This window comes from Triticum aestivum, chromosome 3B, assembly GCF_018294505.1.
Source record: "Triticum aestivum cultivar Chinese Spring chromosome 3B, IWGSC CS RefSeq v2.1, whole genome shotgun sequence".
NCBI lineage: Eukaryota > Viridiplantae > Streptophyta > Magnoliopsida > Poales > Poaceae > Triticum > Triticum aestivum.
In genome coordinates this window covers 398,358,637-398,430,725 of record NC_057801.1, presented here as the reverse complement: position 1 = coordinate 398,430,725, position 72,089 = coordinate 398,358,637, and the positions used below count along the sequence as shown (strand labels likewise).

At 45.4% G+C, this 72,089-nt stretch overlaps 1 pseudogene; it reads right to left on the bottom strand.

Annotated features, from left to right (window-relative positions):
* Positions 1-38,465: 38,465 nt before the first annotated feature.
* Positions 38,466-66,205, bottom strand: LOC123067516 (uncharacterized; annotated as a pseudogene).
* Positions 66,206-72,089: the final 5,884 nt, after the last annotated feature.

Genomic DNA, 72,089 nt, shown 5'->3' with positions numbered 1-72,089 from the left:
TAAACCATGTCCGATCATCACGTGAGATGGAGTAGTTTTCAATGGTGAACATCTCTACGTTGATCAAATCTACTATATGATTCACACTCGGCCTTTCGGTCTCTAGTGTTTTGAGGCCATATCTGCATATGCTAGGCTCGTCAAATTTAACCCGAGTATTCCGCGTGTGCAAAACTGGCTTGCACCCATTGTATGTGAATGTAGAGATTATCACACCCGGTCATCACGTGGTGTCTCGGCATGACGAACTGTCGCAACGGTGCATACTCAGGGAGAACACTTATACCTTGAAATTCAGTAAGGGATCATCTTATAATGCTACCGCCATACTCAGCAAAATAAGATGCATAAAAGATAAACATCACATGCAATCAAAATATGTGACATGATATGGCCATCATCATCTCATGCTCATGATCTCCATCACCAAAGCATTGTCATGATCTCCATTGTCACCGGCGTGACACCTTGATATCCATCGTAGCATCATTGTCGTCTCGCCAACTATTGCTTCTACGACTATCGCTACTGCTTAGTGATAAAGTAAAACTTTTACATGGAGATTGCATTGCATACAATAAAGCGACAACCATATGGCTCCTGCCAGTTGCCGATAACTTTGTTACAAAACATGATTATCTCATACAAAAATTTATATCACATCATGTCTTGACCATATCACATCACAGCAAGCCCTGCAAAAACAAGTTAGACGTCCTCTACTTTGTTGTTGCAAATTTTACGTGGCTGCTACGGGCTTCTCGCAAGAACCGTTCTTACCTACGCATCAAAACCACAACGAATTTTCGTCAAGTGTGATGTTTTAACCTTCAAGAAGGACCGGCCATAGTCAAACTCGATTCAACTAAAGTTGGGGAAACAGACACCCGCCAGCCACCTATGTGCAAAAGCACGTCGGTAGAACCAGTCCCATGGACGCGGTCATGTAATGTCGGTCCGGGCCGCTTCATCCAACAATACTGCCGAATCAAAGTAAGACGTTGGTGGTAAGCAGTATGACTATTATCACCCACAACTCTTTGTGTTCTACTCGTGCATATAACATCTACGCATAGACCTGGCTCGGATACCACTGTTGGGGAACGCGGTAATTTCAAAAAAAAATCCTACAATCATGCAAGATCTATCTAGGTGATGCATAGCAACGAGAGGGGAGAGTGTGTCCACGTACCCTTGTAGACCGAAAGCGGAAGCATTTCAATAACATTGTTGATGTAGTTGAACTTCTTTGCGATCCAACAGATCAAGCGCCGATCGTACGACACACCCGTGTTCAGCACACGTTCAGCTTGATAACGTCCCTCGTGCTCTTGATCCAACTGAGGACGAGGGTGAGCTTCATCCGCACGACGGTGTGGTGGCGGTGATGATGATGCTACCGGCGCAGGGCTTCGCCTAAGCTCTACGATGGTATAGTCGAGGTGTGTAACTGTGGAAGGGGGCACCGCACACGGTTGGGAGAGAAACTTGTGTATCTATGGGGTGCCCCTTAGCCACGTATATAAAGGAGGGGAGGGAAGAGGTGGCCGACCCAAGGGGGGCACGCCAGGTGTGGAAAATCCTACTAGGACTCTCTAGTTCAAGTAGGATTCCCCTCTTCTTTCCTATTCCTAGTAGGAGAAGGAGGGAAGGAGGAGGAGGAGAGAAGGAAATGCGGGCCGCCCCCCCAACCTAGTCCAATTCGGTTTGGGCAAGGGGTGCGCGTGCCACTCCCTGGCCGGACTCCTCTCTTCCACCACTAGGCCCATGAGGCCAAATAACTTCCCGGAGGGGGTTCCGGTAACCCCCGGTACTCCGAAATTTATCCGAAATGACCCAAACCATTTCGGTGTCTGAATGTAGCCTTCCAATATATGATTCTTTATGTCTCGACCATTTCGAGACTCCTCGTCATGTCTATGATCTCATCCGGGAATCTGAACAAACTTCGGTCATCAAAACACATAACTCATAATACAAATCGTCATCGAACGTTAAGCGTGCGGACCCTACGGGTTCGAGAACTATGTAGACATGACCGAGACACATCTCCGGTAAATAACCAATAGCGGAACCTAGATGCTCATATTGGCTCCTACATATTCTACTAAGATCTTTATCGGTCAAACCACATAACAACATACGTTGTTCCCTTTGTCATCGGTATGTTACTTTCCCGAGATTCAATCGTCGGTATCATCATACTAGTTCAATCTCGTTACCGTCAAGTCGCTCTACTCGTTCCGCAATACTTCATCCTGCAACTAACTCATTAGTCACAATGCTTGCAAGGCTTATAGTGATGAGCATTACCGAGAGGGCCCAGAGATACCTCTCCGAAACACGGAGTGACAAATCCTAATCTCGATCTATGCCAACCCAATAAACACCTTCGGAGACACCTGTAGAGCATATTTATAATCACTCATTTACGTTGTGATGTTTGATAGCACACAAGGTGTTCCTCTGGTATTTGGGAGTTGCATAATCTCATAGTCTGAGGAACATGTATAAGTCATGAAGAAAGCAGTAGCAATGAAACTGTAACGATCATAATGCTAAGCTAACAGATGGGTCATGTCCATCACATCGTTCTCCTAATGATGTGATCCCGTTCATCAAATGACAACACATGTCTATGGTTAGGAAACATAACCATCTTTGATTAACGAGCTAGTCAAGTAGAGGCATTCTAGGGACATTATGTTTTGTCTATGTATTCACACATGTACTAAGTTTCCGGTTAATACAATTCTAGCATGAATAATAAACATTTATCATGAAATAAGGAAATAAATAATAACTTTATTATTGCCTCTAGGGCATATTTCCTTCAGAAGTAGGTGCACTCAAACTCACATATGGTGGAGTCACTCATCTAGCTCAAGTGGTGGGGGTTGTGGCTCTCCTCACATGGGAATTGTGGCAACTCATCATATATGGGGCTAGTGGTGAACTCTCTCTCACTCTCAGTATGGTGGCACAAGTCACCCAAGTCATCATACATTGATGTGGTCGAAGGGAAAATCCCATGCTCAACCATCTCGTCGTCACCATGGACGATGGCCAAAAATGGCACATCATCACTCTCCTCCATGACCGAAGGGAAAATCCCATGCTCGATCATCTCGCATCATGGAGGAAGGCCGAAGTTGGCACATCATCACTCTCGCCTCCAAAGATGGAAGCATCATCCTTGCTCATCACCATGTTGCGTGCCTCCAAAGCATGTTCCTTGATATGCTCCGTAGTCATAGCCGTCACCGCACCATCTTGAAAAAGAGTCGTGGTAGACTCGGCATCATGCCACAAAGAGGGATGGCGGTGAAGTCAAACTTGGGAGAATCATCTTGGAGCTCGTCAGGCTTGGACATCTTGGTGGTACTACCCTCATGCTTGCTGTCTTGGAGCTTGGTCTTCGAGAAGTGTGCTTGGGGTGGAGAAGCCTTAACCTTCATGAGTTCTTTTCCTGCCTTGAGAGCACCAATGTAGTTGTCGTCAAGGGACTCGTAGTTCTCGAGGAAGATAGTCTTGTGGATGTCGTTGTGCAATCCCCTCATGAAGTGGAACTTCATCTAAATGGGGTCATCCACGCCGGCTCGTCGCAAGTAAATCTTCATCTCCTTGAAGTACGTGTCGATGGACATGGTCCCTTGGATGGTGTTCTCCAATTGGTGTAGAAGTTGTTTCGTGTAGGTGGGGGGCACGAACTCTCGCCGCAAAGCTCTCTTTGTCTTGGGCCAACTCATGTCGTTGCTGTTCGAAGGTATGTGAAGCCACCATGTCGACGCGTAGTCGTGGAAGTTTGTTGTGGCGCACTTCGCTTGATCTTCGTGAGGAACTTGATGTAGCTTGAGGTAGTCATCCATTATGCGCTTCCACTCGAGATACTCCTCGGGTTCTTGATTCCCATAGAAAGGAATCTTGTGACCGGTGTCGAGGTTGTAGTAGCTCGTGGAATTCACGGACTTGAGCTTGGGGAGCTTCTCATGAGCGTTGTCTTGTGGTGCTTGTAGGAGAAGATGTCGAATGTCCAAAGGCGAAGATGCCTTGAAGTCACTTGGCAAAGATGCCAAGGGAGATGGTGAAGTCGTTGAGCGGTTTTCGTGTTGAGCTCTTGACCTTCATGTTCTTGTCGGTGGTGGTGTCGATGCCGATGTGACCTTGCCGAAGATGGTAGCTCAGAAGGATGTGCACTTGAGCGTCTTCTCAAAGACGAGGAAGGTCGCTTGTAGGACTTGATGAGGGCTTTGATCTCCTCCATTTGAGCATCCATCTTAGCGTCTAAGTTGTTTTTATGGCACCAAACTCGTCGTTGTTGTTGTAGACCGAAGGAGGTGTGCTTTGCCTATCCATCACAAGATTCGAGAAAATGTGAGTGGAAGAAAGGAAAGAACTAGATCAAATGTACCTTATCCGATGTTCAAAATGGATCAATGATCACTCAATAGTGTATCAAGGAAATAGCACAATTGGTACCAAATCTTGTCAATTCGCACACCTACACAAGTAAGGCTTATGGAGTAGCTTGGTGAGGATAGTGGCACAAAATTTGATGTAAAATGTTAGCAAGAGTCAATTATGTTGAAAGGGATTCACAAATTTGCAAGTGAAAGAAGTAGACCAATACCAATATGTGGCACACTGAAACACATACACGGATAGATAAATGGGGTCGTGCAACCAACGAACGAGCTCAAAATGTGGAATCCACAGAAAATGCTCTTGTTGCACAACACTAGAGAGACGCTAGCTCGATTGCTTGATAGGCGGATACGACACTTGTGCACAGCATGTAAGAGACAAAAATGCAATGACTTCCATCCCAAGTATGCTATGTATATATGGTTCCCGGTGTTCCTCTCAAGATGATCCAAGATGATCGGATATGACAATCTTATGCATGTGGTATGATGCTATGGCTATTGCTTACAAGCTCTTTGTTCTCTTTTTCTTTGCTTAAAAGCTTATTCTTTTTTTGGCCACTTTGCAAAATGCACAAAACAAGATAGCAATTGTGTATATGCGGGAACAATCTTGTGGCACACGAGATGATATGATACAAAGATGATCCAAATATGATATGGTATGTATGCAATGGAAGGTGTAGATCGATGATCACTAACTTGCACAAGTAATGTTGCCGGCAATACTAAAAGGCTAGTCTCGATAGGCAAGTGACATAAAATGGGCTAGGGGTTATCAATACAATGGCAAGAAGAATGTATAAAGAAGGATACCACAATACCAAGATGATATAGAGGTTACCGTCTTGCTTACGATTAGGTTATCAAAATGGTGAAGGTGGTTGATATCGAATGCTTGTCGAAGTAGAGCGGAAGTGTTATCAATGTCGAACCCTTCCTACTTAGTTGAAACACCCTAGGAAACGTTAAAACCGCAAACCCAAAATCTCCAAAGGAAAATGTCAAATGGTGGTAGCGGAAAAATGGTGGTGGTTGCGTAAGTATTGGTGGAAACCCGGTCAAAATGGGTTAATGTGGCGAAAGGGTATGATGGGCTATACACGGTGTCGGATTTGAAAGCACGGTCCCTAAGTAGCCGAAACACCTTAGGAGACACAACTCACAACACAAAGAAAATTTGGTTAAGTTGGGGTGGCGAAAGTGTATGGTGGGCAAGATTCGGAAGTTATGGTCGTGGTTGATGAATAAGCAACCGTCCCTAAGTAACCGAAACACCTTAGGAGACTCGAATCACAACTCAAAAAAACTCAAATGCAATGGGGTACAAAATGGGTTAGGTTGCGGAAGCGGGTGGTGGAATGCGGATGATATCGTGGAAGGCCTAGGCAAAGATGCCAAAGTTCCAAAAATTTGATGGAGTCAAATGGTTATGGAAGTATTTTATGTGATGGGGGATGTCAATAGATTAAAAATGAGCTAAAGAAGGTCAAAAAAGGACTCCGTATGAATTAGTTATGGTCAAAAATATGAAATATGGGAGGCTGAAATCCCAGGGGCCGGACATCCGGGGTCGGGGCCAGAAATCCGAGACCTGATGTCCAGAACCGTGCGTGAAATTGCGCTCCAGGAGCGGGATCTCCGGGCTACGTGCGGGATGTCCGGGGGCAGGATGTCTGGGGCCACAGGCTAGATGTCCGGGCTCCAAGTCCGAGGATTAACTCGAGGAACTCGATTTTGGGGGCGGAAATTGATGATTTTGGGGGCAAAATTTGATGGATTTCGTGGATGGAAAGTGGGGAAACTGTTGGGAAATGTAGTAATTTCAAAAAAAAATATCCTACGCACACGCAAGATCATGGCGATGGCATAGCAATGAGAGGGGAGAGTATTGTCTACGTACCCTCGTAGACCGTTAAGCGGAAGCGTTATGACAACGCGGTTGATGTAGTCGTACGTCTTCACGAGTCGACCGATCCAAGCACCGAACGTACGGCACCTCCGTGTTCAGCACACGTTCATCTCGATGACGTTCCCTGTGCTCCAATCCAGCTAAGCGTCGGGGATGAGTTCCGTTAGCACGACGGCGTGGTGACGATGATGATGTTCTACCGGCGCAGGGCTTTGCCTAAACTCTGCGACGATATGACCGAGGTGGAATATGGTGGAGGGGGCACCGCACACGGCTAAGGAACGATCCGTAGATCAACTTGTGTGTCTATGGGGTGCCCCCCTCCCCCGTATATAAAGGGGGAGAGGAGAAGGGGACCGGCCTAAGGGGAGGCGCGCCCTAGGAGGGGGAAACCTACTCCAAGTAGGTTTGCCCCCTCCCTTCCCTATTCCAAGAAGGAGGGGGAAGGAAGGAGTGGGAGAGGGGGAAGGCAAGGGGGGCGCCCCCCCTTCCTTATCCTATTCGGACTCAAGGGGAGGGGGCGCGCCTCTTGCCCTCGCCGGCCCCTCTCTCTCTCCACTAGGGCCCATCAAGGCCCATTACTTCCCGGGGGGGTTCCGGTAACCCTCCGGTACTCCGGTTTTTCTCCGAAAACACCCGGAACACTTCCGGTGTCTGAATATAGTCATCCAATATATCAATCTTTATGTCTTGACCATTTCAAGACTCCTCGTCATGTCCGTGATCACATCCGGGACTCTGGACAACCTTCGGTACATCAAAACTTATAAACTCATAATAAAATTGTCATCATAACGTTAAGCGTGCGGACCCTACGAGTTCGAGAACTATGTAGACATGACCTAGAACTATTCTCGGTCAATAACCAATAGCGGAACCTGGATGTTCATATTGGTTCCCACATATTCTACGAAGATCTTTATCGGTCGAACCGCATAACAACATACGTTGTTCCCTTTGTCATCGGTATGTTACTTGCCCGAGATTCGATCGTCGGTATCCAATACCTAGTTCAATCTCGTTACCAGCAAGTCTCTTTACTCGTTCCATAATATATCATCTCATAACTAACTCATTAGTTACAATGCTTGCAAGGCTTAGGTGATGAGTATTACCGAGAGGGCCCGGAGATACCTCTCCGACAATCGGAGTGACAAAACCTAATCTCGAATTATGCCAACTCAACATGTACCTTTGGAGACACCTATAGAGCACCTTTATAATCACCCAGTTACGTTGTGACATTTGGTAGCACACAAAGTGTTCCTCCGGTAAACGGGAGTTGCACAATCTCATAGTTGCAGGAACTTTGTATAAGTCATGAACAAAGCAATAGCAACATACTAAACGATCAAGTGCTAAGCTAACGGAATGGGTCAAGTCAATCACATCATTCTCCTAATGATGTGATCCCATTAATCAAATGACAAAACATGCCTATGGTTAGGAAACATAACCATCTTTGATCAATGAGCTAGTTCAAGTAGAGGCATACTAGTGACACTATGTTTGTCTATGTATTCACACGTGTATCATGTTTCCGGTTAATACAATTCGAGCATGAATAATAAACATTTATCATGATATGAGGAAATAAATAATAACTTTATTATTGCCTCTAGGGCATATTTCCTTCAGTCTCCCACTTGCACTAGAGTCAATAATCTAGATTACATAGTAATGATTCTAACACCCATGGAGTCTTGGTGCTGATCATGTTTTGCTCGTGAGAGAGGCTTAGTCAACGGGTCTGCAACATTCAGATCCGTATGTATCTTGCAAATCTCTATGTCTCCCACTTGGACTTGGTCCCTAATGGAATTGAAGCGTCTCTTGATGTGCTTGGTCCTCTTGTGAAATCTGGATTCCTTTGCCAAGGCAATTGCACCAGTATTGTCACAGAAGATCTTCATTGGTCCCGATGCACTAGGTACAACACCTAGATCGGAAATGAACTCGTTCATCCAGACTCCTTCATTTGCTGCTTCCGGAGCAGCTATGTACTCCGCTTCACATGTAGATCCCGCCACGACGCTTTGTTTAGAACTGCACCAACTTACAGCTCCACCGTTTAATAAAAATACGTATCCGGTTTGCGATTTAGAATCGTCCGGATCAGTGTCAAAGCTTGCATCGACATAACCATTTACGACTAGCTCTTTATCACCTCCATATATGAGAAACATATCCTTAGTCCTTTTCAGGTATTTCAGGATGTTCTTGACCGCTGTCCAGTGACCCACTCCTGGATTACTTTGGTACCTCCCTGCCAAACTAACAGCAAGGCACACATCAGGTCTGGTACACAGCATTGCATACATGATAGAGCCTATGGCTGAAGCATAGGGAACTCCTTTCATTTTCTCTCTATCTTCTGCAGTGGTCGGGCATTGAGTCTGACTCAACTTTATACCTTGTAATACAGGCAAGAACCCTTTGTTTGCCTGTTCCATATTGAACCTTTTCAATACTTTATCAAGGTACGTGCTTTGTGAAAGTCCAATCAAGCGTCTTGATCTATCTCTATAGATCTTAATGCCCAATATGTAAGCAGCTTCACCGAGGTCTTTCATTGAAAAACTTTTATTCAAGTATCCTTTTATGCTATCCAGAAATTCTATATCATTTCCAATCAACAATATGTCATCCACATATAATATTAGAAATGCTACAGAGCTCCTACTCACTTTCTTGTAAATACAGGCTTCTCCAAAAGTCTGTATAAAACCATATGCTTTGATCACACTATCAAAACGTTTATTCCAACTCTGAGATGCCTGCACCAGTCCATAAATGGATCGTTAGAGCTTGCACACTTTGTTAGCACCTTTTGGATCAACAAAACCTTCTGGTTGCATCATATACAACTCTTCTTCCAGAAATCCATTCAAGAATGCAGTTTTGACATCCATTTGCCAAATTTCATAATCATGAAATGCAGCAATAGCTAACATGATTTGGACAGACTTAAGCATCGCTACGGGTGAGAAAGTCTCATCGTAGTCAACCCCTTGAACTTGTCGAAAACCTTTCGCAACAAGTCGAGCTTTATAGACAGTTACATTACCATCAGCGTCAGTCTTCTTCTTAAAGATCCATTTATTCTCAATGGCTTGCCGATCATTGGGCAAGTCAACAAAGTCCATACTTTGTTTTCATACATGGATCCCATCTCAGATTTCATGGCCTCTAGCCATTTTGCGGAATCTGGGCTCATCATCGCTTCCTCATAGTTCGTAGGTTCATCATGGTCAAGTAACATGACTTCCAGAATAGGATTACCGTACCACTCTGGTGCGGATCTTACTCTGGTAGACCTACGAGGTTCAGTAGAAACTTGATCGGAAGTTTCATGATCAATATCATTAGCTCCCTCACTAGTTGGTGTAGTTGTCACAGGAACCGGTTCTTGTGATGAACTACTTTCCAACAAGGGAGTAGATACAGTTATCTCATTAAGTTCTACTTTCCTCCCACTCACTTCTTTCGAGAGAAACTCCTTCTCTAGAAAGGATCCGTTTTTAGCAACGAAAATCTTGCCCTCAGATCTATGATAGAAGGTGTACCCAATAGTCTCTTTTGGGTATCCTATGAAGACACATTTCTCCGATTTGGGTTCGAGCTTATCTGGTTGAAGTTTCTTCACATAAGCATCGCAGCCCCAAACTTTAAGAAACGACAACTTTGGTTTCTTGCCAAACCACAGTTCATAAGGCGTCGTCTCAACAGATTTTGATGGTGCCCTATTTAACGTGAATGCGGCCATCTCTAAAGCATAACCCCAAAACAATAGCGGTAAATCAGTAAGAGACATCATAGATTGCACCATATCTAGTAAAGTACGATTACGACGTTCGGACACACCATTTCGTTGTGGTGTTCCGGGTGGCGTGAGTTGTGAAACTATTCCGCATTGTTTCAAGTGTAGACCAAACTCGTAACTCAAATATTCTCCTCCACGATCAGATCGTAGAAACTTTATTTTCTTGTTACGATGATTTTCCACTTCACTCTAAAATTCTTTGAACTTTTCAAATGTTTCAGACTTGTGTTTCATTAAGTAGATATACCCATATCTGCTCAAATCATCTGTGAAGGTGAGAAAATAACGATACCCGCCACGAGCCTCAACATTCATTGGACCACAAACATCAGTACGTATGATCTCCAACAAATCAGTTGCTCGCTCCATAGACCCGGAGAACGGCGTTTTAGTCATCTTGCCCATGAGGCATGGTTCGCAAGTACCAAGTGATTCATAATCAAGTGATTCCAAAAGCCCATCAGTATGGAGTTTCTTCATGCGCTTTACACCGATATGACCTAAACGGCAGTGCCACAAATAAGTTGCACCATCGTTATCAACTCTGCATCTTTTGGTTTCAACACTATGAATATGTGTATCACTACTATCAAGATTCAATAAAAATAGACCACTCTTCAAGGGTGCATGACCATAAAAGATATTACTCATATAAATAGAACAACCATTATTCTCTGATTTAAATGAATAACCGTCTCGCATCAAACAAGATCCAGATATAATGTTCATGCTCAACGCTGGCACCAAATAACAATTATTTAGGTCTAAAACTAATCCCGATGGTAGATGTAGAGGTAGCGTGCCGACCGCGTTCACATCGACTTTGGAACCATTTCCCACGCGCATCGTCACCTCGTCCTTAGCCAATCTTCACTTAATCCGTAGTCCCTGTTTCGATTTGCAAATATTTAGCAACAGAATCAGTATCAAATACCCAGGTGCTACTGCGAGCATTAGTAAGGTACACATCAATAACATGTATATCACATATACCTTTGTTCACTTTGCCATCCTTCTTATCCGCCAAATACTTGGGGCAGTTCCGCTTCCAGTGACCAGTCTGCTTGCAGTAGAAGCACTCAGTTTCAGGCTTAGGTCCAGACTTGGGTTTCTTCTCTTGAGCAGCAACTTGCTTGCTGTTCTTCTTGAAGTTCCCCTTCTTCTTCCATTTGCCCTTTTTCTTGAAACTAGTGGTCTTGTTGATCATCAACACTTGATGCTCCTTTTTGATTTCTACCTCCGCAGCCTTTAGCATTGTGAAGAGCTCGGGAATTGTCTTGTTCATCCCTTGCATATTATAGTTCATCACAAAGCTCTTGTAGCTTGGTGGCAGTGATTGGAGAATTTTGTCAATGACGCTATCATCCGGAAGATTAACTCCCAGTTGAATCAAGTGATTATTATACCCAGACATTTTGAGTATATGCTCACTGACAGAATTATTCTCCTCCATCTTGCAGCTGTAGAACTTATTGGAGACTTCATATCTCTCAATCCGGGCATTTGCTTGAAATATTAACTTCAACTCCTGGAACATCTCATATGCTCCATGACGTTCAAAACGTCGTTGAAGGCCCGGTTCTAAGTCGTAAAGCATGGCACACTGAACTATAGAGTAGTCATCAGCTTTGCTCTGCCTGACGTTCACAACATCTGGTGTTGCTCCTGCAGCAGGCCTGGCACCCAGCGGTGCTTCCAGGACGTAATTCTTCTATGCAGCAATGAGGATAATCCTCAAGTTACGGACCCAGTCCGTGTAATTGCTACCATCATCTTTCAACTTTGCTTTCTCAAGGAATGCATTAAAATTCAACGAAACAACAGCACGAGCCATCTATCTACAAACAAACATAGACAAGCAAAATACTATCAGGTACTAAGTACATGATAAATTTAAGTTCAATTAATCATATTACTTAAGAACTCCCACTTAGACAGACATCTCTCTTAGTCATCTAAGTGATCACGTGATCCAAATCAACTAAACCATGTCCGATCATCACGTGAGATGGAGTAGTTTTAATGGTGAACATCACTATGTTGATCATATCTACTATATTATTCACGTTTGACCTTTCGGTCTCCGTGTTCCGAGGCCATATCTGTATATGCTAGGCTCGTCAAGTATGACCTGAGTATTCCGCGTGTGCAACTGTTTTGCACCCATTGTATTTGAACGTAGAGCCTATCACACTCGATCATCACGTGGTGTCTCAGCACGAAGAACTTTCGCAATAGTGCATACTCAGGGAGAACACTTCTTGATTATTAAGTGAGAGATCATCTTAAAATGCTACCGTCAATCAAAGCAAGATAAGATGCATAAAGGATAAACATCACATGCAATCAATATAAGTGATATGATATGGCCATCATCATCTTGTGCTTGTGATCTCCATCTCCGAAGCACCATCGTGATCACCATCGTCACCGGCGTGACACCTTGATCTCCATCGTAGTATCGTTGTCGTTTACGCCATCTATTGCTTCTACGACTATCGCTACCGCTTAGTGATAAAGTAAAGCAATTACAGGGCGTTTGCATTTCATACAATAAAGCGACAACCATATGGCTCCTACCAGTTGCCGATAACTTCGGTTACAAAACATGATCATATCATACAATAAAATATAGCATCACATCTTGACCATATCACATCACAACATGCCCTGCAAAAACAAGTTAGACGTCCTCTACTTTGTTGTTGCAAGTTTTACGTGGCTGCTACGGGCTGAGCAAGAACCGTTCTTACCTACGCATCAAAAACCACAACGATAGTTTGTCAAGTTGGTGCTGTTTTAACCTTCTCAAGGACCGGGCGTAGCCACACTCGGTTCAACTAAAGTTGGAGAAACTGACACCCGCTAGTCACCTGTGTGCAAAGCACGGCGGTAAAACCAGTCTCGCGTAAGCGTACGCGTAATGTCGGTCCGGGCCGCTTCATCCAACAATACCGCCGAACCAAAGTATGACATGCTGGTAAGCAGTATGACTTGTATCGCCCACAACTCACTTGTGTTCTACTCGTGCATTTAACATCAACGCATAAAACCTGGCTCTGATGCCACTGTTGGGAAACGTAGTAATTTCAAAAAAAAATTCCTATGCACACGCAAGATCATGGCGATGGCATAGCAATGAGAGGGGAGAGTATTGTCTACGTACCCTCGTAGACCGTTAAGCGGAAGCGTTATGACAACGCGGTTGATGTAGTCGTACGTCTTCACGAATCGACCGATCCAAGCACCGAACGTACGGCACCTCCGTGTTCAGCACAAGTTTAGCTCGATGACGTTCCCCGGGCTCCAATCCAGCTAAGCGTCGGGGATGAGTTCCGTCAGCACGACGGCGTGGTGACGATGATGATGTTCTACTGGCGTAGGGCTTCGCCTAAACTCTGCGACGATATGACCGAGGTGGAATATGGTGGAGGGGGGCACCGCACACGGCTAAGGAACGATCCGTAGATCAACTTGTGTGTCTATGGGGTGCCCCCCTCCCCCGTATATAAAGGGGGAGAGGAGGAGGGGGCCGGCCTAAGGGGAGGCCTGCCCTAGGAGGGGGAAACCTACTCCAAGTAGGTTTGCCCCCTCCCTTTCCTATTCCAAGAAGGAGGGGGGAGGAAGGAGTGGGAGAGGGGGAAGGCAAGGGGGGCGCCCCCCCCCTTCCTTGTCCTATTCGGACTCAAGGGGAGGGGGCGCGCCTCTTGCCCTGTCTGGCCCCTTTCTCTCTCCACTAGGGCCCATCAAGGCCCATTACTTCCCGGGGGGGTTCCGGTAACCCTCCGGTACTCCGGTTTTTCTCCGAAAACACCCGGAACACTTCCGGTGTCCGAATATAGTCATCCAATATATCAATCTTTATGTCTTGACCATTTCGAGACTCCTCGTCATGTCCGTGATCACATCCGGGACTCTGAACAACCTTCGGTACATCAAAACTTATAAACTCATAATAAAACTGTCATCGTAACGTTAAGCGTGCGGACCCTATGGGTTCGAGAACTATGTAGACATGACCTAGAACTATTCTCGGTCAATAACCAATAGCGGAACCTGGATGTTCATATTGGTTCCCACATATTCTACGAAGATCTTTATCGGTCAAACCGCATGACAACATACGTTGTTCCCTTTGTCATCGGTATGTTACTTGCCCGAGATTCGATCGTCGGTATCCAATACCTAGTTCAATCTCGTTACCGGCAAGTCTCTTTACTCGTTCTGTAATATATCATCTCATAACTAACTCATTAGTTACAATGCTTACAAGGCTTAGGTGATGAGTATTACCGAGAGGGCCCAGAGATACCTCTCCGACAATCGGAGTGACAAAACCTAATCTCGAATTATGCCAACTCAACATGTACCTTTGGAGACACCTGTAGAGCACCTTTATAATCACCCAGTTACGTTGTGACGTTTGGTAGCACACAAAGTGTTCCTCTGGTAAACGGGAGTTGCACAATCTCATAGTTGCAGGAACTTTGTATAAGTCATGAAGAAAGCAATAGCAACATACTAAACGATCAAGTGCTAAGCTAACGGAATGGGTCAAGTCAATCACATCATTCTCCTAATGATGTGATCCCATTAATCAAATGACAACACATGCCTATGGTTAGGAAACATAACCATCTTTGATCAATGAGCTAGTTCAAGTAGAGGCATACTAGTGACACTATGTTTGTCTATGTATTCACACATGTATCATGTTTCCGGTTAATACAATTCTAGCATGAATAATAAACATTTATCATGATATGAGGAAATAAATAATAACTTTATTATTGCCTCTAGGGCATATTTCCTTCAGAAACTTGGGGGAAATATAGATCTACTCAAGACACAACGAATCCATGGATCAAAATCAACAAACATCATAAAACCAACAAATCACAAAAAAATGGGGGGCTATTTTTGGTGGGGATTTCTGAAATTAGGACGAAATCAAACAAAACAAGGCTAGAAAGTGGGGGTAGGGGCTCCAAATTCGTGATCAACGTGGCTCATGATACCAAGATGATGTAGGGTGGAACCCTAGGGGCCAATCTTTCATGAAATGGAGGGGATCCCTCGAAGAACACGAGGGAGAAAACACAAGGGGAACGAGAGGAATGACTCAAATCAACAAGAAACGGTCACACATGTGCTAGATCCATGAACACAAAGGGAGATACAAGATCCAAAGTCAACAAAGGATGATTCAAACAGTAACTAGTTCATCTCCATGAGGAGGCCTTAATCTGCGAGGGATCTTCCCGTGAGGGGTCTTGTATCGAAGCATGGATCTTCTCCATAGAGGCCGCGGTCTCTCGATCGAGAAGAACCACATAGATGAGAAAAGCTCTATCTCTCATATAAGATAAACCTATGCTAACCCTAACTAGGAGGAGGAAGGGGTCTATATATAGTGCTAGTCCATGAAGGGGTAAGTGAGAGGGGGATACATAGGCCTCTGGCCCATTGCTGCGCGCAGGCAGGTGCCACATGTCTGGGCTGGGGGCCGGATGTCTGGGACTTCGCGAGGCCCCAGATGTCCGGGGCGGTTTGCCGGATATCCGGCCCAAGCGGGGTGGCCTTCGACTGGCTTATGTTGTCGATGCCGGATTTTCGGGGGAAGGCCGGATGTCCGGGCGGTCGGGAGGCACCGGATGTTCGGTCGCTGATGCTGTTGGTCGTCCGTTGGTGCAGCTCCTTGGCGGTTGCACGGGCACCGGATGTCCGGCCTCGGACCCGGATGTCTGGCCGTTGTAGCTTCAATAGCTCTGTCTTCTTCCGTCTCCACTTCCATGATTCCCTCGCGGATGGTGTAGTTGTTCCTTGGCACTTGCACTCCTCCTCAACATCCATGAAGCTCCGACAATACCTATGCATGCACACGGGAGAAGTGTCAAGTAGTATACCATCCTCTAAGGGTCAAGTGAGCACGTGTAAACGACATGATTCACCTTTGTGTACGCGAAGTAGATGTCGCACGTGTCACTCACCGAACGGACTCTTGACATGGTGATGTCTGATGACCCACAAGTGTAGGCGATCTATCGTAGTCCTTTCGATAAGTAAGAGTGTCGAACCCAACGAGGAGCAAAAGGAAATGACAAGCGGTTTTGAGTAAGGTATTCTCTGCAAGCACTGAAATGGTAGGTAATAGATAGTTTTGTGATAGGATAATTTGTAACGTGTAACAAGCAATGAAAGTACATAAGGTGCAGCAAGGTGGCCCAATCCTTTTTGTAGCAAAGGACAAGCCTGGAAATGTTCTTATAATGATAAAAGCGCTCTTGAGGACACATGGGAATTATCGTCAAGCTAGTTTTCATCACGTTCATATGATTCGCGTTCGTTACTTTGATAATTTGATATGTGGGTGGATCGGTGCTTGGGTACTGCCCTTTCTTGGACAAGCATCCCACTTATGATTAACACCTATTGCAAGCATCCGCTACTACAAAATAAGTATTAATGTAAACATAACCATATCATGAAACATATGGATCCAAATCAGCCCCTCACGAAGCAACGCATAAACTAGGGTTTAAGCTTCTGTCACTCTAGCAACCCATCAAATACTTATTACTTCCCAATACCTTCCTCTAGGCCCAAATAATGGTGAAGTGTCATGTAGCCGACGTTCACATAACACCACTAGAGGAGAGACAACATACATCTCATCAAAATATCTTACAAATACCAAATTCACATGACTACTGATAGCAGGACTTCACCCATGTCCTCAGGAACAAACGTAACTACTCACAAAGCATATTCATGTTCATAATCAGAGGGGTATTAATATGCATTAAGGATCTAAACATATGATCTTCCACCAAATAAACCAACTAGCATCAACTACAAGGAGTAATCAACACTACTAGTGTTGGAAATATGCCCTAGAGGCAATAATAAATTAGTTATTATTACTATATTTCCTTGTTCATGATAATCGTTTATTATCCATGCTATAATTGTATTGATAGGAAACTCAGATACATGTGTGGATACAGAGACAACACCATGTCCCTAGTAAGCCTCTAGTTGACTAGCTCGTTGATCAATAGATGGTTACGGTTTCCTGACCATGGACATTGGATGTCGTTGATAACGGGATCACATCATTAGGAGAATGATGTGATGGACAAGACCCAATCCTAAGCCTAGCACAAAAATCATGTAGTTCGTATGATATAGCTTTTCTAATGTCAAGTATCATTTCCTTAGACCATGAGATTGTGCAACTCCCGGATACCATAGGAATGCTTTGGGTGTACCAAACGTCACAACGTAACTGGGTGGCTATAAAGGTACACTACGGGTATCTCCGAAAGTGTCTGTTGGGTTGGCACGGATCGAGACTGGGATTTGTCACTCCGCGTGACGGAGAGGTATCTCTGGGCCCACTCGGTAGGACATCATCATAATGTGCACAATGTGACCAAGGGGTTGATCACGGGATGATGTGTTACGGAACGAGTAAAGAGACTTGCCGGTAACGAGATTGAACAAGGTATCGGGATACCGACGATCGAATCTCGGGCAAGTACAATACGGCTAGACAAAGGGAATTGAATACGGGATTGATTGAATCCTCGACATCGTGGTTCATCCGATGAGATCATCGTGGAACATGTGGGAGCCAACATGGGTATCCAGATCCGGCTGTTGGTTATTGACCGGAGAGTTGTCTCGGTCATGTCTACGTGTCTCCCGAACCCGTAGGGTCTACACACTTACGGTTCGATGACGCTAGGGTTATAAAGGAAGTTTGTATGTGGTTACCGAATGTTGTTCAGAGTCCCGAATGAGATCCCAGACGTCACGAGGAGTTCCGGAATGGTCCGGAGGTAAAGATTTATATATGGAAAGTTGTTGTTCGGGTTCCGAGAAAAGTTCGGGTTTTTCTGGTATTTTATCGGGAAGCTTCCAGAAGGTTCCGGAGGATTCCGGAGGGGTCCGACGGTCCGGAAAATGTTCCACCACGTCCAATACAACAGCATGGGCTGTAAGGGGGCGCCCTAGCCTTAATGGGCCAGGAGCACCAGCCCCCCTAGGCCTATGCGCATGGGAGAGGGGAAAGCCTAAAGGGGAGGGCCTCCACTTGACTTGGGAGGCACTCCTCCCCCCCTTGGCCGCTGCCCCCAACACTAGATGAGATCTAGGGGGCCGGCCCCGTCTCTCCCCACCTATAAATAGTGGTGGGGTGGGAGGGCGGCCACACCCAAGTCCTGGCGCAGCCCCTCCCCTCCAATACCTCTCCTCCTCCGCATAAGCTTGGCGAAGCCCTGTCGGAGAACTACCACTCCATCACCACCACGCTGTCGTGCTACTGTTGGAGTCTCTTCCTCAACCTCTCCCTCCTACTTGCTGGATTAAGGCGTGGGAGACGTCTCCGTTTTGTACGTGTGTTGAACGCGGACGTGCCGACCGTTCAGCGCTAGGATCATCGGTGATTTGGATCACGACGAGTATGACTCCATCAACCCCGTTCACTTGAACGCTTCCGCTTAGCGATCTACAAGGGTATGTAGATGCACTCTCCTTCCCCTCGTTGCTAGATTACTCCATAGATTGATCTTGGTGATGCATAGAAAATTTTGAATTTCTGCTACGTTCCCCAACAGTGGCATCATGAGCTAGGTCTATGCGTAGTTTCTATGCACGAGTAGAACACAAGTTGTTGTGGGCGTTGATTTTTGTTCAATATGCTTACCGTTACTAGTCCAATCTTGTTTCGACGGTATTGTGGGATGAAGCGGCCCGGACCGACCTTACACGTACACTTACGTGAGACAGGTTCCACCGACTGACATGCACTTGTTGCATAAGGTGGCTAGCGGGTGCCAGTCTCTCCCACTTTAGTCGGATCGGATTCGATGAAAAGGGTCCTTATGAAGGGTAAATAGCAATTGACATATCACGTTGTGGTTTTTGTGTAGGTAAGAAACGTTCTTGCTAGAAACCCATAGCAGCCACGTAAAACATGCAAACAACAATTAGAGGACGTCTAACTTGTTTTTGCAGGGTATGCTATGTGATGTGATATGGCCAAAAGATTGTGATGAATAATATATGTGATGTATGAGATTGATCATGTTCTTGTAATAGGAATCACGACTTGCATGTCGATGAGTATGACAACCGGCAGGAGCCATAGGAGTTGTCTTAATTTATTGTATGACCTGCGTGTCATTGAACAACGCCATGTAATTACTTTACTTTATTGCTAAACCGTTAGTCATAGTAGTAGAAGTAATAGTTGGTGAGACAACTTCATGGAGAAATGATGATGGAGATCATGATGATGGAGATCATGGTGTCATGCCTGTGACGATGATGATAATGGAGCCCCGAAGATGGAGATCAAAAGGAGCAAAATGATATTGGCCATATCATGTCACTTTTGATTGCATGTGATGTTTATCATGTTTATGCATCTTATTTGCTTAGAACGACGGTAGTAAATAAGATGATCCCTCATTAAAATTTCAAGAAAGTGTTCCCCCTAATTGTGCACCGTTGCGAAAGTTCGTTGTTTCGAACCACCACATGATGATCGGGTGTGATAGATTCTAACGTTCACATACAACGGGTGTAAGCCAGATTTACACACACGAAACACTTAGGTTGACTTGAAGAGCCTAGCATGTACAGACATGGCCTCGGAACACGGAAGACCGAAAGGTCGAGCATGAGTCGTATAGAAGATACGATCAACATGAAGATGTTCACCGACGTTGACTAGTCCATCTCACGTGATGATCGGACACGGCCTAGTTGTCTCGGATCATGTAATCACTTAGATGACTAGAGGGATGTCTATCTGAATGGGAGTTCATAAGATGAACTTAATTATCCTGAACATAGTCAAAAGTTCTTTGCAAATTATTTCGTAAGGTCGCGCTTTAGTTCTACTCTTTTAGATATGTTCCTAGAGAAAATTCAGTTGAAAGTTAATAGTAGCGATTATGCGGACTAGGTCCGTAAACTGAGGATTGTCCTCGTTGCTTCGTAGAAGGCTTATGACCTTAATGCACCTCAGTGTGCTGAACCTCGAACGTCGTCTGTGGATGTTGCGAACATATGACACACACGTTTTGATAAGTACGTGATAGTTCAGTAATGTTAAACGGTTTAGAGTTGAGGCACCGAAGACGATTTCGAAACATCGCGAAACATATGAGATGTTTCGAGGGCTGAAATTGGGATTTCAGGCTCGTGCCCACGTCAAGAGGTATAAGACCTCCGACGATTTTCTTAGCCTGTAAACTAAGGGAGAAAAGCTCAATCGTTGAGCTTGTGCTCAGACTATCTGAGTACAACAATCACTTGAATCGAGTGGGGGTTGATCTTCCAGATGAGATAGTGATGTTTCTCCAAAGTCATTGCCACCAAGCTGCTAGAGCTTCGTGATGAACTATAACATATCAGGAATAGATATGATGATCCTTGAGATATTCACGATGTTTGACACCGCGAAAGTAGAAATCAAGAAGGAGCATCAATTGTTGATGGTTGGTGAAACCACTAGTTTCAAGAAGGGCAAGGGAAAGAAGGGATACTTCATGAAACAGCAAATCAGCTGCTGCTCTAGTGAAGAAACCCAAGCTTGAACCCAAACCCGAGACTAAATGCTTCTGTAATAAGGGGAATAGCCACTGGAGCAAAATTACCCTAGATACTTGGTAGATGAGAAGGCTGGCAAGGTCGATAGAAGTATATTGGATATACATTATGTTAATGTGTACTTTACTAGTACTCCTAGTAGCACCAGGGTATTAGATACCGGTTCGGTTGCTAAGTGTTAGTAACTCGAAATAAAATGTTGCGGAGTAAACGGAGACTAGTTAAAGGTGAGCTGGCGATATGTGCTGGAAGTTTTTTCCAAGCTTGATGTGATCAAGCATCGCACGCTCCCTCTACCATCGAGATTGGTGTTAAACCCAAATAATTGTTATTTGGTGTTTGCATTGAGCATAGACATGATTGGATTATGTCTATCACAATACGGTTATTCATTTAAGGAGAATAATGGTTACTCTGTTTATTTGAATAATACCTTCAATGGTCTTGCACCTAAAATGAATGGTTTATTGAATCTCGATCATAGTGATACACATGTTCATGCCAAAAGATATAAGATAGTAATGATAGTACCACCTACTTGTGGCACTGCCATGTAAGTCATATTGGTATAAAACGCATGAAGAAGCTCCATGTTGATGGATCTTTGGACTCACTCGTTTTTGAAAAGTTTGAGACATGCGAACCATGTCTATTGGTGTATATGCATGAAGAAGCTCCATGCAAATGGACCGTTTGGACTCACTTGATTTTGAATCACTTGAGACATGCAAATCATACCACATGGGCAAGATGACTGAAAGCCTCGTTTTCAATAAAATGGAACAAGAAAGCAACTTGTTGGAAGTAATACATTTTGATGTGTGCAGTCCAATGAGTGCTGAGGCATGCAATGGATATCATTATGTTCTTACTTCACAGACGATTTGAGTAGATTCTGAGTATGCTTACTTGATGAAACACAAATCTGAATTATTGAAAGGTTCAAGTAATTTTAGAGTGAAGTTGAAGATCATCGTGACAAGAGGATAAAATGTCTATGATATGATCATAGAGATGAGTATCTGATTTACGAGCTTTGGCACGCAATTAAGACATTGTGGAAATTGTTTCACAATTAATACTGCCTGGAACACCATAGTGTGATGGTGTGTCCGAACATCATAGTTGCACCCTATTGGATATGGTGCGTACCATGATGTCTCTTATCGAATTACCACTATTGTTCATGGGTTAGGCATTAGAGACAACCGCACTCACTTTAATAGGGCACCACGTAATTCCGTTGAGACGACACTGTTTGAACTATGGTTTGGAGAAACCCAAGTTGTCGTTTCTTAAAAGTTTGGGGCTGCGACGCTTATGTGAAAAAGTTTCAGGTTGATAAGCTCGAACCCAAAGCGGATAAAATGCATCTTCATAGGACACCCAAACAGTTGGGTATACCTCCTAATTCAGATCCGAAAGCAATAGGGATTGTTTCTTGAATCGGGTCCTTTCTCGAGGAAATGTTTGTATCGAAAATTGAGTGGGAGGATGGTGGAGACTTGATGAGGTTATTGAACCATCACTTCAACTAGTGTGTGTCAGGGCACAGGAAGTTGTTCCTGTGGCGCCTACACCAATTGAAGTAGAAGATTATGATAGTGATCATGAAGTTTTGGATCAAGTCACTACCGTACCTCGTAGGGTGACAAGGATGCGTACTACTTCAGAGTGGTACAGTAATCCTGTCTTGAAGGTCATGTTGCTAGACAACAATGAACCTACGAGCTATGGAGAAGCGATGGTGGGCCCATATTCCTATAAATGGTTAGAAGCCATGAAATCCAAGATAGGATCCATGTATCAGAACAAAGCATGGACTTTGGTGGACTTGTCCGATGATCGGCAAGCCATTGAGATAAATGGATTTTTAAGAAGAAGACGAACGTGGACGGTAATGTCACCGTCTATGAAGCTCGACTTGTGGCGACGAGTTTTTTTCACAAGTTCAAGGAGTTGACTACGATGAGATTTTCTCATCTGTAGCGATGCTTAAGTCCGTCGGAATCATGTTAACATTAGCTGCATTTATGAAATCTGGCAGATGGATGTCAAAACGAGTTTCCTTACCAGTTTTCGTCAGGAAAGGTTGTATGTGATACAATCAGAAAGGTTTTGTCGATCCTAAGGATGCTAAAAGGTATGCTAGCTCCAACGATCCTTCCATGGACTGGAGTAAGCATCTCGGAGTTGGAATATACACTTTGATAAGATGATCAAAGATTTTGGGTTTATACAAAGTTTATGAGAAACTTGTATTTCCAAAGAAGTGAGTGGGAGCACTATAGAATTTCTGATGAGTATATGTTGTTGACATATTGTTGATCAGAAATGATGTAGAGTTTCTGGAAAGCATATAGGTTTATTTGAAAAGTGTTTTTCAAGGGAAAACCTGGATTAGGCTGCTTGAACATTGACCATCAAGATCTACGAGGATAGATCAAAAACGCTAAATGGTACTTCCAAATGAGAACATACCTTGACATGATCTTGAAGGTGTTCAAGATGGATCAGTCAAAGAAGGAGTTCTTGCCTGAGTTGTAAGGTACGAAGTTAAGACTTAAAGCTCGACCACGGCAGAAAAGAGAGAAAGGAGGAAGGTCGTCCCCTATGCTTTAGACGTAGGCTCTACAGTATGCTATGCTGTGTACCGCACCTGATGTGTGCCTTGCTACATATCTGGCAAGAGGGTACAAAGGTGATCAAGGAGTGGATCACCAGATAGCGGTCAAAATTATCCTTAGAGGAATAAGGATATGTTTCTCGATTATGGAGGTGATAAAGAGTTCAGCGTAAAGGGTTACGTCGATGCAAGCTTTAACACCTATCCGAATGACTCTGAGTAGCGAACCGGATACGTATAGTGGAGCGACCATTTGGAATAGCTCCAAGTGGAGCGTGGAAGCAGCATTTTCAATATGACCTAGAGATTTGTGAAGTACATACGGATCTGAATGTTGCAGACCCGTCGACTAAAACCTCTCTCACAAGCAAAACATGATCAAACCCCAGAACTCATTGAGTCTTAATCACATGATGATGTGAACTAGTTTAGTGACACTAGTAAACTCTTTGGATGTTGGTCACATGGTGATGTGACCTGTGAGTGTTAATAACATGGCGATGTGAACTAGATTATTGACTCTAGTGCAAGTGGGTGACTGTTGGAAATATGCCCTAGAGGCAATAATAAATTAGTTATTATTACTATATTTCCTTGTTCATGATACTCGTTTATTATCCATGCTATAATTGTATTGATAGGAAACTCAGATACATGTGTGGATACATAGACAACACCATGTCCCTAGTAAGCCTCTAGTTGACTAGCTCGTTGATCAATAGATGGTTATGGTTTCCTGACCATGGACATTGGATGTCGTTGATAACGGGATCACATCATTAGGAGAATGATGTGATGGACAAGACCCAATCCTAAGCCTAGCACAAAGATCGTGTAGTTCGTATGCTATAGCTTTTCTAATGTCAAGTATCATTTCCTTAGACCATGAGATTGTGCAACTCCCGGATACCGTAGGAATGCTTTGGGTGTACCAAACGTCACAACGTAACTGGGTGGCTATAAAGGTACACTACGGGTATCTCCGAAAGTGTCTATTGGGTTGGCCCGAATCGAGACTGGGATTTGTCACTCCGCGTGACGGAGAGGTATCTCTGGGCCCACTCGGTAGGACATCATCATAATGTGCACAATGTGACCAAGGGGTTGATCACGGGATGATGTGTTACGGAACGAGTAAAGAGACTTGCCGGTAACGAGATTGAACAAGGTATCGGGATACCGACGATCGAATCTCGGGCAAGTACAATACCGCTAGACAAAGGGAATTGAATACGGGATTCATTGAATCCTCGACATCGTGGTTCATCCGATGAGATCATCGTGGAACATGTGGGATCCAACATGGGTATCCAGATCCCACTGTTGGTTATTGGCCGGAGAGTTGTCTCGGTCATGTCTACGTGTCTCCCGAACCCGTAGGGTCTACACACTTAAGGTTCGATGATGCTAGGGTTATAAAGGAAGTTTGTATGTGGTTACTGAATGTTGTTCGGAGTCCCGGATGAGATCCCGGACGTTAGGAGGAGTTCCGGAATGGTCCGGAGGTAAAGATTTATATATGGAAAGTTGTTGTTCGGGTTCCGGGAAAAGTTCGGGTTTTTCTGGTATTGTACCGGGAGGCTTCCAGAAGGTTCCGGAGGATTCTGGAGGGGTCTGGAGGTCCGGAAAATGTTCCACCATGTCCAATACAGCAGCATGGGCTGTAAGGGGGCGCCCTAGCCTTAATGTGCCAGGGGCACCAGCCCCCCCAAGGCCCATGCGCATGGGAGAGGGGAAACCCTAAAGGGGAGGGCCTCCACTTGACTTGGGAGGCACTCCTCCCCCCCTTGGCCGCCGCCCCCAACCCTAGATGAGATCTAGGGGGCCGGCCCCCTCTCTCCCCTCCTATAAATAGTGGTGGGGTGGGAGGGCGGCCACACCCAAGTCCTTGCGCAGCCCCTCCCCTCCAATACCTCTCCTCCTCCGCGTAAGCTTGGCGAAGCCCTGCCGGAGAACTGCCACTCCATCACCACCACGATGTCGTGCTGCTGTTGGAGTCTCTTCCTCAACCTTTCCCTCCTCCTTGCTGGATCAAGGCGTGGGAGACGTCTCCGTTCCGTACGTGTGGTGAACGTGGAGGTGTCGTCCGTTCGGCGCTAGGATCATCGGTGATTTGGATCACGACGAGTACGACTCCATCAAACCCGTTCACTTGAACGCTTCTGCTTAGCGATCTACAAGGGTATGTAGATGCACTCTCCTTCCCCTCGTTGCTATATTACTCCATAGATTGATCTTGGTGATGCGTAGAAAATTTTGAATTTCTACTACGTTCCCCAACAACTAGCAACCCACAGGTACCAATCTGAGGTTTTGGTACAAAGATTGGATACAAGAGATGAACTAGGGTTTGAGAGGAGATGGTGCTGGTGAAGATGTTGATGGAGATTGACCCCTTCCCGATGAGAGGATCGTTGGTGATGATTTCCCCTCTCCTGGAGGGAAGTTTCCCTAGCAGAACAATCCGCCGGAGCCCTAGAATTGTTCCGCCAAGGTTCCGCCTCGTGGCGGTGGAGTTTTGTCTCGTAAGCTTGCTTATTATTTTTTCCAGGGTAAAAGACTTCATATAGCAAAAGATGGGCACCAGAGGGCGTCCATGTGGCCCACGAGGTAGGGGGTGCGCCCCCACTCTTGTGGCCAGGGTGTGAGCCCCCTCTGGTAGTTCTTCCGCTGAATATTTATCATTAATTCCAAAAATGACTTTCGTGGAGTTTCAGGACTTTTGGAGCTGTGCAGAATAGGTCTCCAATATTTGCTCCTTTTCCAGCCCCGAATCCCAGCTGCCGGCATTCTCCCTCTTTATGTAAACCGTGTAAAATAAGAGAGAATAGCCATAAGTATTGTGACATAACGTGTAATAACAGCCCATAATGCAATAAATATCGATATAAAAGCATGATGCAAAATGGACGTATCAATGTCCATAGGATGCTCCGCATCAACTTTTGTTACACTTGTTACTTGTTACCCGTCACGAATTATCTTATCACAATACTATCTGTTACCAAAAAGTTCAATGCTTGTAGAAAATAGCTTGCTGAAAACCGCTTGTCACTTTCTTCTGCTCCGCATTGGGTTCGGCGCTCTTACTTATCGAAAGGATTACGATAGATCCCCTATACTTGTGGGTCATCAACTATCCCAAAGGCTTTACTTGACACTTTATTGAAACAAAAGCTATAAACATGATTACTTCAATAGCTTAATCATGTGAACACACAAAAATAGTAGGTAAATATATTGGGTTGTCTCTGAACAAGCACTTTTCTTTAGTGCCTTTTTAGCTAGGCATGATGATTTCAATGATGCTTGCTATGTCTTGAGCTTGTGTTGGTTTTCCTTGAAGAGGAAAGGGTGATGCAGCAATAGTAGCGTAAGTATTTCCCTCAGTTTTTGAGAACCAAGGTATCAATCCAGTAGGAGGCTCCTCAAAAGTCCCACGCACCTACACAAACAAACAAAGAACTCGCAACCAACGCAATAAAGGGGTTATCAATCGCTTCACGACCACTTGCGAAAGTGAGATCCAATAGAGATAATAAGATAAGATAAATATATTTTTGGTATTTTATAATATAGATGCAAAAAGTAAAGATGCAAATAAAAGTAGATTGGAAGCAAATATGATAAGAGATAGACCCGGGGGCCATAGGTTACACTAGTGGCTTCTCTCAAGATAGCATAAGTATTACGGTGGGTGAACAAATTACTGTCGAGCAATTAATAGAAAAGCGAATAATTATGAGATTATCTAGGCATGATCATGTATATAGGCATCACGTCCACAACAAGTAGACCGACTCCTGCCTGCATCTACTACTATTACTCCACATATCGATCGACTCCTGCCTGCATCTAGAGTATTAAGTTCATAAGAACAGAGTAACGCATTAAGCAAGATGGCATGATGTAGAGGGATAAACTCAAGCAATATGATATAAACCCCATCTTGTTATCCTCGATGGCAACAATACAATACATGCCTTGCAACCCTTTCTGTCACTGGGTAAGGACACCGCAAGATTGAACCCAAAGCTAAGCACTTCTCCCATGGCAAGAACGATCAATCTAGTAGGCCAAACCAAACTAATAATTCGAAGAGACTTGCAAAGATAACTAAATCATACATAAAAGAATTCAGAGAAGATTCAAATATTATTCATAGATAAACTTGATCATAAACCCACAATTCATCGGATCTCGACAAACACACCGCAAAAAGAGTTTACATCGAATAGATCTCCACAAGAGAGGGGGAGAACATTGTATTGGGATCCAAAAAGAGAGAAGAAGCCATCTAGCTAATAAGTATGGACCTGTAGGTCTCTGGTAAACTACTCACAACTCATCAGAGGGGCAAGGATGTTGATGTAGAAGCCCTCCGTGGTCGATTCCCCCTCCGGTAGAGTGCCAGCGAAGGCTCCAAGATGAGATCTCGCGGATACAGAAGGTTACAGTGGTGGAAATTGTGTTTCGTCTGCCCCCTGGATGTTTTCGGGGTACGTAGGCTTATATAGGAGGAAGAAGTACGTTGGTGGATGCCCGAGGGGCCCACAAGACAGGGGGCGCGCCCTATAGGGGGCCTCCTATCTAGTGGGAGCCTCAGCTTCTTCTTGACTTGCACTCCAAGTCCTCTCGATCACGTTCGTTCCAAAAATCACGCTCCCGAAGGTTTCATTCCATTTGGACTCAGTTTGATATTCCTTTTCTTCAAAATACTGAAATAGGCAAAAAAACAGCAATATGGGCTGGGCCTCCGGTTAGTAGGTTAGGCCCAAAAATGATATAAATGTGTAAAATAAAGCCCATAAACATCCAAAAGGGGTAATATAATAGCATGGAACAATCAAAAATTATAGATACGTTGGAGACGTATCAAGCATAACCAAGCTGAATTCCTGCTCGCCCTCGAGTAGGTAAATGATAAAAAGAGAATTTTTGATGTGGAATGCTACCTAGCATAATTCTCAATCTAATTTTCTTTATTGTGGCATGAATGTTCAGATCCAAATGATTCGAAATAAAAGTTCATATTGATAAACGAAATAGTAACACTTCAAGCATACTAATCAAAGTAATCATGTCTTCTCAAAATAACATGGCAAAAGAAAGTTCATCCCTACAAAATCATATAGTTAGGCTATGCTTCATTTTCGTCATACAAAGATGTTCACAACTTCTATACCCCCCATGACAAGCCAAGCAATTGTTTCATACTTACATAATCTCAAACTTTTTCAACCTTGACGCAATACATGAGCGTGAGCCATGGATATAGCACTATGGGTGGAATAGAATATGATGATGGGGATTGTGTGGAGAAGACAAAAAAGGAGAAAGTCTCACATTGACGAGGATAATCAGAGGGCTATGGAGATGCCCATCAATTGATGTCAACATGAGGAGTAGGGATTGCCATGCAACGGATGCACTAGAGCTATACATGAATGCTCAACAAAAGAAAACTAGTGGGTGTGCATCCAACTTGCTTGCTCACGAAGACCTAGGGCATTTGAGGAAGCCCATCGTAGGGATATACAAGCCAAGTTCTATAATGAAAAATTCCCACTAGTATGAAAAAGACAACTTATGAGACTTACTATATGAAAAGCATGGTGCTACTTTAAAGCACAAAAATATGAGACTCACTACATGAAGAGCAAGGTGCTACTTTGAAGCACAAGTGTGGAAAAAGAGATAGTAACATTGCCCTTTTCATTTATTTTCCTTTTTTTCTTCTTTTTTTCCTTTTTGGGACTTTTTTGGCCTTTGTTCTTTTTTTTCTTTTTTTTTTCTTTGGGCAATGCTCTAATAATGATGATCATCACACTTCTATTGATTACAACATATGAATTACAACTCGAAACTAGAACAAGATATGACTCTATATGAATGCCTCCGGCGGTGTACCGGGATGGTGCAATGAATCAAGAGTGACATGTATGAAAAATAATGCATGGTGGCTTTGCCACAAATACGATGTCAACTACATGATCATGCAATAGCAATATGACAAAAGTAAAGCATGTCACGATAATGATAAACGGAACGGTGGAAAGTTGCATGGAATTATATCTCGGAATGGCTATGGAAATGCCATAATAGGTAGGTATGCTGGCTGTTTTGAGGAAGATATAAGGAGGTTTATGTGTGATAGAGCATATCGTATCACGGGGTTTGGATGCACCAGCGAAGTTTGCACGAACTCTCAAGGTGAGAAAGGGCAATGCACGGTACCGAAGAGGCTCGCAATGGCGGAAAGGTAAAAGTGCGTATAATACATGGACTTAAACATTAGTCAAAAGAACTCATATACTTATTGCAAAAATTTAGAAGTCATCAAAAATCAAGCACTACGCGCATGCTCCTAGGTGGACAGATTGGTAGGAAAAAACCATCACTCATCCCCGACCGCCACTCATAAGGATGCACAAGCCAGGTACTCATGTTTCAAATTTGTTACACAACTTTAACCATACGTGCATGCTACGGGATTTTCTAACTTCAACATAAGAATTATTTAAATTCATAATCACCCAACTATCATGACTTTAATATCACTACCTCCATATCTCAAAACAATTATCAAGTATCAAATTGATCATAGCATCCAATTCACTTCCTATGATAGTTTTTATTATACCCAACTTGGATGCCTACCATTCTAGGACCAATTTTATAACCATATAAAATACCATGCTGTTCTAAAAGACTCTCAAAAAGATATAAGTGAAGCATTAGAGACTAGTAATTTCTACAAAAATAAGTCACCACCGTGCTCTAAAAGATATAAGTGAAGCACTAGAGCAAAAACTATCAAGCTCAAAAGATATAAGTGAAGCACATAGAGTATTCTAGCAAATTCTAATCAAATAGGCTTCTCCAAAAAGGTGTGTACAGCAAGGATGATTGTGGTAAACTGAAAAGCAAAGACTAATATAATACACGACGCTCCAAGCAAAACACATATCATGTGGCGAATAAAAATATAGCTCCAAGTAAAGTTACCAATGGACGAAGACGAAAGAGGGGATGCCTTCTCGGGGCATCCCCAAGCTTAGGCTTTTGGCTATTCTTGAATATCTTGGGGTGCCTTGGGCATCCCCAAGCTTAGGCTCTTGCCACTCCTTATTCCATAGTCCATAAAAGCTTTACCCAAAACTTGAAAACTTCACAACACAAAACTCAACAGGAAATCTTATAAGCTCCGTTAGTGAAAGAAAAACAAAACCACCACATAAGGTACTACAATGAACTCATTATTTATTTATTTTGGTGTTAAACCTACTGTATTACAACTTCTCTATGGTTTATAAACTATTTTACTAGCCATAGATGCATCAAAATAAGCAAACAACACACGAAAAACAGAATCTGTCAAAAACAGAACAGCCTGTAGCAATCTGTAACTGTAAAAATCCTACCAAAATATGAAGTCATGGAAAATTGTTTATTGATCAGCAGCAAAAAGAATCGACACAAAAGCACGTTTCTGTGATTTAACTAAATTATATTCGTGCGTGCAAAGTTTCTGTTTTTCAGCAGAATCAAATCAACTATCATCATAGGTTATCCTATAGGTTCTACTTGGCACAAACACTAATTAAAAGATAAAAACACATATAAACATAAGGTAGATGCAAGATTTATTACTAAAAAGGAGCAAAACAAAAAACAAAAAGAAAATTGGGTTGCCTCCCAACTAGCGCTATCGTTTAATGCCCCTAGCTAGGCATAAAAGCGAAGATAAATCTAACGACTGCCATCTTTGGCACTAAATTCATCAATAGAGCACTTGTGATCTCTAGCAATGGTTAAACCTTTAGGCAAAAATTCAAGAAATTCGTTGGTAGCAAAAGGTTCCTTAACGATAGAGAGACAATTGGGATGAACACTTATGGATTTGAGATCCGCGTCTCCATTACTAGAAGATTCACCCTTATTTTTAGGAACATAAATAAACTTGGTAGTTTTAGTAGGGGATTTTGGAGTGTTTTTCATGGAGGAAAACGCGGAACCTAAGTTTGTAATGATATCCTCAAGTTTACCGATTCTAGCAGAGTCTAGATCTATTTTTTCATTGACTATAGTTTCTTTTTATTTAAGATTTTTCAAAGTAACTCCAACCCTAGATCCATATTGGGTAATGTGATTATGTATCTTTTTATCCAAATTTTCAATCAAATCAACAGTGGCAATTTTATTTTCAGTAATCTCAAGCCGTTGCATAACATGTTCTAAAGTTAAAATAGTTCCATTGACCAAAAGAGGTGGTGGGCCAAACAAATCTAACATAGCATTATAAGCATCAAACGTATGGTTACTTATGAAATCACGTCCGGTAGCAATATCAAGAACACATCTTTTCCAAGGAGTGATGCCTACATAAAAATTGTGGAGAAGAACGGAAGTAGAAAGCTTCCTAGAAGATTTATATTGGGCATTGCAAATTCTATGCCAAGCATCTTTTAAATTTTCTCCCTCCCTTTGCTTAAAATTGATAATTTCATGTTCGGGAGTGATAATAAAGATAGGAGGACTAGCCATGACGACAAGGTAAACGAACTAACACACGGGCAAACGGAAAAAGGTAAGCGAAAAAGAGAGGAGGAGATTGGGAAAGAGAGGGCGAATAAAACGGGAAGGGTGAAGTGGGGGATAGAAAAACGAGAGGCAAATGGCAAATAATGTAAATGCGAGGGAGATGGGTTTGTGATGGGTACTTGGTATGTCTTGACTTGAGCGAAGACCTCCACAACAACGGCGCCATAAATCCTTCTTGCTACGTCTTGAGCTTACGTTGGTTTTCCTTGAAGAGGAAAGGGTGATGCAGCAATAGTAGCGTAAGTATTTCCCTCGGTTTTTGAGAACCAAGGTATCAATCCAGTAGGAGGCTCCTCAAAAGTCCCATGCACCTACACAAACAAACAAAGAACTCGCAACCAACGCAATAAAGGGGTTGTCAATCCCTTCACGGCCACTTGCGAAAGTGAGATCTAATAAAGATAATAAGATAAGATAAATATATTTTTGGTATTTTATAATATAGATGCAAAAAGTAAAGATGCAAATTAAAGTAGATTCAAAGAAAATATGATAAGAGATAGACCCGGGGGCCATAGGTTTCACTAGTGGCTTCTCTCAAGATAGCATAAGTATTACGGTGGGTGAACAAATTACTGTCGAGCAATTGATAGAAAAGCGAATAATTATGAGATTATCTAGGCATGATCATGTATATAGGCATCACGTCCGCAACAAGTAGACCAACTCCTGCATGCATCTACTACTATTACTCCACACATCGACCGACTCCTATCTGCATCTAGAGTATTAAGTTCATAAGAACAGAGTAAGGCATTAAGCAAGATGACATGATGTAGAGGGATAAACTCAAGCAATATGATATAAACCCCATCTTGTTATCCTCGATGGCAACAATAAAATACGTGCCTTGCAACCCTTTCTGTCACTGGGTAAGGACACCGCAAGATTGAACCCAAAGCTAAGCACTTCTCCCATGGCAAGAAAGATCAATCTAGTAGGTCAAACCAAACTGATAATTCTAAGAGACTTGCAAAGAAAACTCAATCATACATAAAAGAATTCAGAGAAGATTCAAATATTATTCATAGATAAACTTGATCATAAACCCACAAGTCATCGGATCTCGACAAACACACCGCAAAAAGAGTTTACATCGAATAGATCTCCACAAGAGAGGGGGAGACCATTGTATTGAGATCCAAAAAGAGAGAAGAAGCCATCTAGATAATAACTATGGACCCGTAGGTCTGTGGTAAACTACTCACAACTCATCGGAGGGGCAAGAATGTTGATGTAGAAGCCCTCCGTGGTCGATTCCCCCTCCGGCAGAGTGTCGGCGAAGGCTCCAAGATGAGATCTCGCGGATACAGAAGGTTACGGTGGTGGAAATTGTGTTTCGTCTGCCCCCTGGATGTTTCCGGGGTACATAGGCTTATATAGGAGGAAGAAGTACATCGGTGGACGCCCGAGGGGCCCACGAGACAGCGGGCGCGCCCTATAGGGGGGGCTCCTATCTCGTGGGATCCTCGGCTGCTTCTTGACTTGCACTCCAAGTCCTCTGGATCACGTTCGTTCCATAAATCATGCTCCCGAAGGTTTCATTCCATTTGGACTCCGCTTGATATTCCTTTTCTTCGAAATACTGAAATAGGCAAAAAAACAACAATATGGGATGGGCCTCCGGTTAGTAGGTTAGTCCAAAAAATGATATAAATTTGTAAAATAAAGCCCATAAACATCCAAAAGGGGTAATATAATAGCATGGAACAATAAAAAATTATAGATACGTTGGAGACGTATCAATGCTCACACAAAAGTAAAAACGGAAGCATAATGGGAGGATCATGAAGCATATGACTAGCACATTTAAGCTTAACCCACTTCCTATGCATAGGGATTTTTTAGCAAACAATTTACGGGAGCAAGAATCAACTAGCATAGGAAGGCAAAACAAGCAAAACTTCAAGATTTTCAATACATAGAGAGGAAACTTGATATTATTGAGATATATTAAAGCATATGTTCCTCTCTCATAATAATTTTTAGTAGCATCATGAATGAATTCAACAATATAACTATCACATAAAGCATTCTTTTCATGATCCACATGCATAAAAAAATTATTACTCTCCACATAAGCAAATTTATCCTCATGAATAGTGGTGGGAGTAAACTCAACAAAATAACTAGCACATGATACTTGATTTACATAATCAATTTGAGCACTAAAATCATGATGACAAATTTCATGGTTATCATTTTTCTTTATAGCATACATGTCATCACAATAATCATCATAGATAGCAACTTTTTTGTCATAATCAATTGACAACTCTTCCAAAATAGTGGATTCATCATTAAATAAAGCATGACCTCTCCAAATCCACTTTCATAATTATTACAATAAGATTCAACACCCTCAAAAATAGTGGGTTCATTACTTCCTAGAGTTGACACTCTTCCAAAACCACTTTCATCAATATAATCATCATAAATAGGAGGCGTGCAATCACTATAACAAATTTGCACATCAAATCTTAGGGAACTAAAACTATCATCTTCATCAAACATAGCATCCCCAACCTTACGACTTTGCATATCACTAGCATCATGGATATTCAAAGAATTCATACTAGCAACATTGCGATCATGATTATTATTCATGGATTTAATGCCACACATTTTGTTGAATTCTTCTTCTAACACTTTGGCACAATTTTTCGATCCATCATTTTCACGAAAGACATTATAAAGATGAATAGTATGAGGCGACCTCAATTCCATTTTTTGTACTTTTCTTTTATAAACCAAAATAGTGCTAAAATAAGAAACTAAAAGATTCAATTGCAAGATCTAAAGATATACCTTCAAGCACTCACCTCCCCCGCAACGGTGCCAGAAAAGAGCTTGATGTCTACTATGCAACTTTATTCTTGTAGGCTCGTGTTGAGCCTCCAAGCACAGAGTTCTGTAGGACAGCATTAATTTTCCCTCAAGTGGATGACCTAACTTTTATCAATCAGTGGGAGGTGTAGGATGAAGATGGCCTCCCTCAAACAACCTGCAACCAAATACAAGAAATATCTTGTGTCCCCAACACACCCAATACAATGGCTAATTGTATAGGTGCCCTAGTTCAGCGAAGAGATGGTGATACGAGTGTATTATGAATAGTAGATATAGATTTTTGTAATCTGAAAATAAAAAAACAGCAAGGTAGCAAGTGATAAAACCTAGCACAAACGGTATTGCAATGCTTGAAACCAAGGCCTAGGGTCGTACTTTCACTAGTGCAATCTCTCAACAGTGCTAACATAATTGAATCATATACCAATCGCTCTGTGTGCGACAAAGAGTCACTCCAAAGTTCTTATCAAGCAGAGAACATAAGATGAAATTGTTTATAGAGTACGAAACCTCCTCAAAGTTATCCTTTCCGATCAATCTATTGAGTTATTCCTATAAGTGTCACAAACAACCCTAGAGTTTGTACTCCCTCCGTCCAAAAAAGCTTGTCCCAAGCTTGCTTCTCAAATGGATGTATCTAGCACTAACTTGATGCTAGAAACGTCCATTTGAGAGGCAAGCTTTTTCAGATGGAGGGAGTACTAAAATAACACCATATGATAAACATCAACCAACTCTAATCTCACCTAGATACTCCAATGTCACCACAAGTATCCTTGAGTTGATTATTCGATATGCACCAAACAACTTCAGATTCATAATATTCAATCCAACACAAAGAACTTCAAAGAGTGCCTCGAGATTTCTACCAGAGAAAGTAGGACGAAAATGTGCATCAACCCCTACGCATAGATTACCCTAATGTTACCTCAAGAATCCGCGAGTTGTGTGCCAAAACATACATCAAGTGAATCAATATAATACCCCATTGTCACCATGGGTATCCGTATGCAAGACATACATCAACTATTCTCAAATCCATAAAATTATTCAATCCGATAATAGTGAAACCTCAAAGGTAAAAACTCAATTCATCGCAACAAGATAGAGAGGGGAAAACACCATATTATCCAACTATATTAACAAAGCTCGTGGTATATCAAGATTGTGCCAAATCAAGAACAAGAGAGAGAGAGAGAGAGAGAGAGAGAGAGAGAGATCAAACACATAGCTACTTGTTCATACCCTTAGCCTTGAGGGTGAACTACTCCCTCCTCATCATGCTGGCCGCCGAGATGATGAAGATGGCATCCGGTGATGATTCCCCCCTCCGGCAGGGTACCGGAACAGAGGTCTAGATGGTATTTCGAAGGTACAGAGGCATGCGGCGCCAGAGTCCAAGTCCTAGGGTTATTTCTGGTGGATCTATTTATAGGATTTTTTGGCCTCAGTCTCACGCTAAGATGGGCCACATGGAGCCCACGAGCTACCAGCGCACCACTCACCTCAGGGCGCGCCCTGGCGGGTTGTTGCCACCTTGTGGCTCTTCTGGTCCTCCCATGAAGCTTCAGGGGTCTCTTTTGTTCCAAAAAAATCGTCAAAAAATTTCGTTGCATTTGGAGAACTTTTATTTCTGCACAAAAAACAACACTACGGTAGTTCTGCTGAAAACAGTGTCATTCCATGTTAGTTCCATATCATACCAAAACCATATAGAATTGTTGTAAACATGGCATGAATACTTCATAAATTATAGATATGTTGGAGATGTATCAGGGAGCACCAATCGTGGGTCTTCCATGATAGCAAGAATCCATCCTCCTCCACCTTTGCAAGATATAGGATATCTTCAACATCCAGGCATCAACAAGAACCTACACTAGGTCTTCGGCACACCAGAAGTCCACTCCCTTTGATAAGAAGCCTCGGTGACATCATTGTCAAGCTAGAACTCTGCCTCCCATGCTTGGTGTTCCCATGCCAAGTCTTCACGAGACGACTCCACCTTCGCCGCATGGAAGAGGCCATGTGAATTTCACCACATCAATACTCCAACACGAAGCCGTATCTTCATCACTTTGGTGTCACTACTTATGTCGGTAACGCACCCTCTATAATGAAGGAAGTTATCTTGAAGGTGGTATACTAGGAAGCACTCTCGGCAAGGACCATGCCCCGAGATCATCATGGGTTCATCATGCTTTGACACCAAGCACGGCTTGGTGAGCGGAGGTGGTGAGGACATGGCTCCCATGGACAGGACCAAATTTTTTTCATACATGCATATATGCGAGGTGATTTCTAATACAAACGGTGCAATAATTTATTTATGTTATCAAGGACAAAAATACTTCACCGACTTTTATGTCATATCTAATTGCGGGTGTACTGGACACTTGTACAAATCATGTGTGAAGATAAAGGAAACTGAGATGATTAGGTTCTATTCAAGAAGTACTTTCACGATCATTTTTTGTCCAAGAGAAGACAGAGACCAAGTCCCCCATGTTTTGGACTCGGATTCGGACTGCACAGACACGCCTGACTCAAACACTTACAATTTTTGCATCCGGACTCTGAATCGGATGGATATTTTTTTGTTGGAAAAGTTATCTCGTTCACTTTCCAACACAGTTGGATTCACCTTCAAATTCATTCGGAGCGCAGAGATATCACCAAAATAGTCTGACACTACAGCAGAATGTGAGTGGAACTACAAGCCAAACAGTGTTGCGTCACCTCCACTTGGGCGCATGGGCCTTGTATGACCTAGGGTTGCATTTAGGTTGCCTTGGGACGTCCTTCCATCACCTTGTCTGCCACCCCTTTGTTCTATATAAGTAGATCAATCCCATAGCTTTTTTCTTGGGTTTTATTTAGTTAAAAGTTAGTCATTGTTGCAACTTCATGTACTTTGTTTGTGTCCAACGTCCAGCCCAAGACCGTTTTTGGAACCCCACTTTTATCTATGCTTCATATATATTTGCAATATTCAGATTGTGTTATCATATCCTTGCTCGTTCTTTAATTGCTTGCAGGAATAGACCTTCGTGGTGAGGCTGGCCGTGCTTCTAGCATCGTCAGTAACCTCCCGGAGATTGGTTTAGCTATGGCGAAGGCGCAATGTCGTGCACATTTGGGATCATCAAAGTTGTTTTCCACCAAATCGATAGTTATTATCTCATCAAAAGATCGGGACACCCCACCTCTATCAGGAGGGATCAAACCTTCATCGTAGGGGAGGTCACATGCATATGTTACTTGTATATGTCATTACCTCTAAAGTTGAGATAAGCCTTATAAACCGAAAAGGAGGGAGTACAAGTAACATATGCATGTTATTAGTGAGAGTTACTCCACTATGGGTAGCCTTAACAAAGCGAGGCCACGGTTTCCAAAACATGCAATTAAATTATACTGTAGCTAGTACTACAAAAGAAGCTAGCTACGAAAGACACGTCGAATGCAAATAACAACACACATAGAAGTCTATAAGTCTTTGTATAGCTGCTGCTACTTCGACACTCCTGGAAAGTTCATACAATCATCCAAAATGATCGATGCTCTAGGTGCTTAGGGTCCATCGGCCATTGCTACATTACCTTAACAAGGAAACGAGTCGCTCACAGAAAGATCAGACGCTTTGCGGTAGCTCCAAGCATGGTCGCTTGGACATGCAAGAATCTCTAGTGCACACTCCTCGGCAGCAAACTCCATGGAAGCTCGCGACGTGAGTTTGGCAACAGTTGCAGTCATTGCAGTAGAATTCTTCGCACCAAGCACCAGCACCAACTTCTGCAGCATCTCTCCTCTCCCCCAAAACCAACTCGGGGAATCCAAGTTCGCCCACCCCCAGGTTGAACTGATCCCGCACCACCTTCTTGACGTGCTCCTCCAGGCATTCGATCGGACCGACCTCCTACCGGAACTTGGAATCGAGCTTGCCACTGGCTTCAGCAGCGGTAGCTATGTCGTGGTGGTTCTCCTCAGCGGTGTCACCCTGGCCTCCTACACTGGCCGACTGCAAAATCAGAGCGGGCGATCGGTGAAAGATTTAGGGAGGTGAATCTAGGGAGACCAGGGTTATAACTAATGATATATACCATAACTTGTAGCGTCTCAACTCGGGGAAAGCACCTTAAGAAACTGAGCAAGGTATGCACTTCCTTGGCAGCTCTGAAACTGACCTTCAACGCTAGCAGCTTGACACTTGGAACAATAGCATTTGGCCTCACAATTGTTACCCCGGCCTGCAATGCAATGCAGCAAATGAATAAAGAATCAATTAATTGAAGTAAAAGCAAATCAAACCAGCATACTAGTATGCATCAAGATTAATCTGACAGTAATTAAGAATATATAAAGAGGGGATTTCGAGCCATGCAGTGATGATGGTGTTGCCGATCTCAAGCACGTGGTTGGCCGTCTCCAAGTAGCCGAGCACGATGAGCTCTAGAGCATGTCCAATCTAGACCCTGACGCGTTCAGTTCCAGGACTTCCAGCAAAGTGTTGGCGCCGCCTCTCGCAGCGCCACTTAGAACACAAACATGCTTTGTCGTGGGCTCTCTTCCTTGGCATTCACAATGGCTACATTTTTGCTTGTGCCCTCACGGCTTTTGTTTCCAATTACTCAGTGCAATATATGTACACGAAGGTAGGCACTCAGGCCATGCGAAACTAGTTAGACACGTAGGGTTTAGGGTTTTGCGTGGGTGGTTGACATCCAGCCTCACGTCTCAATATATAGATGATCAGAATACAATTACATACGTATACGTGTACGTGTACATGTACAATATACTAGACCCTATTTTACATCCCCCTCAATCCAAACTACATACAAGATTCAGATTGGTTCTAAAGCGGTCAAGCATTTGTCGAGTAGCGGGTTTAGTAAATACATCCGCTAACTGATCATCAGTTGAGATAAACCTGACTTCCGGTTCACATGCAGCTACTCGTTCTCTCACAAAATGGAAATCAATCTCAATGTGTTTGGTCCGAGCATGAAACACTGGATTCGCCGTCAGGTAAGTTGCCCCTAGATTATCACACCACAATATAGGTGTGCCCTGCCGTGGGACTCCAAGTTCTGTGAGAACTACGTCTATCCAAATGGCTTCAGCCGCGCCATTGGCTAGTGCCTTATACTCTGCCTCGGTGCTAGACCTCGAGACTATAGGTTGCTTCTTTGAACTCCAAGATACAAGATTGGGTCCAACAAAAATAGCAAAGCCACCAATAGAACGCCTTTCGTCAACACAGCCTGCCCAGTCTGCATTGGTGAATATACTAACTCCAATAAATCTGGACTTACGAATCCGTAGTCCCGTGTCTAGCATACCTTTGACATACCTCAAAATACGCTTAACTGCTTCCCAATGAACCTTCGTAGGCTGAGACAGAAATTGACAAACTTTGTTCATGGCAAAGGAGATATCGGGATGAGTGAGGGTCAAATACTGAAGTGCTCCAACCACACTGCGATACCTGAAAGAGTCATAAGTGCCCAGTAGTGCACCACTGTGACGTGAGAGGCTCTCGGACGTAGCAAGCAGAGTGGAATTGGACTTGCAGTTCTCCATGTTGACACAATGAAGATGATCCAATGGATACTTTTTTGCATCAAGGTCATGCCCCTTGAATGAAAGGACACTTCCAGTCCAAGGAAGTACTTTAGCCGACCCAAGTCTTTATGGGAAATCTAGCAGATAATGACTGCACGAGGCGATCCACCATAGCAGGGGTAGAGCCAGCAATCACAATATCATCAACATACACCAACATGTATATCTGAATAGCACCATGTGAGAAGATGAACAAGGACACGTCTGCTCGAGAGGCAACAAAACCAAGCTGGGAAAGTCGCTGACTCAAACTGGCATACCAGGCACGGGGCGACTGTTTGAGCCCATAGATGGACCTCTGAAGTTTGCAGACATGAGAGGGAGTGGCATCCTCAAACCTGGGGGGCTGCTGCATATACACATCTTCGGCCAAAAATCCATGTAAAAAGGCATTGCTCACATCAATCTGTCGAAGGCTCCAACCACGAGACACGGCAAGAGAAAGAACCAAGCAAACAGTGGCAGGCTTCACCACTGGGCTGAAAGTATCTCCATAGTCAATCCCGTGTTGTTGAGTGAAATCGTGAGCGACAAGAAGAGCTTTGTGCTTATCGAAAGATCCATCCGGACGATGCTTGGTTTTGAAAATCCACTTTCAGCCTACAACATTAATACCAGGAGGCCGAGGCACCAACACCAAGGTGTTAGTGCAACGAAGAGCAGCAAATTCCTCGGACATGGCGGCACGCCAGGCAGGTTCACCCAAAGCATCACGATGGGAAACTGGTGCGGCGAAAAATGCATGCCGACGGGAATCATACCGAACCGTGCCATCAGTGTAAGTTTTCTCCTTGCGCGTATGATCACGATCACGGGTAACCATAGCGTGCACCGGAGATGCGTCGTTGGTGCAAGGTGACGGCGGCAGCAAGGGCTCGACCAGAGGTGTCGCGGCTGAGGATTCCTCAGCGACAGGCGACACGGGCCGAGACGGGACCGTGGGCGAAGCCGGCCCAGGCAAAGCGGGAGCACTGGATGGGGGTGGCGGCCCGGGAGATGCACGAGGCAACCCAGACGAGGCCACGGACTCGCCATCTAGCGAGGCAGCCGCGCCAGCATCAGTAGGCGTGGCATGCACGTCCGACGCATGCACGTCAATCACACCACATGGCGCCGGAGCAGGAACAGTCACCTGGGGAGAAAACAAAGCAACGTCGCCTGCAGGTAACAAGTTAGGCAATAAATAGGACATGTCATATTTACGCTCATGGACATCCGGAACAGGTTCATTAGATGGAAAGGTGATGGCATGTTCAAGAGAGGCAAGATCAACCAAAACACCGGTGTTGGAATAAGGAAACACATTCTTGTCGAAAACAACGTCACGAGAAATATATATTCTATCGGTGGTGCAATCAAGACACTTATAGCCTTTATGCATAGGACTATAGCCAAGGAAGACGCACATCTTGGAACGGAACTCAAGCTTGTGAGCATTGTACTTGCGAAGACTAGGCCAACAAGCACACTCAAAAATCCAAAGTGAGGAGTAGTTGGGTTGAACATGTAATAGACAAAACAAAGGAGTACCCTTGTTGGGAACCGGAGTGGGCATACGGTTGATGAGGTAGCATGCGTAAGAAAAGCCTCATCCCAAAACCGAAGCGGGAGAGAAGAGTGTGCAAGCAAAGCAAGGCCGGTCTCTACCAAATGGCGGTGTTTGCGCTCAGCAATACGGTTCTGCTGAGATGTATGTGGACACGACACACGATGAGAGATGCCCGTGCATTGAAAGTAGCAATGGAGTTTGTGATATTCACCACCCTAGTCGGACTAAACAGCCTTGATTTTATAGTCCAAAAGGCGTTCGACGTGAGCCTGAAAATTATAGAAAATTACTCAACATCAGACTTGTGTTTCAGCAAATAGATCCAGGTGAAACGCGTGTAGTCATCAACAAAGCTAACATAATACTTGTACCCCCCCCCCAAAGAAGCAATAGCGGGACCCCAAACATCTGAATGTATTAATTCAAGAGGTACAGTAGTGACATGAGAAGACGTAGAATAAGGTAGTTGATGACTCTTAGCAAGCTGACAGGCATCACATACTAATGGTGAATTATTGGAACTAGAACATGGGAGATCATGACTCCAAACAATGGAAGTGGCCACATTATTTGTAGGATGACCAAGACGTTGATGCCATTGCGATGACGATACTCTAACACTGGAAGACGCATAGCGAGACGATGATGATGATGCACGAGTGAAAGGGATCGGGTAGACCCCCCCCATAACTTCTACCGTGAAGGATGAAGTGCCTCGTTGCCTTGTCCTTAACAAGAAAAAAGCGACGGTGAAACCCAACGAACACATCATTATCACAAAGAAGGCGATAAACAGAGAGAAGACGATGGTTGATGCGTGGAACAAGAAGTATGTTGCACAGTTTTAGAGATGACCCGGTTAAACGTGAATGACCAATATGCGAAATAGAAAAACCTGCACCATTGGCCACCTGAACCTGATCCTTGCCGTCGTAGCGCTCATGAACCTAGAGACACTCAAGGTCACTAGTCAGGTGATCCGTAGCCCCGGTATCCAGCACCCAAGGATAGTCGACGGTGTTGGTGGAGACTGAGTTGGCGGGGCACGAGTTGTGGTCCTGATGATAGCGCTTGCGCAGTCATCGGCTTCATGGCCCCAGTTCTTGCAAATTTGACACCTAGGGCGCCATCGAGTGTTGCGACGGACACCACCGCCGTTGTTTCCGGCGTTGCCCCCGCCACCTTGCCAGCCATTGCCGGCGTAGCCGGGGTTGCGATCGCGGCCGCCCTTGTTGTCGCCGCTGCCACCTTGGAGGCCCTGCCCCGACTAGCCGCTCCCATCAGCCGGGCGCCGCCGCCATGCAAGGGGTAGAGCTCCGAGTAGGGCGCACGTCCGCCAGCGCCATACGAACCCGAGCGGCTCATGGCGTTAGCAGAGGGAGACCACCCCTTCACCGCACTCTGCTGGGCCTGCAGCACCTCGAACTACAGAACAAGTGAGTAGAAGCTGGAGTAGGCATGGGTGCATCACTCACACCCAGGAAGGCGGCGATGGAGTTGTAGGCGGAGCCGAGTCCGGTGAGGATGTGACGGCGGCCATGGTGTCGGCCAGGGCCTTCATCTTGTACATGTATTCTGCCACGGACAACTCCTCCTTCCTCAGCGTCTGGAGTTGACGCCGGATGTGATGGACATTGGCGCGGCTCTACGCACTGAACATGGCACCGACGACCGTCCACACCGCCTGCGCTGACTCGCAGCCAATAAGATGGCATGAAGTGTCCTCATCCATGGAGGTGAGGAGAAGGCCCTTGACCTTCTGATCTCGAACCCACCATTGGTGGTACGCTGGGTTGGTGGCTGTCGTTGGAGCGTCACCGGTGCCGATAGCGAGGGTTTTGTCCGGTGCCACCGAGGTGCCATCAAGATGTCCATGGAGGTTAGCACCGGCGAGAACGGTGCTGGTGATACCCCCCATAGCATGAAGTTGTTGCGGCCGAGGCGTAAGGAGATCGCCGGAATGGCGAGCGCGGCGGGAACCGTGGCGGCTGAGGGCGAGATGAGGGCGCCTACAGGGTGGGTGGTGGTCAGGGCCGAGGACGACATCACGGCGGCGCGGTGACGAGCAACACGCGACGACGAGCGAAGGAACTCGAGGCGGCGGCGCGGATGAGGGCGGCGCGCGGCAACGGTGGAGGGATCGGGCGGGCAGCGGTGCGGAAGGTCTCTCGCGGCGGCTGCCCGAAGGCAACTGATTCCAAGTTAGACACGTAGGGTTTAGGATTTTGCATGGGTGGTTGACATCCAGCCTCACGTCTCAATATATAGATGATCAGAATACAATTACATATGTATATGTGTACGTGTACATGTATAATATACTAGACCCTATTTTACAAAACTCACGCCACTAACCCACTAACGCCACGGCCTAGCTACAAGCACGACCATCCAATCAACCTCTGCATTAACTAATCTAGCTATGTGCACGCCCACGTACACAACTCATGTACCTTATCCTTCAATAGCCACATTGTTGGAGAACGTAGTAATTTCAAAAAAAATTCCTACGCACCTGCAAGATTATGGTGATGCATAGCAACGAGAGGGGAGAGTGTTGTCCATGTACCTTCGTACACCGAAAGCGGAAGCATTAGAACAAGCGGTTGATGTAGTCGTACGTCTTCACGGCCCGACCGATCAAGCATCGAAACTACGGCACCTCCGAGTTCTAGCACAAAATCAGCTCGATGACGTTCCTCGAACTCCGATCCAGCCGAGTGTCGAGGGAGAGTTCCGTCAGCATGACGGCGTGGTGACGATCTTGATGTTCTACCATCGCACGGCTTCGCCTAAGCATCGCTACAATATTATCGAGGAGGACTATGGTGGAGGGGGGCACCGCACACGGCTAAGAGATCAAGAGATCAATTGTTGTATCTAGAGGTGCCCCCTGCCCCCGTATATAAAGGAGCAAGGGGGGAGGGGGCGGCCGGACTAGGAGGGGGCGCGCCAAGGGGAGTCCTACTTCCACCGGGAGTAGGACTCCCTCCTTCCTTGTTGGAGTAGGAGAAGGGGGAAAGAGGAGAGAGAGAGAGGAAGGAAAAGGGGGGCGCCGCCCCCCTCTCCTTGTCCTATTCGGACTAGGGGGGAGGGGTGCGCAGCCCAGCCCTTGCCTCCTCTCCTCTTCTCCACTAAGGCCCATATAGGCCCATTAAGCCCCCGGGGGGTCCCGGTAACCTCCCGGTACTTCGGTAAAATCCCGATTTCACCCGGAACACTTTCCATATCCAAATATAGGCTTCCAATATATCAATCTTCATGTCTTGACCATTTCGAGACTCCTCGTCATGTCCGTAATCACATTCGGGACTCCGAACAAACTTCGGTACATAAAAACTCATAAACTCATAATATAACTGTCATCGAAACCTTAAGCATGCGGACCCTACGGGTTCGAGAACTATGTAGACATAACCGAGAACCATTTCCGGTCAATAACCAATAGCAGAACCTGGATGCTCATATTGGCTCCTACATATTCTATGAAGATCTTTATCGGTCAAACGGCATAACAACATACGTTGTTCCCTTTGTCATCGGTATGTTACTTGCCCGAGATTTGATCGTCGGTATCTCAGTACCTAGTTCAACCTTGTTCCCGGAAAGTCTCTTTACTCGTTACGTAATGCATCATTCCGTAACTAACTCATTAGCTACATTGCTTGCAAGGCTTATAGTGATGTGCATTACCCAGAGGGCCCAGAGATACCTTTCCGACAATCGGAGTGACTAAACCTAATCTCGAAATACGCCAACTCAACATGTACCTTTGGAGACACCTGTAGAGCTCCTTTATAATCACCCAGTTACATTGTGACGTTTGGTAGCACACAAAGTGTACCTCCGGTAAACGGGAGTTGCATAATCTCATAGTTGTAGGAACTTGTATAAGTCATAAAGAAAGCAATAGCAACATACTAAATGATCAAGTGCTAAGCTAACGGAATGGGTCAAGTCAATCACATCATTCTCCTAATGATGTGATCCCGTTAATCAAATGACAACACATGTCTGTGGTTAGGAAACATAACCATCTTTGATTAATGAGCTAGTCAAGTAGAGGCATACTAGTGACATTAAGTTTGTCTATGTATTCACACATGTATCATGTTTCCGGTTAATACAATTCTAGCATGAATAATAAAAATTTATCATGATATGAGGAAATAAATAATAACTTTATTTATTGCCTCTAGGGCATATTTCCTTCAGTCTCCCACTTGCACTAGAGTCAATAATCTAGATTACACAGTAATGATTCTAACATCCATGGAGTCTTGGTGTTGATCATGTTTTGCTCGTGGAAGAGGCTTAGACAACGGGTCTGCAACATTCAGATCCGTATGTATCTTGCAAATCTCTGTGTCTCCCACCTGGACTTGGTCCCGGATGGAATTGAAGCGTCTCTTGATGTGATTGGTCCTCTTGTGAAATCTGGATTCCTTTGCCAAGGCAATTGCACCAGTATTCTCACAGGAGATCTTCATTGGTCCCGATGCACTAGGTATGACACCTAGATCGGAAATAAACTTCTTCATCCAGACTCCTTCGTTTGCTGCTTCTGAAGCAGCTATGTACTCCGCTTCGCATGTAGATCCCGCCACGACGCTTAGAACTACACCAACTGACAGCTCCACTGTTCAATATAAACACGTATCCGATTTGCGATTTAGAATCGTCTGGATTAGTGTCAAAGCTTGCATCGACGTAACCATTTACGACTAGCTCTTTGTCACCTCCATAAATGAGAAACATATCCTTAGTCCTTTTCAGGTATTTCAGTATATTCTTGACCACTATCCAGTGATCCATTCCTGGATTACTTTGGTACCTCCCTGTTAAACTTATTGCTAAGCATACATCAGGTCTGGTACACAGCATTGCATACATGATAGGGCCTATGGCTGAAGCATAGGGAACATCTTTCATTTTCTTTCTATCTTATGTTGTGGTCGGGCATTGAGTCTGACTCAACTTCACACCTTGTAATACAGGCAAGAACCCTTTCTTTGCCTGATCCATTTTGAACTTTTTCAAAACTTTATCAAGGTATGTGCTTTGTGAAAGTCCAATTAAGCGCCTTGATCTATCTCTATAGATCTTGATGCCCAATATGTAAGCAGCTTCACCGAGGTCTTTCATCGAAAAACTTTTATTCAAGTATACCTTTATGCTATCTAGAAATTCTATATCATTTCCAATTAACAATATGTCATCTACATATAATATCAGAAATGCTACAGAGCTCCCACCCACTTGCTTGTAAATACAGGCTTCTCCAAAAGTCTGTATAAAACCATATGCTTTGATCACACTATCAAAGCGTTTATTCCAACTCCGAGAGGCTTGCACCAGTCCATAAGTGGATCGCTGGAGCTTGCACACTTTGTTAGCACCTTTTGGATCGACAAAACATTTCGGTTGCATCATATACAACTCTTCTTCCAGAAATCCATTCAGGAATGCAGTTTTGACATCCATTTGCCAAATTTCATAATCATAAAATGCGGCAATTGCTAACATGATTCGGACTGACTTAAGCATCGCTACGGGTGAGAAAGTCTCATCGTAGTCAACCCCTTGTACTTGTCGAAAACCTTTCACAACAAGTCGAGCTTTGTAGACAGTTACATTACCATCAGCGTCAGTCTTCTTCTTGAAGATCCATTTATTCTCGATGGCTTGCCGATCATCGGGCAAGTCAACCAAAGTCCATACTTTGTTCTCATACATGGATCCCATCTCAGATTTCATGGCCTCAAGCCATTTTGCGGAATCTGGGCTCATCATCGCTTCCTCATAGTTTGTAGGTTCTCCATGGTCAAGTAACATGACTTCCAGAATAGGATTACCGTACCACTCTGGTGCGGATCTTACACTGGTTGACCTACGAGGTTCGGTAGTAACTTGATCTGAAGTGTCATGATCAATATCATTAGCTTCCTCACTGATTGGTGTAGTTTTCACAGGAACCGGTTCTTGTGATGAACTACTTTCCAATAAGGGAGCAGGTATAGTTACCTCATCAAGTTCTACTTTCCTCCCACTCACTTCTTTCGAGAGAAACTCCTTCTCTAGAAAGGATCCGAATTTAGCAACAAAAATCTTGCCCTCAGATCTGTGATAGAAGGTGTACCCAATAGTCTCTTTTGGGTACCCTATGAAGACACATTTCTCCAATTTGGGTTTGAGCTTATCTGGTTGAAGTTTCTTCACATAAGCGTCGCAGCCCCAAACTTTAAGAAATGACAACTTTGGTTTCTTGCCAAACCACAGTTCATAAGGTGTCGTCTCAACGGATTTTGATGCTGCCCTATTTAACATGAATGCGGCCGTCTCTAAAGCATAACCCCAAAATGATAGCGGTAAGTCAGTAAGAGACATCATAGATCGCACCATATCTAGTAAAGTACGATTACGATGTTCAGACACACCATTTCGTTGTGGTGTTCCGGGTGGCGTGAGTTGCGAAACTATTCCGCATTGCTTCAAATGTAAACCAAACTCGTAACTCAAATATTCTCCTCCACGATCAGATCGTAGAAATTTTATTTTCTTGTTACGATGATTTTCCACTTCACTCTGAAATTCTTTGAACTTTTCAAATGTTTCAGACTTGTGTTTCATCAAGTAGATATACCCATATCTGCTCAAATCATCTGTGAAGGTGAGAAAATAACGATACCCGTCATGAGCCTCAATATTCATTGGACCACATACATCAGTATGTATGATTTCCAACAAATCAGTTGCTCACTCCATAGTTCCGGAGAACGGCGTTTTAGTCATCTTGCCCATGAGGTACGGTTCGCAAGTACCAAGTGATTCATAATCAAGTGATTCCAGAAGTCCATCAGTATGGAATTTCTTCCTGCGCTTTACACCAATATGACCTAAACGGCAGTGTCACAAATAAGTTGCACTATCATTATCAACTCTGCATCTTTTGGCTTCAACATTATGAATATGTGTATCACTACTATCGAGATTTAATAAAAATAGACCACTCTTCAAGGGTGCATGACCATAAAAGATATTACTCATATAAATAGAACAACCATTATTCTCTGATTTAAATGAATAACCGTCTCGCATCAAACAAGATCCAGATATAATGTTCATGCTCAACGCTGGCACCAAATAACAATTATTCAGGTCTAAAACTAATCCCGATGGTAGATGTAGAGGTAGCGTGCCGACCGCGATCACATCGACTTTGGAACCATTTCCCACGCGCATCGTCACCTCGTCCTTAGCCAATCTTCATTTAATCTGTGGTCCCTGTTTCGAGTTGCAAATATTAGCAACAGAACCAGTATCAAATACTCAGGTGCTGCTGCGAGCATTAGTAAGGTACACATCAATAACATGTATATCACATATACCTTTGTTCACCTTGCCATCCTTCTTATCCGCCAAATACTTGGGGCAGTTCCGCTTCCAGTGTCCAGCCTGCTTGCAGTAGAAGCACTCAGTCTCAGGCTTAGGTCCAGATTTGGGTTTCTTCTCTTGAGCAGCAACTTGCTTGCTGTTCTTCTTGAAGTTCCCCTTCTTCTTCCCTTTACCCTTTTTCTTAAAACTGGTGGTCTTATTGAACATCAACACTTGATGCTCCTTCTTGATTTCTACCTCCGCAGCCTTTAGCATTGCGAAGAGCTCGGGAATAGTCTTGTCCATCCCTTGCATATTATAGTTCATCACGAAGCTCTTGTAGCTTGGTGGGAGTGATTGAAGAATTCTGTCAATGACACTATCATCAGGAAGATTAACTCCCAGTTGAATCAAGTGATTATTATACCCAGACATTTTGAGTATATGTTCATTGGCAGAACTATACTCCTCCATCTTGCAGCTATATAACTTATTGGAGACTTCATATCTCTCAATCCGGGCATTTTCTTGAAATATTAACTTCAACTCCTGGAACATCTCATATGCTCCATGATGTTCAAAACATCGTTGAAGTCCCGGTTCTAAGCCGTAAAGCATGGCACACTAAACTATCGAGTAGTCATCAGCTTTGCTCTGCCAGACGTTCTTAACGTCGTTAGTTGCATCTGCAGCAAGCCTGGCACCCAACGGGTGCTTCCAGGATGTAATTCTTCTGTGCAGCAATGAGGATAATCCTCAAGTTACGGACCCAGTCCGTGTAATTGCTACCATCATCTTTCAACTTAGCTTTCTCAAGGAACACATTAAAATTCAACGGAACAACAGCACGAGCCATCTATCTACAACAAACATGGACAAGCAAAATACTATCAGGTACTAAGTTCATGATAAATTTAAGTTCAGTTAATCATATTACTAAAGAACTCCCACTTAGACAGACATCTCTCTAGTCATCTAAGTGATCACGTGATCCAAATCAACTAAACCATGTCCGATCATCACGTGAGTGTTGGAAATATGCCCTAGAGGCAATAATAAAAGTATTATTATATTTCATTGTTCATGATAATTGTCTTGTATTCATGCTATAACTGTATTATCCGGAAATCGTAATACACGTGTGAATACTTAGACCACACTATGTCCCTGGTAAGCCTCTAGTTGACCAGCTCGTTGTGATCAACAGATAGTCATGGTTTCCCGACTATGGACATTGGATGTCGTTGATAACGGGATCACATCATTAGGAGAATGATGTGATGGACAAGACCCAATCCTAAGCATAGCATAAAAGATCGTGTAGTTCGTTTTGCTAGAGCTTTGCAAGTGTCAAGTATCTCTTCCTTCGACCATGAGATCGTGTAACTCCCGGATACCGTAAGAGTGCCTTGGGTGTATCAAACGTCACAACGTAACTGGGTGACTATAAAGGTGCATTACAGGTATCTCCGAAAGTAGCTGTTGGGTTGACACGGATCGAGACTGGGATTTGTCACTCCGTATGACGGAGAGGTATCTCTGGGCCCACTCGGTAATGCATCATCATATTGAGCTCAATGTGACCAAGGTGTTGGACACGGGATCATGCATTACGGTACGAGTAAAGTGACTTGCCGGTAACGAGACTGAACAAGGTATTGGGATACCGACGATCGAGTCTCGGGCAAGTAACGTACCGATTGACAAAGGGAATTGCATACAGGGTTTGATCGAATCCTCGACATAGTGGTTCATCCGATGACAACATCGAGGAGCATGTGGGAGCCATCATGGGTATCCAGATCCCGCTGATGGTTATTGACTGAGAGAGTCTCGGTCATGTCTGCATGTCTCCCGAACCCGTAGGGTCTACACACTTAAGGTTCAGTTACGCTAGGGTTATAGGGATATGTATATGCAGTAACCCGAATGTTGTTCGGAGTCCCGGATGAGATCCCGGACGTCACGAGGAGTTCCGGAATGGTCCGGAGGTAAAGATTTATATATGGGAAGTCCTGTTTCGGGCATCGGGACAAGTTTCGGGGTTATCGGTATTGTACCGGGACCACCGGAAGGGTCCCGGGGGTCCACCGGGTGGGTCCACCTGTCCCGGGGGGCCACATGGGCTGTAGGGGGTGCGCCTTGGCCTAATGGGCCAAGGGCACCAGCCCCACATAGGCCCATGCGCCTAGGGTTCAAGGGGGCAAGAGTCCTAGGAGGGTAAGGCACCTCCTAGGTGCCTTGGGGGGAGGGAAAACCCCCCTTGGCCGCCGCACCCCCTAGGAGATTGGATCTCCTAGGGCCGGCCACCCCCCTTGGCACCCCTATATATAGTGGGGGAGAGGAGGGACTTCATACCTGAACGCCCTGGCCTTTGGTTGCCTCCTTCTCCCTCCCCAACACCTCCTCCACCTCCATAGTGCTTAGCGAAGCTCTGCCGGAGTACTGCAGCTCCATCAACACCACGCCGTCGTGCTGCTGCTGGTGCCATCTCCCTCAACCTCTCCTCCCTTCCTTGCTGGATCAAGAAGGAGGAGACGTGGCTGTTCCGTACGTGTGTTGAACGCGGAGGTGCCGTCCGTTCGGCGCAGGTCATCGGTGATTTGGATCACGTCGAGTACGACTACATCATCACCTTGCAAGCTTCCGCACGCGATCTACAAGTGGTATGTAGATGCAAACTCTCTCCCTAGACTCGTTGCTTAGATGAACTCATAGATGGATCTTGGTGAAACCGTAGGAAAATTTTAATTTTCTGCAACGTTCCCCAACAGTGGCATCATGAGCTAGGTCTATGCGTAGTTCTCTTTGCACGAGTAGAACACAACTTTGTTGTGGGCGTGGATTTTGTCATCTTACTTGCCTCTACTAGTCTTTTCTTGCTCAACGGTATTGTGGGATGAAGCGGCCCGGACCAACCTTACACGTACGCTTACGTGAGACCGGTTCCACCGACTGACATGCACAAGTTGCATAAGGTGGCTGGCGGGTGTCTGTCTCTCCCACCTTAGTTGGAGCGGAATCGATGAACAGGGCCCTTATGAAGGGTAAATAGAAGTTGACAAAATCACGTTGTGGTGATTCGTAGGTAAGAAAACGTTCTTGCTAGAACCCAATTGCAGCCACGTAAAAGATGCAACAACAATTAGAGGACGTCTAACTTGTTTTTGCAGCGATTGATCATGTGATGTGATATGGCCAGAAGTTGTGATGAATGATGAATTGTGATGTATGAGATCATGTTCTTTGTAATAGGATTCACGACTTGCATGTCGATGAGTATGACAACCGGCAGGAGCCATAGGAGTTGTCATTATTTTTTGTATGACCTGCGTGTCATTGAATAACGTCATGTAAACTACTTTACTTTATTGCTAAACGTTAGTCATAGAAGTAGAAGTAGTCGTTGGCGTGACAACTTCATGAAGACACGATGATGGAGATCATGATGATGGAGATCATGGTGTCAAGCCGGTGACAAGATGATCATGGAGCCCCGAAGATGAAGATCAATGGAGCTATATGATATTGGCCATATCATGTCACAACTATATAATTGCATGTGATGTTTATTATGTATTATGCATCTTGTTTACTTAGGACGACGGTAGTAAATAAGATGATCCCTTATAAAATTTCAAGAAGTGTTCTCCCCTAACTGTGCACCGTTGCTACAGTTCGTCGTTTCTAAGCACCACGTGATGATCGGGTGTGATGGATTCTTACGTTCACATACAACGGGTGTAAGACAGTTTTACACAGCGAAAACACTTAGGGTTAACTTGACGAGCCTAGCATGTGCAGACATGGCCTCGGAACACGGAGACCGAAAGGTCGAACACGAGTCGTATGGAAGATACGATCAACATGAAAATGTTCACCGACGATGACTAGTCCGTCTCACGTGATGATCGGACACGGGCTAGTCGACTCGGATCGTGTAACACTTAGATGACTAAAGGGATGTCTAATCTAAGTGGGAGTTCATAATTTGATTAGAACTTTATTATCATGAACTTAGTCTAAAACCTTTGCAAATATGTCTTGTAGATCAATGGCCAACGCTAATGTCAACATGAACTTCAACGCGTTCCTAGAGAAAACCAAGCTGAAAGATGATGGCAGCAACTATACGGACTGGGTCCGGAACCTGAGGATCATCCTCATAGCTGCCAGGAAACAATATGTCCTAGAAGGACCGCTAGGTGACGCTCCCGTCCCAGAGAACCAAGACATTATGAATGCTTGGCAGTCTCGCGCTGATGATTACTCCCTCGTTCAGTGCGGCATGCTTTACAGCTTAGAACCGGGGCTCCAAAAGCGTTTTGAGCATCACGGAGCATATGAGATGTTCGAAGAGCTGAAACTAGTTTTTCAAGCTCATGCCCGGGTCGAGAGATATGATGTCTCCGACAAGTTCTACAGTTGTAAGATGGAGGAAAACAGTTCTGTCAGTGAGCACATCCTGAAGATGTCTGGGTTGCACAACCGTATGACCCAGCTGAACATTAACCTCCCAGATGAGGCGGTCATTGACAGAATCCTCCAGTCGCTCCCACCAAGCTACAAGAGCTTTGTGATGAACTACAACATGCAGGGAATGGAAAAGACCATTCCTGAAGTGTTCTCGATGCTGAAGTCAGCAGAGGCTGAAATCAAGAAAGAACATCAAGTGTTGATGGTCAATAAGACCACTAAGTTCAAGAAGGGCAAGGGTAAGAAGAACTTCAAGAAGGACGGCAAAGATGTTGCCGCGCCTGGTAAGCCAGTTACCGGGAAGAAGTCAAAGAATGGACCCAAGCCTGAGACTGAGTGCTTTTATTGCAAGGGGAAGGGTCACTGGAAGCGGAACTGCCCCAAATACTTAGCGGATAAGAAGGCCGGCAACACCAAAGGTATATTTGATATACATGTGATTGATGTGTACCTTACCAGTAATCGTAGTAACTCCTGGGTATTTGATACCGGTGCCGTTGCTCATATTTGTAACTCACAGCAGGAGCTGCGGAATAAACGGAGACTGGCAAAGGACGAGGTGACGATGCGCGTCGGGAATGGTTCCAGAGTCGATGTGATCGCCGTCGGCACGCTGCCTCTACATTTACCTACGGGATTAGTTTTGAACCTTAATAATTGTTATTTAGTGCCAAGTTTGAGCATGAACATTGTATCTGGATCTCGTTTAATACGAGATGGCTACTCATTTAAGTCTGAGAATAATGGTTGTTCGATTTATATGAGAGATATGTTTTATGGTCATGCTCCGATGGTCAATGGTTTATTCTTAATGAATCTCGAGCGTAATATTACACATGTTCATAGTGTAGATGCCAAAAGATTTAAAGTTGATAACGATAGTCCCACATACTTGTGGCACTGCCGCCTTGGTCACATTGGTGTCAAGCGCATGAAGAAGCTCCATGCCGATGGACTTTTAGAGTCTCTTGATTATGAATCGTTTGACACGTGCGAACCATGCCTCTTAGGCAAAATGACCAAGACTCCGTTCTCCGGAACAATGGAGCGAGCAACCAACTTGTTGGAAATCATACATACCGATGTGTGCGGTCCAATGAGCGTTGAGGCTCGCGGAGGATATCGTTATGTTCTCACTCTCACAGATGACTTGAGTAGATATGGGTATGTCTACTTAATGAAACACAAGTCTGAGACCTTTGAAAAGTTCAAGGAATTTCAGAATGAGGTGGAGAATCAACGTGACCGAAAGATAAAATTCTTACGATCAGATCGTGGAGGAGAATACTTAAGTCACGAATTTGGTACACACTTAAAGAAATGTGGAATCGTTTCACAGCTCACGCCGCCTGGAACACCTCAGCGAAACGGTGTGTCCGAACGTCGTAATCGCACTCTATTGGATATGGTGCGGTCTATGATGTCTCTTACCGATTTACCGCTATCATTTTGGGGATACGCTCTAGAGACAGCTACATTCACTTTAAATAGGGCACCGTCTAAATCCGTTGAGACGACACCGTATGAATTATGGTTTGGAAAGAAACCTAAGCTGTCGTTTCTAAAAGTTTGGGGATGCGAAGCTTATGTCAAGAAACTTCAACCTGAAAAGCTCGAACCCAAGTCGGAAAAATGCGTATTCATAGGATACCCTAAGGAAACTATAGGGTATACCTTCTACTTAAGATCCGAAGGCAAGATCTTTGTTGCCAAGAACGGATGCTTTCTGGAAAAAGAGTTTCTCTCGAAAGAAGTAAGTGGGAGGAAAGTAGAACTCGATGAAGTACTACCTCTTGAGCGGGATAGTGACGCAGCACAGGAAACCGTTCCTGTGATGCCCACACCAACTGAAGAGGAAAACCATGATAATGATCAAGGTACTTCGGATCAAGTTACTGCTGAACTTCGTAGGTCCACAAGGACACGTTCCGCACCAGAGTGGTACGGCAACCCTGTCCTGGAAATCATGTTGTTAGACAACAATGAACCTTCGAACTATGAAGAAGCAATGGCGGGCCCGGATTCCAACAAATGGCTTGAAGCCATGAAATCCGAGATAGAATCCATGTATGAAAACAAAGTATGGACTTTGACAGACTTGCCCGATGATCGGCGAGCGATAGAAAACAAATGGATCTTTAAGAAGAAGACGGACGCGGATGGTAATGTTACCATCTATAAAGCTCGACTTGTCGCTAAGGGTTATCGACAGGTTCAAGGGATTGACTACGACGAGACATTCTCTCCCGTAGCGAAGCTAAAGTCCGTCCGAATCATGTTAGCAATTGCCGCATACTATGATTATGAGATATGGCAGATGGACGTCAAAACAGCATTCCTTAACGGGCATCTTAAGGAAGAACTGTATATGATGCAGCCGGAAGGTTTTGTCGATCCTCGGAACGCTAACAAAGTATGCAAGCTCCAGCGATCCATTTATGGACTGGTGCAAGCATCTCGGAGTTGGAACATTCGCTTTGATGAGATGATCAAAGCGTTTGGGTTTATGCAGACTTATGGAGAAGCCTGCGTTTACAAGAAAGTGAGTGGGAGCTCTGTAGCATTTCTCATATTATATGTAGATGACATACTCCTGATGGGAAATAATATAGAATTTCTGGACAGCATTAAGGCCTACTTGAATAAGTGTTTTTCAATGAAGGACCTTGGAGAAGCTGCTTATATATTAGGCATCAAGATCTATAGAGATAGATCGAGACGCCTCATAGGTCTTTCACAAAGCACATACCTTGATAAGATTTTGAAGAGATTCAGAATGGATCAGTCCAAGAAGGGGTTCTTGCCTATGTTACAAGGTATGAGACTGAGCTCAGCTCAGTCACCGACCACGGCAAAAGATAAAGAAGAGATGAGTGTCATCCCCTATGCTTCAGCCATAGGATCTATTATGTATGCCATGCTGTGTACCAGACCCGATGTAAACCTTGCCGTAAGTTTGGTAGCAAGATACCAAAGTAATCCCGGCAAGGAACACTGGACAGCGGTCAAGAATATCCTGAAGTACCTGAAAAGGACAAAGGACATGTTTCTCGTTTATGGAGGAGACGAAGAGCTCGTCGTAAAGGGTTACGTCGACGCTAGCTTCGACTCAGATCTGGATGACTCTAAGTCACAAACCGGATACGTGTATATGTTGAATGGTGGAGCAGTAAGCTGGTGCAGCTGCAAGCAGAGCGTCGTGGCGGGATCTACGTGTGAAGCGGAGTACATGGCAGCCTCGGAGGCAGCACATGAAGCGATTTGGGTGAAGGAGTTCATCACCGACCTAGGAGTCATACCCAATGCGTCGGGGCCGATCAAACTCTTCTGTGACAACACTGGAGCTATTGCCCTCGCAAAGGAGCCCAGGTTTCACAAGAAGACCAGGCACATCAAGCGTCGTTTCAACTCCATCCGTGAAAATGTTCAAGATGGAGACATAGAGATTTGCAAAGTGCACACGGATCTGAATGTCGCAGATCCGCTGACTAAACCTCTCTCGCGTGCAAAACATGATCAACACCAGAACTCTATGGGTGTTCGATTCATCACAATGTAACTAGATTAGTGACTCTAGTGCAAGTGGGAGACTGTTGGAAATATGCCCTAGAGGCAATAATAAAAGTATTATTATATTTCATTGTTCATGATAATTGTCTTTTATTCATGCTATAACTGTATTATCCGGAAATCGTAATACACGTGTGAATACTTAGACCACACTATGTCCCTGGTAAGCCTCTAGTTGACCAGCTCGTTGTGATCAACAGATAGTCATGGTTTCCTGACTATGGACATTGGATGTCGTTGATAACGGGATCACATCATTAGGAGAATGATGTGATGGACAAGACCCAATCCTAAGCATAGCATAAAAGATCGTGTAGTTCGTTTTGCTAGAGCTTTGCAAGTGTCAAGTATCTCTTCCTTCGACCATGAGATCGTGTAACTCCCGGATACCGTAAGAGTGCCTTGGGTGTATCAAACGTCACAACGTAACTGGGTGACTATAAAGGTGCATTACAGGTATCTCCGAAAGTAGCTGTTGGGTTGACACGGATCGAGACTGGGATTTGTCACTCCGTATGACGGAGAGGTATCTCTGGGCCCACTCGGTAATGCATCATCATATTGAGCTCAATGTGACCAAGGTGTTGGACACGGGATCATGCATTACGGTACGAGTAAAGTGACTTGCCGGTAACGAGACTGAACAAGGTATTGGGATACCGACGATCGAGTCTCGGGCAAGTAACGTACCGATTGACAAAGGGAATTGCATACAGGGTTTGATCGAATCCTCGACATAGTGGTTCATCCGATGACAACATCGAGGAGCATGTGGGAGCCATCATGGGTATCCAGATCCCGCTGATGGTTATTGACTGAGAGAGTCTCGGTCATGTCTGCATGTCTCCCGAACCCGTAGGGTCTACACACTTAAGGTTCAGTTACGCTAGGGTTATAGGGATATGTATATGCAGTAACCCGAATGTTGTTCGGAGTCCCGGATGAGATCCCGGACGTCACGAGGAGTTCCGGAATGGTCCGGAGGTAAAGATTTATATATGGGAAGTCCTGTTTCGGGCATCGGGACAAGTTTCGGGGTTATCGGTATTGTACCGGGACCACCGGAAGGGTCCCGGGGGTCCACCGGGTGGGTCCACCTGTCCCGGGGGGCCACATGGGCTGTAGGGGGTGCGCCTTGGCCTAATGGGCCAAGGGCACCAGCCCCACATAGGCCCATGCGCCTAGGGTTCAAGGGGGCAAGAGTCCTAGGAGGGTAAGGCACCTCCTAGGTGCCTTGGGGGGAGGGAAAACCCCCCTTGGCCGCCGCACCCCCTAGGAGATTGGATCTCCTAGGGCCGGCCACCCCCCCTTGGCACCCCTATATATAGTGGGGGAGAGGAGGGACTTCATACCTGAACGCCCTGGCCTTTGGTTGCCTCCTTCTCCCTCCCCAACACCTCCTCCACCTCCATAGTGCTTAGCGAAGCTCTGCCGGAGTACTGCAGCTCCATCAACACCACGCCGTCGTGCTGCTGCTGGTGCCATCTCCCTCAACCTCTCCTCCCTTCCTTGCTGGATCAAGAAGGAGGAGACGTGGCTGTTCCGTACGTGTGTTGAACGCGGAGGTGCCGTCCGTTCGGCGCAGGTCATCGGTGATTTGGATCACGTCGAGTACGACTACATCATCACCTTGCAAGCTTCCGCACGCGATCTACAAGTGGTATGTAGATGCAAACTCTCTCCCTAGACTCATTGCTTAGATGAACTCATAGATGGATCTTGGTGAAACCGTAGGAAAAATTTTAATTTTCTGCAACGTTCCCCAACAGTGAGATGGAGTAGTTTTCAATGGTGAACATCACTATGTTGATCATATCTACTATATGATTCACGTTCGACCTTTCGGTCTCCGTGTTCCGAGGCCATATCTGTATATGCTAGGCTCGTCAAGTTTAACCTGAGTATTCCGCGTGTGCAACTGTTTTGCACCCGTTGTATTTGAACGTAGAGCCTATCACACCCGATCATCATGTGGTGGCTCAGCACGAAGAACTTCCGCAATGGTGCATACTCAGGGAGAACACTTCTTGATAATTAGTGAGAGATCATCTTAAAATGCTACCATCAATCAAAGCAAGATAAGATGCATAAAGGATAAACATCACATGCAATCAATATAAGTGATATGATATGGCCATAATCATCTTGTGCTTGTGATCTCCATCTCCGAAGCACCGTCGTGATCACCATCGTCACCGGCACGACGCCTTGATCTCCATCGTAGCATCGTTGTCATTTACGCCATCTATTGCTTCTACGACTATCGCTACCGCTTAGTGATTAATTAAAGCAATTACAGGCCGTTTGCATTTCATACAATAAAGCGACAACCATATGGCTCCTGCCAGTTGCCGATAACTTCGGTTACAAAACATGATCATCTCATACAATAAAATATAGCATCATGTCTTGACCATATCACATCACAACATGCCCTGCAAAAACAAGTTAGACGTCCTCTACTTTGTTGTTGCAAATTTTACGTGGCTGCTACGGGCTGAGCAAGGACCGTTCTTACCTACGCATCAAAACCACAACGATAGTTCGTCAAGTTAGTGATGTTTTAACCTTCTCAAGGACCAGGCGTAGCCACACTCAGTTCAACTAAAGTTGGAGAAACTGACACCCGCCAGCCACATGTGTGCAAAGCACTTCGGTAGAACCAGTCTCGTGTAAGCGTACGCGTAATGTCGGTCTGGGACGCTTCATCCAACAATACCGCCAAACCAAAGTATGACATGCTGGTAAGCAGTATGACTTGTATCGCCGACAACTCACTTGTGTTCTACTTGTTCATATAACATCTACGAATAAAACCAAGCTCGGATGCCACTGTTGGGGAACGTAGTAATTTAAAAAAAATCCTATGCACACGCAAGATCATGGTGATGCATAGCAACGAGAGGGGAGAGTGTTGTCCATGTACTCTCATAGACCGAAAGCAGAAGCATTAGAACAATGTGGTTGATGTAGTCGTACGTCTTCACGGCCCGACCGATCAAGCACGGAAACTACGGCACCTCCGAGTTCTATCACACGTTCAGCTCGATGACGTCCCTCGAACTCCAATCCAGCCGAGTGTCGAGGGAGAGTTCCGTCAGCACGACAGCATGGTGACGATCTTGATGTTCTACCGTTGCAGGGCTTCGCCTAAGCATCGCTACAATATTATCGAGGAGGACTATGGTGGAGGGGGGCACCGCACACGGCTAAGAGATCAAGAGATCAATTGTTGTATCTAGAGGTGCCCCCCCTGCCGCCGTATATAAAGGAGCAAGGGGAGAGGGGGCGGCCGTCCTAGGAGGGGGCGCGCCAAGGGGAGGCCTACTCCCACCGGGAGTAGGACTCCCTCCTTCCTTGTTGGAGTAGGAGAAGGGGGAAAGAGGAGGGAGAGAGAGAAAGGAAAGGGGGGGCGCCGCCCCCCTCTCCTTGTCCTATTCGGACTAGGAGGGAGGGGCGCGCGGCCCAGCCCTTGCCTCCTCTCCTATTCTCCACTAAGGCCCATGTAGGACCATTAAGCCCCCGAGGGGTTCCGGTAACCTCCCGGTACTCCGGTAAAATCTCGATTTCACCTGGAACACTTCCGATATCCAAATATAGGCTTCCAATATATCAATCTTCATGTCTCGACCATTTCGAGACTCCTCGTCATGTCCGTAATCACATTCGGGACTCCGAACAAACTTCGGTACATCAAAACTCATAAACTCATAATATAACTGTCATCGAAACCTTAAGCGTGCGGACCCTACGGGTTCGAGAACTATGTAGACATGACCGAGAACCATTTCCGGTCAATAACCAATAGCGGAACCTGGATGCTCGTATTGGCTCCTACATATTCTACGAAGATCTTTATCGGTCAAACCGCATAACAACATACGTTGTTCCCTTTGTCATCGGTATGTTACTTGCCCGAGATTTGATCGTCGGTATCTCAATACCTAGTTCAATCTCGTTACCGGCAAGTCTCTTTACTCGTTACGTAATGCATCATTCCGTAACTAACTCATTAGCTACATTGCTTGCAAGGCTTATAGTGATGTGCATTACCTAGAGATACCTCTCTGACAATCGGAGTGACTAAACCTAATCTCGAAATACGCCAACTCATGTACCTTTGGAGACACCTATAGAGCTCCTTTATAATCACCCAGTTACGTTGTGACGTTTGGTAGCACACAAAGTGTTCCTCCGGTAAACAGGAGTTGCATAATCTCATAGTTGTAGGAACTTGTATAAGTCATGAAGAAAGCAATAGCAAGATACTAAACGATCAAGTGCTAAGCTAACAGAATGGGTCAAGTCAATCACATCATTCTCCTAATGATCTGATCCCGTTAATTAAATGACAACACATGTTTGTGGTTAGGAAACATAACCATCTTTGATTAGTGAGCTAGTCAAGTAGAGGCATACTAGTGACATTAAGTTTGTTTATGTATTCACACATGTATCATGTTTCCGGTTAATACAATTCTAGCATGAATAATAAACATTTATCATGATATGAGGAAATAAATAATAAATTTATTATTGCCTCTAGGGCATATTTCCTTCACACATGACTTGGCTGATAGCTAACAAATTATGCATGCATGCATTAACTAATCCATCAATCTTCTCGAACAAGGTTAACTCTAACAATCACCCCCTTAACCTTGTTGTCACTTATTCCTCTCTTGAATCCCATGGTCGTAAATGTCGATTGTGTAACACAGAAATGTCTGCCAATGCCATCTTGTCACGCCGATTGTCGCCGTCGCCGTTGGTTTCAATAAGAGGTGCACCTCCTACACCTTCACCACGGGTGTGCGACCGCGACACGCTCGCTGCCGCATGTTTGCCACTGGTGCCGCACCTTGCCGATGACTCTCCTTCAGGGTCGTCACCGGTGACGCAACTTGCAGGTGACTTGCCTCCATGTTCGCCACCAGTGCCGCACTCGCCCGTGACTCACCTCCATGTTTGTCACCGGTGACACAACTCGCCGGTGACTCGCCTCCATGTTGTCGATGATGACACACCTTGTCGACAACTCAAACATGGAACTCCTTATGGCAATGTCCTCCGCTCCATGGCTATCACATCCTTGCTGCCGGTGACGCAACTTACTGGGCAGCATACATTTCTCCATCGCGCTCATGACGCAGCTCGACGATGATGGAGACATGCACCAGCCGCTAGCAGCATCGTGCCGCCAACGGTGTCCACCTTGCCCCGCCGACCTCCACCTCACATGAAGTTCGCCGCGCCTCCACCACCGCCTTGGATCAACAAGGCTCTGATGCCAATTGTCGGCGCCGCCTCTCGCAGCGCTGCTTGTTCTTCCTCCTCTCTCAAATCTCTTGTGGTTTCTCTCAAGAACACACACAGACACACAATGGTGGAACTCAAGAACACACACACACACATACCAAGGAAGAACACAAACATGCTTTGCCGTGGGCTCTCTTCCTTGGCTTTCACAATGGCTACATTTTTGCTTGTGCCCTCACGGCTTTTGTTTCCATTTACTCAATGCAATATATATACACGAAGGTAGGCACTCAGGCCATGCAAAACTCACGCCACTAACCCACTAACGCCACGGCCTACAAGCACGGCCATGTCCAATCAACCCCTGCACTAACTAATCTAGCTATGTGCATGCCCACGTACACAACTCATGTAGCTTATCCTTCAACGGCCACATGACTTGGCTGATAGCTAACAAATCATGCATGTATGCACTAAGAGCAACTCCAATGGAACAACCCAAACGGACGGCGATTTCATCCGCTTTTTGTCCGTTTGGGTCGACCGCCCGCCCGGCGTCCGCCCTGTTTTAGATATGGGTCGGCAGCGCGCCCAACGTGCCGACCCATATGTGCCGGCGCGGCCGGATGGCCGCCCTATTTTGCATTGATGAATTTGCATAGTTTGAACCGAATAAAATAGCATAGTTATTACAAGCCAAATAAAAATAAAAATGTCTCGCATAGTTTTGCAAACGAATAAAAGAAGATACATCTATTGGTTGCCAACATGAGCCCACATATGCTCAACCAAATCATTTTGCAGTTGCATGTGAGTTTACCAATCACGCATGTCTTGATGAAATTGGGTGAATTGTTCAAACATTGCCGCTCCTCCATGCTCAGGGACAACATTCTCACCCTGATGCTGAAACCCTTGATCGTACAGATGTTTCAGCCGCTCGTCTCCTACGATCATATTATGCATGATCACACAAGCAGTCATCACCTCCCAAAGTTTCTGCATTCTCCAGGTATTAGCAGGATACCGAACGATGCCCCATCGAGATTGCAAAACACCAAAGGAACGCTCGACATCCTTCCTAGCACTCTCTTGCTCTTGGGCAAATCTTTTCCTCTTCTCTCCGACAGGGTTGGGTATTGTCTTGACAATAGTGGTCCACTTAGGAGAGATACCATGACCCAGGTAGTATCCTTTGTCGTAGTTGTGGCCGTTGACAATAAAGTTCACCGATGGGCTGTTGCCTTCGGCAAGCCTAGCAAACACAGGCGAGCGATGAAGCACGTTGATATCATTGTGTGATCCTACCATGCCAAAGAAAGAGTGCCAGATCCAGAGATCTTGAGACGCCACGGCCTCTAGTATGACAGTGCAAGCCCTGACATGGCCCTTATACTGCCCTTGCTAAGCAGAAGGGTAGTTCTTCCACTCCCAGTGCATGCAGTCTATGCTGCCAAGCATCCCTGGGAAGCCCCTACTGGCATTCATCGCCAACAAATGGGTTGTATCTTCAGCAGTCGGCTCTCTCAAGTACTCAGGGCCAAACACAGCAATAACAGCCTTGAGGAACTTATACAGGGACTCTAGGCATGTAGACTCGCTCATACGGACGTACTCGTCAATGAGATCACCAGGCACTCCGTATGCAAGCATTCAGATGGCAGCAGTGCATTTCTGATAAGAGGAAAAACCAATCTTGCCAACGGCATCATCTTTGCACTCGAAATAGTCATCATGGCCGACCACCCCCACTCTAATATGATTGAAAAGATGCCTACTCATACGGAAACGGCGGCGGAATTTTTGATGTTTGAACAACGGGTTTGTTGTATCAAAGTAGTCCTTCCAAAGAAGGAAATGCCTGCTCTCTCGGTTGCGATTCAACTCCGGAAGGTGGCCCAGAATGGAGCCACAGAACAACGGCCAATGGTTGTTGAGGTGGTGATGGACCAACACGGCAGCCAATATCTCCTTCTCGTCATCGGACGGCGAAACATCGGAGTCGCAAAGGAAATTGTGAAAAAAGAACTCATTGACGGAGTCCATTTTGTACCTTGGTAAACTGTCGAACAGCTTGCGAGCGTCGACGAGGGAGACGGATGGCGAAGGGAGTCACAGCACGCACGGACCAGCTAGCTGCCCTGCCGGCGCCCGACGAGTGGGCTGGCGTCCAACGAGCATGCTGGTGAGGATCTGGCCGGGCAGCGAGGCGGCTTCTTGGTCGGGGACGGCTGTGTGGTGTGGGGTGCGGGGGTGGGAAGAAGTTGGCTCCTCGGCGGCAAGACAACGGTGGCGGGCAACGTGGGAGTGGGCGGCGTTGCTGGGCGGATGTGGAGGCGCCGACAGCTGGTAGAGTCACCGGCAAAAATGGGCGTCAGCGTCGGCGATGAAGGAGGCGGGCGAGGGTTGTTGTTGGATGGGGGAAGGCCAATGTGCTACCGACCAGCGGGCCCGGGGAGGAGAAGGCGAGTGTGCGCGTGTCCATCGCGTGTCCGCGCCGACACAAATCCGGCTCAAAAATGGGCTGGGAATGGGTCGCCCGCGGATGAAAACCGGACGCGCGTCCGTTTGGGACGACGCATTGGGCCGCCTTTTGTGTCCGCGCCAACCCAAACGGACGGCAGCGGACGAAATGGGTCGCCCCATTGGAGTTGCTCTAACTGATCCATCAACTTCTCGAACAAGGTTAACTCTAACACTACAGGATGAGCCGTTGCAGATGTGGGGCATCCACGACCACGAGCTCCTTCGCCATGGAAAACTAGAGGACCGTGCAGCAGAGGCTTTGACTCCTGATTCGGACGCGCGACAGAAATTCGTAGCTAGCGATGAGCGCGAAGATTATGAATTCTGGGCTGCAGGCGAGCAGGTACTCGAGGTCGCACTCCTCCATTAAGGTGTGGCAAATGTCGAGCTCTTGGAGGTGGGGAAAGACATCGGGGCGGCGTAAGAGGTGTCCGAGAATTGCCAGACGCCAAGGTAGAGGCGGCGGAGGGAGGAGCGCATCGAGGGGCCAGGGGCGGTTGACGAGGATGAGGCTTTCCACACCCTTGGCGGCGAAGAGGCGCAGCCACTGGGCGAGCGCTTTCTCCCTGAATCCCATGAAGTTCCAGTAGAGATGTGCCCAGCAAAAGGAGCCCGGGTGGGAGGCGAGAACGTGCGAGACGGCAGAGGCAAGGGCGCTCTAGTCGATGTCGTCTCGCAGGTCCACCTGCCGGAAGAGGTGGCGGTCTTTGAGGAGGAGCGGGGTGGAGCGCCAGATGCTGCGCCAGCAGGGAGAGATGGCGGTGGTGCGCGCGGCGTCCTTGACGGGCATGCGGTAGACGATGTTGCGCAGGAGGTCGTTGGGGAGGTTGTTGATTCGGTCCTCGCCGTCGTCGCCGCGGCCGAAGTTGGGGTCAGAGGATGGGTTGAACTTGTGAAGGACAGGGAACGGAGACACCGGGAGCCAGGCGTATATGATTTTTAGAATATCCTGGAGCCCCATTGCTCCAGGCTCCGGCAACGGCGACGGCGGTGGGAGCGAGCACGAATGGGGTTTCTGTCGACCAGCAAAGTGAGAAGGAGGGTGGTTCTTTTTTCAGGACTGGGAGGGGGCTTCTCACAAATCGAAACTTGCTAGGGTTTCGCGTTCGTGGGCCCGATGCAGGGAGCCAATGGGCCGACCGGCCGACCAGTGTTCTACTCGTGTGAACTGCATAAATGGAGACAAGACATCCAATCTGTATGTGCACCGTAATATCCCATTGAGGTAAGATAAGGATATTTCACAATTGCTGGCCTGTATTTTGCCACTTTCATCAGAAAATTAAGTTTAGTACTATACTTGTGCTCCCTAATTGACATGCCAAATCTTACATTGAAGGCGAAGCTTGTCTGTTATTGAACCAAGTGATGAAAGGGAAGAACAAGCGGGAAAAAAACAAAAATCAACTCCCGGTGATGTAATGAAGCCCTGGAACTGTGATGACACAAGTAATGATATAGTTTTGCATCTTAATTTATTGCTATGGCGGAAACGAGCAATTGTTTTGCCACTGATTTGATGCCATACGTAATTATCTCTACTTGTGCAAACAGGGATCTTCTTTGAAGATACCATATATTTTAGTGGAACTACACAAGAAGATGTTGGAAACATTAAACTAATCGAGGAGTATATAGTAAGCATGGCCACCCCCGTAAATAGGAACAGATGATTCCCGAGAAGTGCTTCATCTGTATGCTCTACACAATCAGCCTCCTGACAAATGTTGGTACTCACCCACTGATTTCATCCATATGATTGAGCTTTGTCATCTCTATTGGTGTTGTGCTACTGTTTAGATACTGTCATGAAAAAGTGGTATTGTCCTTGAGAAGTGCTTTATCTGTGTTGTTTTAAATATTTCCTTTCCTTTTTCTCGAGTAAACAGGGATCATCTTCCTCTGAAGAAGAATATGGAGTACGTGAAGTGACTAGTTTCAATTATGCCAGGATGAAGAGCCCTGTCTATCTTCTCATCAGAAGGAGCAGTTAAAGGATGGTTACATTACTCCCCACAAGACCAAACTAACTTCAGCTCAGAAGGACTGACAAATATCCATTTTTTGATGTGATGCACGAGTACAATGTTGTTCTAGGATTCCTTCTGGTGAGTTCCATTTTTCTAAAAGTGTGCTCTACATGGACCATGTATGTGCCTGTTGAAACTGTCAATTCATAGTACAGTTTGCTTTATACTAATCGTTTTTTTGAATTTGTGCAAACAGGGGTGCTCAGCTTGATTTCAACGGGAACTGCACAAAATGTTCATGAATACATCGAATCATTCATTTCCACCACAAAAAAGGAGGTGCCCATAAGTTCAAGGCATTGCAACATATAAGGGCGAAATCATACAAGCTACGCGCGAATTTGGTTGATTTTGGTGGAACTGAACAAAAAGAACAGCTGGTTTATTTAGCAGGAGGTGCCATGTCAATGGCCGAACTGATGGCAAACCCTGCCCATTGCACAATCGTAGGCATTTGATATTTTGAAATCGGACAACCTTGTCAAATTTTGCTCATTGATTTTGATATGCGTTTGATATTTTCGAATGGGACGCCCTTTGCTGTCAGCAACGGCGATCATTTTTTTCTTTATTCTTTAGTTATGAAGTAAATATTGCCTCTGACATGTGAGTCGCTTAGATGCATAATCATCGATTGTTTTGAATGTTCTCTATGAATTGCCAGGCCTGTGTGTTTGATTGCAATGTACGGAAACGCTAAAAAGCTGCTCAAACTCTTTGTACTCCTTCTGTTCCTTTTTACTTCGCACATTGTGAAAGTGCATACTTTTTTGTATAAGATTCATCAAAGTAGAGATACTTTGACTGCATACAAAACTTGTATGCAGACTAGAAAGGACCGAAGGGAGTACATGTGAAACTGCTGCAAACGTGGTGATCACTCTGGGAATAATGCTAGTACGTATTGTTTTGCATGTTCATCCAATGCCAGTGATACAGGAATTCAAACTAATCGAAATAAATTCATTCATACACGGTCGGATTTCATATAAACATGCCGGATTTCATTACATTTCATACATTCTTCAACTAAAAAGGGGTGTTTGTGGCCGCATGCATCTCCCAGATGTAGAGGCCGGGGGTCATCCTCCTTTTCGAAAAAAGGGGTGCGCTGGAGGTATAATTAATTAACCGAAGCTACCCACCTGTGTCCCGCTGAGCCAAACAAAAGCTTCAGTGACTTAACTGCAGGTGCAGTTGCATAACTGACATGTGGCCTGTTGGGCCCACGTGTCATTCAGCCAACTGCACCAGCAGTTAAGTAGAAGCAGCGTTCTTCTCCAGCGCAGCTCTCCGACTCCACGTCGCCGCCAAGAAGCTAACCGGCCGTCAATGGTCAACCCGCCTAGCTTGGCTTCAACCGGAGGGTAGCAGTGGTGGCCTTACTTGGACCCGAGCGGCGGCGACCTACCATGTTCTACTCTTCCTCGTTTTCTGTGTGGTGCGGCCTCATTGGCAGTGGGGCGGGGCCTCGGCGGAGCCGGCGATGCCTCTATCTCGTTGCCGGCGGGCGGCGCATCAGCGGAGCGGTGGAAATCCTCCCCCACGTTGTCGGCACGGTGGGGCCTCGGCTGAGCCGGCGATGTCCTCTGCCTCGTTGTTGGCGGGGCGGGGCCTCGGCGGAGCCGGCGGTGTCCTCTGCCTCGTTCTTGGCGCCGCGGGGCGTCGGCGGAGCCAGCGGTATCCTCTGCCTCGTTGTAGGCGGTTGCAGCCTCCGCCACCCGCATGCGGTACCACCAGCGCTCGAGGCGGCCCTTGCGGGCGGAGCGGTATGAGTCGAGCAGCGCCTCCTGCTCCGCGGCAATCTGCTCCTCTGCCTGCAGGTGCTCCTGGAGGAGATGGTGGTTGTAGGCGGCGTTGGCCTGCGCCTCCCGGAACTGCTCCTCACGCATCTGCCTCACCTTGTCCATATATTGGGCACGGGCCTCGCCGATGGTCATGGTGCAATGCAACGGCGAGGATGGCGCGGAGGAGGGGGTTGGCGCCGGATCATCGACTACCATGTTCTCCATTGGGACGTGCCGTCCTCCGGCTGCCTGCCGGCCAGCCGGTCGGCAGCAATGGCTGCTATCTCCTTGTGGTCCGTCGTCCGCCCGTCCCAAAGAGCGCTGGAGCGCGAGGAAGCCATGGTGGGCAGTAGTGGTGTGGACAGGAGAAAGGGAACGGATGCGGATGACTGCGGCTATGGCCGGCGCAGCAATTTATATAGCAATGGTGGGCGGGCGAAGGGACGGACGTGTGGCACCGGAGTAGCTGCCTCGGCAACCGCGTATCATTAATGTGTGTGGCAGATGGACGGACGGACGACACTTGTGTCGTTTGAAGGTGGAGCAATCGCCTGCACTGGGAAGCGGGACGGCCGGCGCTGACTGTTTCGGACGGAAAGCGCGCGCGGGCGAGGAGATTACTTTACTTGGATAGGATGACAATGGGGACCCACCAGGTCCATAGCCTCACGTACGCAAGTGCCTCCTTATTATATATATATATATAACTATAATTTATTCTTCTTCCTCCTGGTTTCCTGACATCACGGTCCCACACTATTGTCTACCTATGTACTCCCTCCTTTCCGGTTTATAGGGCTTATCTCAAAATTTTAGTTTTTCCATTTTATAAGGCTCAATTTGGTTGTTTTCCATCACATGTTCAGATTCCGAGGTGCATTAAATCATTGCATGCAAGTATTAAGAGAAAATTGACCAATGCATGTACTTTATGCATGCATGCATTGCAATTAATGCATTGATAAACATAATTTTTTTGAGGATAACAAGAGCATTAATTAGGTGCTTTTGCAAAACTAGAAAAAGTATTCCACCACTCGCCATCTACCTTGATTGGTGAGATTTTTGAATTGAGCATTATAAACCGGAAAGGAGGGAGTAGTCAATAAACGAGAGAATTGCACAAGAAGCGGCCGACAGCTAGGACCAAGCAGCTCGAGCAGTATTTGTGTTTTTGAAGTGTGAGCACTACAGAGTTTTTCGATGTTTACCCCAAATATTAATTTTTCTCCTCTGAACAACAACGAAAACATCGTTGCAGGTATTAACTGGGCGGGCTGTGGCCCGTCTAGCCCAGGCCAGATATCCAGCCCAGACATTAATTTTTTTCAAGCTGAAAATGGCTAGCCCAACTATACTTTTTTTATGAATACCCAGGCAAGGTCAAGTTGTTATTCTCCACCCCGCTGGGCTGCAAATCTTTCCTAGGAGGGATGCTTTAGGCTTAACAAGAAAATGGGCTTTAAGAAATAATAAATGGGATGTAATTATAAAAACTGGGTAGTAACTATAAAAAAAATGCACCAAACAGTGATTAGTTTATAAAATATTATTTTTGGAATATTGAAAATTTCAATTTCATTAATTGTTGCGAGTGGAATGTTTCGTTGGATTTTTACGCAATATAAATTTATATTGAAATTGTATTTAATCTGACTAAAATTTCAGGATAAAAATATTCGGATCCCATCAAAATGTGGGAAATTTTATTGAATTATGTTTTGAACGGTTGGTTGAAATAGGTTGTACTTTTAACAAACTGTAAATGGGCTGTAGTAAATTCCATTAGAATTCAAAAATGGGCTACACATTCTTACAAATCTCAAATGGGCTATACGTTCTCTGCCACACACTTTTGGCCTTACTAAGTTGACGCGTCCCCTAAAAAAACAGAGTTGACGGGTATGCAAGGCTTTGTCAACTTATAGTCAACACACGGTTCTAGCAGCAGTGGCCATTGGATGTCCATCCAACGGATGCCGTGCTTCTTCTTCAATCTCGGATATTCTAGCTTCACCTGCCCAAAAAATGATTCATCCCCCTGACATCTGGGGCACACCGTTTCGGAAGCTGACCTGTGGGCCTACTAAGTTGATGTACCAAGGGCTTTGTCGACTTAGTCAATATGCAGTGACCGTACGATGTCCATCCAACGGCCGTCGTGCTTCTTCAACCTTTGGTCTTCTTGCTCCAACCGCCCAAAGCAGCGCCGGTTGTGCCGCCTGCTCCTGCCTCCCATGGCCAGCTGTGCTGCCGCAGAGGCCTCACCGCCCCCTACTACTCCCACCGCTGGCCAGGCCATCCCTCCACTCACCCACACCCCCTGTTATTCTGCGGCGACGGCAGCGCAGCCGAACCAGTGAACCCTCGTACTCCTCTTTGCGTGTGCATCCACTGCCGCGTCTTCCCCAGCTCCGCGTCGTCCCCTTCCTAGGCCTCGTCGTCGTCCACCGCCGTGGTGCTCTCGGCGTGGCGTGGTCAACATGGTCAAGGAACGACTTCCATCGGACGTGGACTGTACGTGGAGAGGCTGACAGCTGGGTCCACGACAGCCGCAAGGAAGTGCCTCCTTATTATGCGCAAAATAATTATTCCTCCACCTGACAGCGGGGACCCACCGGACGGGCCACCATATTTCACGAAAAAAATGATTCACCCCCTGACTGCTGGGACCCATGAGCTACATCTTCGCACGCAAGGAAGTGCGTTCGGGAAAAAAACGATTTGCCCCCCTGACTGCTGGGACCCACCAGCTACATCTTCGCACGCAAGGAAGTGCGTCCGAAAAAAAAACGATTCGCCCCCCGACTACTGGGACCCACCAGCTACACCTTCGCATGCAAGGAAGTGCGTCCGGGCAAAAAAAACGATTTGCCCCCCTGACTGTTGGGACCCAGCAGCTACACCTTCGCACGCAAGGAAGTGCGTCCGGGCAAAAAAAATGATTCGCCCCCCCCTGACTACTGGGACCCAGCAGCTACACCTTCGCACGCAAGGAAGTGCGTCGGGGCAAAAAAAAAACGATTCG